Consider the following 72089-nt stretch of genomic DNA (forward strand, 5'->3'; position numbering starts at 1 on the left):
CTTTTACATATTAAGCCAAATAAAACTTAAAAAAAAGTCACGGGCCACTAGTTCTAGCCCTAAGCAATTAAGCAAGTATGTACACGAACTTGGTAACTTTCCTATTTTGGTATTAATCTCGAGTTAAAGATACTTTACAAAGTTAAGTGCTGTCTTTTAAAAGATGGGCTTTTGTAACCCACCAGTAGAATGGCAAAGTACCTTACCGACTAGTAGGTGAAATAAAACTTAAAAAATAGTCACGGGCCACTAGTTCTAGCCCTAAGCAATTAAGCAAGTATGTACACGAACTTGGTAACTTTCCTATTTTGGTATTAATCTCGAGTTAAAGATACTTTATAAAGTTAAGTGCTATCTTTTAAAAGATGGGCTTTGTATTAATCTCGAGTTAAAGATACTTTATAAAGTTAAGTGCTATCTTTTAAAAGATGGGCTTTTGTAACCCACCAGTAGAATGGCAAAGCACCTTACCGACTAGTAAGGTGCTTAGGTCGGGGTGTAGGTGAAACCATGTTAACCTATGAAGTGGCATACCCCCTTCCAAGTGGTGACCACGTCCTCACATCACCAAGCCCGAGTGGTGAAGATATTATTGGTTCTGTGTGGAGAGGTGTGGATGGTCAAAGATGTAATCAGTGTGACAAGACCAATCATTAACAATCTAAATAATCATGATGAGTATAAGCTCTTAGTGCATAGTATTAGCACACAGTACATATAAGAAACAAAGAGTCACCTTTGTTTGGTGCGCCTATTCATATATAATTCCTTGTCACACTGATTACATCTTGGAAAAGATCAAAATTTTAAGCACAATAATATTCGATAAATCAGTTTGTCATGTGTTCTATTTAATATTGAATGTTTATGAATTGTTTCATAGTATGAATGGTTTAATGTTTAATCTAAAATTTTGGTGTGGGTTTATGCACCCCAACACTTTTGTTGATCTTTTTTATGATCGATTACTCCAACATGTTCTAGTTTGTGTTTTGAGAATCATGACTCGCTTGCATGGATTTAGCTTGGGTGGCTTCTCTTCCCTTCTAGTGTTGGGATTTTTTGTTGTTGTTTACTAGACTATCCTTCTATTCATCTATGTGCTTTCACACCCAATCTAATGGTACTCATTTCTCGACCTTGCATGTTTATGGATATTCCTTGTACGTTGATGTGGTCTCGCATTATGTAACGGTTTTGTTAGTCTTCTACTAATGTTGGCTCTCGTAACACACTCGAAACGCAAATCTGCGTGAAAAAAGGACGTTCAATAAGACATTATACTTGCCCTGTACCTCCGCTCCCGCGAAGACAGCTCCTCAATCGGAGATGTGTAGCTCCCAGAGCTACTGAGGGGGTGTTGTACCTAAACCAAGAAGGGGAAAGAGATGATGGTGCTCTTACTCGTGTAGTACCGCTTCCTTCCTTCCTTGTTCTTGCCTCTTTAGCTCTCACATGAACCAAGCTCTGATACCATCAAGATAATGTGGGGGAGAGGGAGAGCTTCAAACCCTAGCAAGCAAACACACACACAAGAGAGAGCAAGACACAAGAGAGAGATAGATAGCTGAATTTTCTTGTATCTTCTTCTTCTCTACTCAACCAACATAACATAAAGATAAGAGTACACACTATATGGGTTAGTACTCAACTACTACAACATACAAGGGTCGGTCCATAATGTGAACCCGAGTAAATGAGCCGGTGCTATAACTATGCCAGTCTCTAGTAATCCAAAATGGCTATCATATAGCCTATCATCCCACTGGCCCCGTATATCACCCATAATCTCACCAACCATGCGAGTGGTGTAGATACGGAAGCTATCACCCAGGTGGGTCATTAATGTCCACCGTAGCACTAGTTGAGCTTGATATCTCAACAACCAGCAACCATGTGCCCATGGGCTCATAGGACCCCCACACACCTCTCTCTTCTTATACGACTCCCACCCCTATCTGTGGCACATAGGAAAAGGCCTCCTAGATGAGATGTCGCCCTCTTTTCCTTACCAAGATGCAACCGATTACATAGAGGCATTCTATGGGGGAAGGTGGCCACACTAAGGAGAGATTCTTGTAGGCACAGGTCATGGCTAGAGGCATCAAACTTGATCTAGATACATGGTGGTATAGAGGCATGGTGGTATAATTATTAATAAACCATGTGAACCATGACTAGCAAGGTTGGTGGAACAACTCTTTGAGGCGTAAAAATAGGTGATAAATGCCCAATGTAGAGCTAAAAAGAGTACACACGTGCCATCGAATTACTAGACATGAAGAGTACATATGTAGCATCAAATTAGTATGACATGAAGAGTACATAGGTACCATCAGTGTGTCAAAGCGTCCAAGGCAAAAGATATAGAAATTGATTTCTGTAAAGATGGACATCGAGATTTGAGAACATGCATAGAAGATGCAAGAAGATCCTAATGTGTTCAACACTAAAAATGAATCCCTTGAGGATTAGTTTCAAGGTGAAGGAAAGACCAACATAAAGAAGAGGGAAAAACATATAAAGGGGCTAGAAAATAGGTTGTCACAAAGGAAAGAGCAAACAAAGGCCATGAAAGAGAATATAGGAAGGCTAGAAAAAGAGCATAGCAAGGTTGGCCGAGGTCTTGACCATCGGTTTGATTTAAATGGTGAGCTTCTGGTACAGTGGATGAGGGACCAAGGAAGCGGCCTATGAGTGAAGCGTTAGGTGACCTGCGAAGGATCCTAGAGGGTGCTGACCATACGGTGCTCGAGCCTAGAGGGTGTTGACCATACGGTACTCTAGGTCACCGAAGATATCCACACGTACGTCGGGGAAGATATTGGAACAAGGAGTAAGAGTTGTTTTCTGAATTCGGGCATGGATCTGATTGGTTGACCTTGTTGGTCCTCAACGGATGAGTCCATGGCTCTTTTATATGGATCCGTTGGTTGATCTTGCTGATCTTCAACGGAGATTCCATTTTGATATGTAAATATATTGCCAGTTACCATGAGCTAAGAACTATCGAAAAGGCCCCTGAGTGAACAGGTGGTGAGCGTTCTGGTTGCCAATGATGCCATAGGTACACCGATGAAGGAATGATTGGAAATAAGGATTCAACCGGAGATTTTGAGGATTGTGCTAATGAAATGCAAGGAATCATTAGAGCTGTGGGTAAATTGAGGGGGCTGATAAAAGGAGAGGAGAGAGAAGGAAGTGGGATGCATTGTTACAGGATCTTCTGTTAAAGAGGCAAAAAAATGGGTTGGATGCTGCTGACATAGCTTTGTACTTTAAGTGCCAGGCTAGTATTAAAGAAGAGGAAGATAGATGTTATAGAGAACATGAGAATTGGGCTAAATGGAATCAATTTACTAACAAAAGAAAACTAGACAACAAGCTATTTAAACTCCCAAGGAAAAAGTGTGATAGTGAGATTGTGGCCAGCTTATGCTTATGTTCATGCTAGTCAAGTGGTATGCTTATATGCAGCTCCACTAAGGCGTATATAAGCATTATCTTCAAAGCTTTTTAAGATTTTAATAAAAACTTAGTAAGCGTCTTTTTTTATATACTTAAGCTTTGTAGGCTCTAAACCAATGTTATAAAAAGGAGACACGAGGAAGCTCCACACAACTTGATGTTTATCATGAGAGAATTCAACCTTTATGTACAAGTTATGGAAACTCTAAAAACAACAAAAAGCACTTTGAAAAAAAAATCAAAGTGGAAAAAAGCTCCACTTTCAAACACATTTTAAATTAGGAAAATGCTCATGGAACATGCTAGAGTGCTTCCGTCGTCACGAGACCTCATGTACTTCTTGAAGAATTAATTAAACTCACATGCACTCCTTGAAGAATTAATTAAACTCACATACACACTAAGGAATAAAGCATAGACTTACAACAAATTGCAAAGATTTAAGCATAACATAAAAATATGAGATAGAGTAAACATCACCATATCAACACACTATTGGGCGCAATCTCCCCCCTAACGAGTGCAGCTCCTCCTTTTACGACATGAGTATTTTGAGAAATGTATTCAAAATATAGCCCAAGAAACTAATAATAGTTGTGCGTACAAAATAAAGCTTGCTTAAGCTCTTTTACAAAAATAACTCAAGCATTAGAGCTTGTTCACACACTAATGTTAAATAACCAAAACTCTTCTAACACACTAATGTTAAATAACCAAAACTCTTCTAACACATGTGCTAATAATATAGCAACGCCACGCAAAAGCATGCATAAATAATATGTACAATCATTTGGCACATGGCTAACAAAATAACTCATACGAAACAATATAATCCGAGATGATATTGACAAGATCCTCCATGTGTGACACACGCACTGCTCATTACCTATCTCACAAATGTAAACACATTAGTTGTGCCAATTAATTGCTATCTCCACAATTAATCCCAATATGAAACATTGATAGGCACAAACACAATATACACTCACCACTTGTTACACTTCAATGAAAGTATCATTATACACATCATCTAGCATGGCGTGTCTTACCACTTGTTACACTTCGATGAGCATATCACTATATACTTCATCTAGCATGGCAAGTCATTAGCATAAACCACTTGTTATGCTTCAACCGTGTGTAGTTGTCTAGCATAGTCCACTTGTTTCACTTTGACCACATATAGTTGTTAAGCATGGCACTACTTGTTACACTTCAACAACATACACTTGTCAAGCATGGTCTCAATCTATACAAATAACACTAGGTAACTACTTGTTACACTTCAACAACATACACTCGTCAAGCATGGTCTCAATCTATACAAATAACACTAGGTAAATATTTAATGCGGAGTCACCCATGATACCAAATCACTAGCATGGCACATTAATGTGTGTGCGTCCCCGTTCAGCTAAAGGGTGGACATTATGTAACATCCCTCCTGCCTAGATAAGAAACTGATCTCAATTGGTGTGTTTTCTTATTGCGAGCAAAGGAGATCAATGTTTTACAATATACAAATTCTAGTATCTTCTCTAATTATGACATAATAGACACTCTATCAAGGAATTCTGTGTGTAATAAATTATACTATTCCATACCACCAATAATTATTCCACATAAATCTAGAGATAAGCATACATCGGAATCCTTCACACTGAATTAATATTTATGTCCCATACCACAAGACTAATATGTAGTGAAAAATTCATGAAGCATAGTTGAATATGGAAGGGCCAATTCCTCCAAGAAGTTCTACTTTTAATGCATAAAAACTCTCATTGAAATTTACAAAAAGTCATAAATAAAATTTATTATAAAAATAATCAAATGAAATGAGTATATTACCTTAAGAGTCGGAATACTTGTCATAGTGGGGTATTCTTCTTTGTCATCATCGATCATATTTATCCCAAGTGAAATATGCTTTGACTTCCGTGGACAATTTGATGCGATATGTCCAATCTCGTTGCACCTGAAACACTTCTTTGAATCATCTTTATTATCTTGTTGAGAATTATCAACCTTGGTGTTAATATTTTTGTTATTTCCATTGAGGGATTTATCAAATGATTTTGGAAAGTTTTTAGGCTTCAAGAACTTTGATGTTGAGGATTGAGGTTTCATTGCTCCCTTGGGAAAGCCATTTTTCTTTTTACAATTTAAGACTAAGGAAATAGCCGAGCTAAGAGATTGTGGTCGAAACATGTTCACGTCTGATCAAACTATGGGTTTCAAACCTGCTATAAACTTCCTTCTTTAATCCTTTCTATAAACTTTCTCAATTACATGTATTTATAACAAGGTCTACCAAAATCTATCCACATAAGCAGACATATTTTCTTTCTCAAGTTATCTGAAGATGAACCATCATTGTTTGGCACTGGCTTTGTACTAAGAGGGTAAGAAATCTTTCTTGATGAGTTTTTGAAATCTCTTCTAAGATTTTGGTTTGTGCTTGCTAGTTCTAATCACAATCTACCATAAGGCTGCATTGTCCACCAAGTGATTGTGGTAGCACACTTGTTGATAATGTCCTTCTTAGAGAATTTCTCCCCCCAAAAGTAATCATCAAGCTGACTAAGCCAAGCAAGTATTGTGTGAGCATCTTTTTTACCATCAAAATAGGTAAAACCTTTGTAGTAAGCTAATTTTATTTTCTTTCCTAAACTCCTGAGCTCTAAGAGTACCTTGCATAGTTCTCTGAATTTGGTCACCATAGGAGTTTGAAGATTCACCTCTTCTTACGGCATAACCTATCCTCTAGATCTATTCTGAACCCCTTCTCAATTAGAATATGGTTTTGGAGTGACTGAATTTGCTCTTGAATGGTTGGGGGTAGAGGGTTCATGATGAAAGAGACATGTGGAAAGATAAAAGCTGCAAATTTTAAATGTAGAAATGAAAATTACTAAAATAATGATAATACTTAGCTCATCTAACGCACAATTAAGTAATAAAATGTCATCGATGTGCTTGAGTTTAAGTTGGCAAAATATTTGAAGTAGAGCTTGTATGTCAAAAGAGAAATGGCAGAAATAATTTTGTTGATGTTGAATAGTCAATAAAAAGCCATGATTCCACAAATCTTCAAAAGCTCGAGAATATTACCCAAGAAACTCATTTGACGTAGAAGACAACTAGCAAAATAACTCGACACCGAAATAATCCAACTAATAACGCGTTGAAGAAGTCTTGAAAAGATTCATAAAATTTCATAAAAGAATCCACCGTCAGGTTTTGTCCACTTGCTAAAATTCTGCTTTTGTAGAGCTCCCTCTCCTTTCTTTTTTCTTTCTTTTTTTTTTATTAATGAAGGCTTTTAGAGACTAAGAAATATAAGCCTTCAAATCTTATATGAGACAAAAGCTTTTGAAGGTTATAAGCTTTTAAAAAGCTTATATTTATAATAAGCTTTAAGGCTTTCAAAGCTAAGCTTTTTTTTAAAAGTAAACAAACGTTTTCTTCATGGTTGTGAACCCGCGCTGCAGTAGTGCAACTATGAGAAAAGAGAGAGAAAGACGCCACCACAGCCATTTTTCCCGAATTCGCTACCACCGTGCCGATAAGGTGGAGGAAAATAGAAGAAATTCAAGCTTTGATAACCTTGAATTTGCTCTTGATTAAGCTTTAATCCAAGGATATATGTAGTGTAAAAAGCCAATAAGTGATTTCTCTCAATTTGATTTATGGGCAAACTTCCATCATCCATTATAGATTTTTGTCATGAAGGGTTTAGCAATCTGAAAGTGGAGCCAATTCCTCCCTCGTATGCTGATTTCATTCGTATACAGACAGGTCAACAAGAGATTAAGAGAAAAGAAAAACCTTTTTTCATTAAGAAGGGTGGTTTTTGGCTTCACACAGAAGTGGTTTTAGGAGAAAGGTGACATGAATTTCTAGCCTTTGATCTAGTTCTTCATCCTATGGCTCAAAAAATTCCCATAAACTTTCCAACCTTTATCCAAGAGTCCTTAAGCTTTTGTCTTCTTTATCCGACTTTTGTGAGCTTTTACTTATTCTTCAAGTGCAAGTACCCATAACTTTGATACTAGTGCCATGGGACCTCATGTACTTCTTCAAGAATTCATCAAACTCACATACACATCAAGAAACAAAGCATAAACTTGCATCAAATTGAAAAGATTCAAGCATAACATAAAATATATGAGATAGAGTAAACATCACCATCAACACACTATTGGGTGCAATCTTGTGATGTACCCAAATTCTACCCATATCTTAATCATATAACTTAATCTAAGAAAATATTAAACTCCCTTAATCGTGCTATTTCTACATAGCAATACAATCAAATCAACCTTCTCAAATATCAAAATAAGTATGCATGCCATATCCAACATAAGCAAAGAATCGTAGAATCTCAAACAAACATTCACATAATAGAAATATCTATCAAATCAAGCATAGCATATCAATCAATCACCATGTATGTGTTTATCTCAAACATTATGTCATCATCACCATGCTCGACAACATGGTTAGTCATAAATTCCAGCCAATCTAGGGCTTTCTTCGATGCTCATCCACCCAACCTCCACATCGGTCTCATCGCGGCTATCCTAGGTATGTCTTGTTTTGAATCTCGTCCCTCTCTGGGTTCTACCACATGGCTCCCAGAGGGCATAAATCTCGTTCTCTGTCCGACGTTCCCTGTCTAAGGACGACTGGCCCAAATCTCAAAATCTCATGTCAAGTCTCATCATCATACACATGTATATCAATCATTTATACACATGCATATCGATCATTCATTTCAAAACAAAGCAATCACAAGTTATGCTTATTATATCTCTAGTCCACAATCTTTCAAGCATATTCAAATCAATCAAAATCAACCTCAAGTGTAGAAACAAGCTTTTAATTCAAATAGTCCTTAACTTCTCTTAGTCATTTAATTCTTTCAAGTCATATATGAATCTTTGTATTTAATATAATTAATTATCACGTTCTAACGAATAAGATCATCTCTAGTTTCAATAGCTAAGTCATAACCATGCTTACGTATTAGTCCATCCGGTCTATATAGACAAGGAAGTCAACCTTGATAGTGATTTCTAAGGCAAAGCCTGATAACTGGTCTCTTTGGGAGAGTGGTATCTTTCAATCTATTTAGAATTAGAGAAAAGTCAAAACTACAAAGTTTTAGGACTTCTAATGCTCTATAAAGCATGTCTCAGTAGTGATGGTTCTCTAAAAATGAGTTCTAAAGTCTCTTTGTTGAGAGCATTCAAAATAGCCAAAGTTGTGTTTTCAGTATAAAACTACCAAAAACAGCTAAGTGCCCCACTTTGCACTCGAATAACTTAAAAATAAAAGCTTTCTATAGTCTCATACACTCTTGTAGAGTTTTTTGTCGTCTAAAACATTTGTCTTAATGTCAAAATCTGATTCTAAACACACGGAAACATAAATGCTTTGTAAAACAGTCCCTAATGAAGGTTATACCTAAAATCTAGTCACACAAGCTAGTCAAATATTCTATCTTCTATTTCTTTAACTCTAAAAGTGTTTATTCTATGAGTCAGACTAAGGCAATCAACAATAACTCTTGGCGGGAAACCCCCCCTCCTCTTCTCACGGTGTTTCCCCATCGTTGCCATGGTTAAGCATGCCGTACATGGACTTAGATTCTCCCATATACACGTTTATCGATATATTTATTTAATCTCAAAAGAATTTAAAGAAAAATAATAGAAAGAGTGTTTGTGTTTTCCTCGATATATTTGCTAATGCCTTGATTGATTAGGAATCCATGTCTACTCTCTAGAAGTTATGGAAGAGCTGTTTGTAGATTTAGCAAGCCTCTCAGATCTACTATCAGGGATGTAACTTGCAACATGTATAACTTTGCGCACAATTATTAGACACTAGTCAGGTGGGTACTTAAAATTACCAGAACATGTGCAATCTACGACCCATCGTGAGTGGAATCGCAAAAATCAGTTGTATGTGAAAGTCAACTCTAGAAATAGGTCGCATTTTACTTTTTTATTATTATCAAATTTCGATTTGCATATCCATCTGTACACGCTTAAAGGATTCCTTTTAGCATGCTAACTAATTGAAAACTCAATCTTGAATTTTCACTTAATTTTAACACTTAGAATCTTTACTGTTGATTGAAAACTTGCTAGAATTCATTACTGAAATCTGTAGCATCCAAAACTTAAGATTATCTTTATTCATAACTTGGATAATCTCGAAGGTATATTACATTTATGGTATCATCTCTTCCCAAAGCCAACACATGGAAAATCAGCTTTTAACTTAAGGTCGCCTATGAAACGAAAAGCATATTCTTGACGTACTCAGTACATGTCTGTTGCTTTCTCGAAGCAACTTCTACCATAAGATTCTTTTGGTAAAGTTTCAGTTATTCCTAACTTTTTTTACCACGTGGTGTGATTGAAAACTATAAGTGCTTCCAGAGTTAATCAACACTTGAAATACATTACTTGTAATCTTGATAGATTTTTTTATTGAAGCTTGGTTTTCGGCCTTACGTGCTTGAACAGCAGCATTGACATGTGCATATTCTTCAATCTCCTCAACCACAATTTGCAGCAACTTTCTCTTTTTCTCCATGAGCGTTATCATTACTTGAAAATCCACATACATTCTCTTGTGTACTCTACCTTGCTTTTTGATTTCCTGTGTTAATTCCTCACGCACCTCACGTGATGCTGGCTTGTTTTTACACTCATTAGTTTTATGACCCTTTTCTAAACAACAAAAACATAGGTCTTCATGCCATGCCTTTTCTACCATCTCTAGGGAGAAATATGTGAAAAACTGGCTACCATTCTTCTTCTCACCTATCTGGATTCTCTTATTTTACAAAAAAAATTCCCTTCTCGTTGACTCTGTCTATCATTTAGACGATCTTGCATCTCTCATCTTCTCGGCCACCCCCTTCTTCTTCATTAAAATCCATAAAGCTCGAATACGCATGGCTCCTCCAATTCTTAATTTCTATCAATACGTCATATAACTTCTTCTGGAGTTACACCCACACGCACTAATCCCTACAAAAGCTCCTCCTTTTGCCCAAGGTTGACTACTGAATTTGTTTGATGTGTAGTCATCTTGTGATTGTACAACAAAATTGTAAAAGATTTTACAAAGAAAAGAAACTTCTCGTTGTATCACAAAAATAAAAAATAATATGAGTTACCCAAGACCTGTAACATCCGTAATTAAATATGGACTGCCCAACCTATGCTCTGATACCAACTATGATGTACCCATATCTTAATCATACAACTTAATCTAAGAAAATATTAAACTCACTTAATCGTGCTATTTCTACATAGCAATAAAATCAAATCAACCTTCTCAAATATCAAAATAAGTATGCATGCCATATCTAACACATAGGCAAAGAATCATAGAATCTCAAACAAACATTCACATAATAGAAATATCTATCAAATCAAGCATAGTATCTCAATCAATCACCATGTATGTGTCTATCTTAAACATATGGTCATCTCATCACCATGCTCGACAACATGGTTAATCATAATGACCAAATTCCAGCCAATCTAGGGCTTTCTTTGATGCTCGTCCACCCAACCTCCACACTATCTCGGGTATGCCTCTTTTTGAATCTCGTCCTCTATGGGTTCTACCACATGGCTCCTAGAGGGTATAAATCTCGTTCTCTGTCCGGTGTTCCCTATCTAAGGACGGCCGCCCCGAATTTTAAAATCTCATGTCGAGTCTCATCATCATACACATGCATATCAATCATTCATTTCAAAACAAAGCAATCATAAGTCATGCTTATCAGATCTCTAGTCCACAATATTTCAAGACAAGCATATTTAAATCAATCAAAATCAAGACTTTAATTCAAACAATCCTTAATTTCTCTTAGTCATTCAATTCTTTCAAGTCATATATGAATCTTTGTTTTTAATATAATTAATACCAATAAGATCATCTCTAGTTTTAATAGCTAAGTCATAACCATGCTTACGTATTAGTCCATCCGATCTATATAGACAAGGTAGTTAACCTTGATAGTGATTTCAAAGGCAAAGCCTGACAACTGGTCTCTTTGGGAGAGTAGTATCTTTCAATCTATTTAGAATTAGAGAAAAGTCAAAACTACAAAGTTTTAGGACTTCTAATGCTCTATAAAGCATGTCTTAGTGATGGTTCTCTAAAAATGAGTTCTAAAGTCTCTTTGAGAGCATTCAAAACAGCCCAAGTTTTGTTTGTAGCATAAAATTGCCAAAAACAGCTAAGTGTCCCACTTTGCACTCGAATAACTTAAAAATAAAAGGGATTTGGCTTTCTATAGACTCATACACTCTTGTAGAGTTTTCTATCACCTAAAACATTTGTCTTTATGTCAAAATTTGATTCTAAACACACGGAAAGATAAATGCTTTGTAAAATAGTCCCTAATGAAGGTTATACCTAAAATCTAGTCACAAACACTCTTGTAGAGTTTTCTATCACCTAAAACATTTGTCTTTATGTCAAAATTTGATTCTAAACACACGGAAAGATAAATGCTTTGTAAAATAGTCCCTAATGAAGGTTATACCTAAAATCTAGTCACAAACTAGTCAAATATTCTATCTTCTATTTCTTTAACTCTAAAAGTGTTTATTCTATGAGTCAGACTAAGGCAATCAACTATAGCTCTTGGTGGGAAACCCCCCCTCTCCTCTTCTCACGGTGTTTTCCCATAGTTGCCATGGTTAAGCATGCCGTACATTGATTCAGATTTTCCCATATATGCTTATCAATATATTCATTTAATGTCAAAAGAATTTAAAGTAGAATAATAGAAAGAGTGTTTATGTAATTCCCCGATATATTTGCTGATGTCTTGAATGATTAGGAATCCATGTCTACTCTCCAGAAGTTATGGAAGAGCTGTTTGTAGATTTGGCAAGCCTCTTAGATCTGCTATCAGGGTTGCAAATTGCAATATGTATAACTTTGCGCAAAGTTATCATAAACTAGTCATGTGGATACTTAAAATTACAAGAACGTGTGCGGTCTACAACCTAGCGCACGGGTGAAATTGCCAAAATCAGCTGTATGTGTGAAAGTCCACTCTAGAAATAGGTCACGTTTTACTTTTTTATCAAATTTTGATTTGCATGTCCATCTACACACTTAAAGGATTCCTTTGAGCATGCTAACTAATTGAAAACTCAATCTTGAATTTTCACTTAATTTTAACACTTAGAATCTTTATTGCTGAAAAACTATTGAAAACTTGCTGGAATTCATTACTGAAGTCTTAGCATCCAAAACTTAAGATTATCTTTAATCACATAACTTAGTTAATCTCGGAGGTATGTTACAAATATCCCCCTTTATGCGTGCAGCTCCTCCTTTCACGACACGAGTATTTTGAGAATTTGAAACGTACCCATAATCTGTTCCATGATCGATGCACATAATTTCTCAAAACTTACAAAAAAATCACATCATACTTCAGAAAACGAAGAGATTTCAATAAACCATAATCGTTGACAATCCAAAGTAACAATAATAATCGCCAATACAAAATCTCAAAATCAGAGAGAATCACCAATAAAAAAAATCTAGCCAATAGGGCTTTCCTCCGACGCCCGTCCACCCAACCACCACGCTGGACGTCGCAGCTATCCTGGGTATGCCTCTTCTAAATCTTGTCCACTCTGGGTTCTACCAAATGGCTCCCAGAAGGACATAAATCACGTTCTCTATCTAGTGTTCCCTGTCTAAGGACGCTAGATCTCAAAATCTCTCTCTCTATCCTGCACAGTAATCACCTTAAGGCTTTGGAAGAAGCCAAAAAAGAACAACCCACGAGAATTAGTAGATTATCATGCACGAAAACGTTAAAGATAGAAATCCCTTCTATAAAAACATGATCTTGAACCAAATTAGAGATGATACGTTTTTAAAAAAAACATTAGAAAGTGGTATCGGATTCATTTCGCTAATACCGGCCACCTCGTGCGCAGAATCTCCCAATTATACGAACATGAATTTTGTTCTTCCTGTGTGATGAACTAACTTTCTTTAATACGTCTCTCTGATAGATAAAGTTATCTACCCCCTCATGTGACGCCGTTTTACTGAAAATTAAGGGTCAATTTGGTGTATGGGCCTTGTTTTGGGCGCTTGTTGCGGCTATATTAAACTATGTAAACCCACATATGAGTTTCCTTTAGGCTAAACTACTCACTATGACCTTATTATACATTATCCAACATGGTTAAATATAGAATAGAGATTTCTTACAAATAACACCACAAAACATGTATAAAAAAGTCCCAAAATTGACCCAAAATCTGTTAAAATTTTTTGCATGCATCTCAAGTGAGGTCGGCTAAGTCCATTTGTGGATATATAAGCACCCTAGCTCCATTGTTAAAATTTATCTAATTCATTGCTGTTGTGTTGGTTCGAATACTCTCTCTCTCTCTCTCTCTCTCTCTCTCTCTCTCTCTCTCTCTCTCTCTCTCTACCTCTCTCTAGCGTTTGTGTACCCTCTCTCTCCCTTTCTCTGCTAGCGTTTTCTCTCATCCTCTCTCCCTTAGCGTTTTCTCACTAACGCAATACTACTTCCACATTGTCAACTTTGACATGGTATCAGAGCCAAGGCACATCAACACCTAGGGGATCGGAGCGCGAGGAGAAGGCAGATCTCGGTCGCGTTTTTTAGCCAACAGGAGAGCGATTGATTTGCTGCGTTTTCATTCGCGAGAATCACCCTTGGACCAGCGTTTTCATCGCGAGAAGCACCCTTGGACCAGCGTTTTTGCTATAAGAGGGGGGCTGATCGGATCTAGCAACGTTTTCATCGCAGAGAACCCCTTCAAATGTGCGTTTTTCAGCTCTGGAGGAGTGCTGTTGATTTTCAGCGTGAAGTTGGATGAGATTTGGGCTGCATTTTTTTTTGGAGAGGTGGATTGGGTTGACGAAGGAGATGGGTCTCCCGTGTTCGAGCAAGGACAACAAACTAAATGGCGACAATTATGCGCATTGGAACTTGATCATGAGGCTATGGTTTAGCAGAAAAGGCTTATGGGACATTGTTGATGGCTCGGAGGAACGTCCCCGAAGGGATAGCAATCGGTTCACATGTCTTCAGGAGGAGGAGTTTCTCAAATCTCTCGTGGATTGGGATGCTCACAATACGAAGGCAATGTCGGCGATTGTAGAATCTCTCACCAAGGGAATTTTCCCTGCCATATAGACTTTGAAAATTGCCAAGGAAATGTGGTCAAAACTTGTAGGTATGTTCGATCGAGACTCAACAATGCGAGCAGTAACCCTTCTCGGCCAGTTGTTTTTCATCAAGTTTGAAGCTCGGACCTCCATGCAGTCATTTTTCTAATGAAGGCAAAGGTTATCCATGATCAGATATTGGCTATGAATAGTGCGTTAACTAGTACCCAGTTAGCTGCCTTGGTTCTTACGAAGTTGCTTGAGGAGTACAAGATGGTCTCGAGGACATTACGCTTACAAGTCACGAAGGAAAAGCTAGAATTTGATGATCTCAGCTCTTTTCTCATTGAGGAGGAAGCAATGCTCATTTCCCAAGGCAAGATTCGAGTTCCGAAGGATGTAGAATCGGCACATGCTACATTAGAATCCAATAAGAAGTCTAGGAGCCGTTGTTATAAGTGCGAAAAGCGAGGGCATTTGGCTCGGGATTGCAAATCCAAAGCTACAGCTCAAGGCTCGACAAATGACAAAGTCAAAGGCAAAGCTGACGAGGATGACAGTGACAGTGATACTACCAGGGATGATACGGCTTCTGTCGGTGTGGCGAGAGGACTACAATGGCACATGCTCCAACATTCTAGCTTGGTGGATGGATGCTACCACGTGCTTCAGCCAGAGAGAGGCATGTGAGTGGTAGAGAGGGGCAGTCTGTGCTCTCGTTTTGACGACTTGGACCCGTGTGTCGGAGTTCAATTTCTAGGTGTTTGGATCGATGTGTCGGAATTCAAAGCACTAGGCATCTGGCAACCAACATGGCATATAAAACACTATGGATGTGCTGCAGTCATTCATTGTTGTTTTTGGGATTATGGACAGGGTGTGTACCAAAGTTCATTATCTTGTGGAGTTTTTTGGACGTGATGTGTTCACAGTTCATGAATGGGGATTCTTGGACGTAGTGTGTCTACAGTTCAATGTTCTTTGAGGTAGTTGGTGCTCAGGATGGCATTTTTGGTGGTGACAAGCTAGTGGTTGTTGCAAATACCTAGTGGGCCACTGCTGGGGTGTCCAAGGTAGCTTCTTCATCGACTTGGTATTCCTACTTATGTCCACTATGAGCTGCAGAGAGGGTGTTAAAATTTTTTGCATGCATCTCAAGTGAGGTCGGCCAAGTCCATTTGTGGATATATAAGCACCCTAGCTCCATTGTAAAGATTTATCTAATTCATTGCTATTGTGTTGGTTCGAATACTCTCTCTCTCTCTCTCTCTCTACCTCTCTCTAGCGTTTGTGTACCCTCTCTCTCCCTTTCTCTGCCCAGCGTTTTCTCTCATCCTCTCTCCCTTAGCGTTTTCTCTCATCCTTTCTCCCTTAGCGTTTTCTCACTAACGCAATACTGCTTCCGCATTGTCAACTTTGACAAAATCAACATATCTAAAATTACTAAATTTGTGACCAAACTTAATCTTTTATGTCCTCTAAGTATTTCCTACTTTTCAACATTATATATAGATGCTAAAGATTGTCGAGTCAAATGGAACCCAAAATACGTACATATGAGTACGCTACAAAATTGTAAATTAAAATATAGCCCAAGGAGCTAATAATAGTTGTGCGTACAAAATAGAGATTACTTTTCCTCTTTTACAAAAATAACTCAAGCACTATAGCTTATTTACATGCTAAGTGTAAAATAACCAAAACTCTTCTAACACATGTGCTAATAATATAGCAACACCACACACAAGCATACATAAATAATATGCATAATTATTTGGCACAAGACCAAAAAAATAACTCGTATGAAATAATAATAATCCAAGATGATATTGACAAGATCCTCCATGTGCGACACATTGCTTATCACTTATCTCGTAAATGTAAACATAGTAGCTGTGCCAATTAATTTGCTATCTCCATAATTAATCCCAATATGAAACATTGATAGGCACAAACACAATATACACTCACCACTTGTTACCCTTCAATGAGAGTATCATTATACACATCATCTAGCATGGCGTGTTTTACCACTTCTTACACTTTGATGTGCATATCACTAGACACTTCATCTAGCATGGCAAGTCATTAGCATAAACCACTTGTTATGCTTCAACCATGTGCAGTTGTCTAGTGTATTCCACTTGTTACGCTTCAATCGTGTGCAGTTGTCTAGCGTAGTCCACTTGTTTCACTTCGGCCACGCATAGTTGTCAAGCATGGCACTACTTATTACACTTTAACAACATACACCCATTAAGCATGGTCTCAAGCTACATCAATAACACTAGCTAACTAGTATCTAATGCAGGGTCACCCATGATACCAAATTGCTAACATGGCACACTAGCATCCGGGCATCCCCGTTTAGCTAAAGGGTGGACATTATATAACAACTTTGCTTTTAATGTTCGATTGATCGGTTGACTTTGTCTTGATCTCCTCAATCATCTCGAGCTTGTTATTTCTTTAACACTCCATAGGACAACCAATGTTGGACCTTCTCCTAGCCTCCTCCATGATTGTATTCCTATAACAAATAATAATAATAATCATTAAGTTATATTTCCAAAATGATCAATGTTGGACCTTCTCCTAGCCTCCTCCATGTCTGTATTCCTATAACAAAAATAGTAATATTTCTTAAATTCTATTTATAAATGATTAAGTATTACTCCTACTTTCTTTACAAACTTTAAAACACATTATTGCTTCTCTCTTTATCTTATTACATATAAAGAATGCATTAATAGCATTTAGCATGAGTTCTAGTATCTTATAAGTGAAAATAATAAACTTTGTTTCATTAAAACATAACCTTAAAAATTATAAAAGTAGCATGAAACTAACCTTTGGCAAGCAACTTCCTCAAACTTATTGGCTCTGCCAAAAGTAGCTCAAGGCCTATTAGTCTTAATAGTTTTTAAATATTAGCAGCATTAGTTAAAATTCACAACTAGTATAGTACAATATCAATAATGAAACTCTTTTAAAAATGTATAACAACAACAAAGGATTTTATTTAAATTGTATCTCTCTCTCCCCCTGATGTGGCCATGGCAAATTAGGCCAAAGTAGATATTTGCAAGGATTTTAAACCTCTATATTCTTTTTAACCTTCTAAATTTTGCCTTTACATGGCAAGCTCAAGAGTGAGTTTGACACTTAAGTTCGATAGCATACGGGTGCTAAGTAGGTTTTGATAAGAAAGAACACTCACCTACCACATGAGTAGTGTTGTGTTGAAACTTGAGGGATTCATGTTGGGGAAGCAATGCTAGCACAGAGTATTCTCCCTTGTTCACTTACATCTCTTCCAACGCCATTCACCTTCAGGTCTAGATCAAAGCCCAGTATTTGTGCATATAGATTCTAATGTGAAAGACCCTCTCTTTGTATGTTGAAGCATGATAGAGACCCTCTCTTTGTATGTTGAAGCATGATAGAGAAAGCCCTCTCTCCCTTGAGTTGTGTCTCTCTCCCCACTCTTCCTTCAAGCCCCCTCCCTATGGTGTGAATCCTCTCTCTCTCTCTCTCTCTCTCTCTCTCTCTCTCTCCCCCCTCATGTGCGTGCGCACGCGTGCACACGCATGCACACACACACACACCACACACACACACACACACACACACACACATTCATGAACTCGAGTTGAGGAATTCAACACCTCATAATACCTACATGCTACTTGTGGATCTACTTTTTGACACCAAAAAAAAGGTGTGACTTGTGAGTTATGGGGATTGAATTACTGACTTGTTTTTTGGTGCCTTTGAATGTTGTTATCACTCATTATTGAGGAGAACTTTCAGCTTGCCATTGCTATAGCTTTCAATGCTTTGAATCTCACAAGGCTTAAATTTTCCTTTTCTCTTTCAATGCTTTGAATGAGAATCTTTGAATCTCACAAGGCTTAAATTTTCCTTTGCTCTTTTAATGATTTGAATAGGTGTGCAATGTTTTGAGCATTAAAGTTTAGGAGGATTTGGAGCTATAAACATGTGTTTGTGCTTTGAGTTGACAAGGTAGCAGTGGAACATTTGAATCAATAGAAGGTGGAAGGATGCTTTGCAACAAGAAGGAAGTTGGAGAAAAGAGGGGGAAATTAGACGGAAGAGGGGGAAATTTGGAGAGCATGAAAGCTGCTATGCCATATGATAGGAGGATATTATCCATTATACCTACTGATATTCTACCAAGTTCTAGAGCTTATCTACTAATTTATCGGGATTAAAATTAAAAGTCCAAACCTATATGTTTTGATATTGGACGTCTTCGGGAAATGAGAGAATCAAATTGCACTTGATATCTTGATAACCAAGGATTTGGCTTTGATTATTAAAAAAAATGGAAAACCCAAAATTTCTGTGGGAAGACTAAAACTACCACCATTGAAGGTCTCAGTGGGGAAAAAGCTCTTTGGGAGAACTGTCTGTCCGGTAGTAGTACGTACGTTGCCTACCCGGACAGTTTGAACTTTAAACGTTTGAAGAGCCTCATAACGTGTCTTTACTCGCAAAGGACCGAACCTTTCTGCACCACAAAGTGATTCGTTTCCAGTTCGCAGATTGAGAAGCTCATACGCGACCACTTGCTTGCCTGTGCGTGACGCTTTTGTTTGTTCGAACCATTTCTCCTCTCTCAAACTCGGCCATAACCATCCTCCATCATTATCATCTATGGTTATCCTGCCATATCCATTCTTCATCATCTATCATAAGGATAACCGAGCTGAATTACACTCTAGCCATGGATTTGTACGGCCACAGGCATGCCGGAGAAGCCCCGCCGAAAGTAGCGTCGGGAACTTATGACCACAACAAGCTTGCCGGCAATGCAGAGCTGCATAATGATCTAGCTTCAGTTCTGTATAGCCGCAGGAAAATCGACATAGCCATCCCAGCATTGCGTGACTACAATCATGCTGGAAAATCCGAGCTGTCTAACAACCCAGCCCTGGGATTCTATGAGGACCAGTACGAGGTCGCCTTTGCAGACGCAGCCTCAAAATTGATGGTGCCTTTGAAGAATGCTCTACGTGCCACTTGCAAGGGGGAGTTCTCCTTAGGAAAGCATATGCCAAGGTATCTAAGAGCTTGCCCATCACCCGAAGCTCATCCAGCCCTGAACCGACGGGCAAGCTTACAGAGGGAGAAGGATGTTTTTGCAAGCTTGACATTTGCGCCCCTGAAATGCCAGGAAGACAATTTAAAGCTGGAGATTGATCATCCTACTGCAAACCAGCTCTGGAGCCACCCTCTTGCACTGGTGTCTTATGTGCCCAAGGATGCTGCTCTCTTCTTTGCTGGTGCTGTTGCAGGGGCGGCTGCAAAGACTGTAACTGCTCCTTTGGATAGAATCAAGCTCTTGATGCAGGTTTGTGCAAGCCTTCACACTTGTACCTATCTCAACCCCTAATAAAAGGCAACTAGCACCTCAATATTGTGATGTTGCAGGTTCATGGCCTGAAAGCAACTCAAGAAACTGCAAGGAAAGGAATCGGCTTTTTGGAGGTATATATTAAATGGTCAGTGTGCAAGCGATTGTGTTGTATGTTGAGGTTGAATGTTGGCAGAAGCTTGGCTATTGGTAGGCTCTCTCACTCATTACCAATCCTTCGTGAATACATGACCTGACACATGAAGAATACCAATGGCCGAAGCTTTGTATGCCACTGCATTGATAGGCTTTCCTCTCTCACCACCAATCCATAGTGAATACCATGACACATGAAGAATACCATGGACACACCCATGATTAGTCCATGACATGTAGCTCATTGTGTCCTATGTCACATCAAAACCCTCCCTGTGAATGCTCTCTCTGTTCAGGACTTCTTATTCCTGAAAAAAATCCTTGACCACATCAGAGTTCCTTGCCCATTCTATGGGCATGCGTGGGCTTGTGGATAACCTACAGAGGCTATTGATGATGCTTCATTGCTATTTCTGGCTAAAGAGGCCCTCCTTAGAAACCTCACTAATCGTTCCTGCTAAATGAACAAGAAGTTCCACTTGTTGCCCTAGTCTGTAGGGCCCTGGCTGTAACTTGACAGATCTGTTGGAGTTTTTTTTTTTTTTTTTTCCGCGGGGAGGTGGGGGGGGGGGTGGGTGAGTTGGTGCTCAAGGATGAAGTGATGAGGCCCTTTGATCAGCTGGTCATTGGCTTGCTGATAAGTCACCTGTGTAGAAGCAGCCTCAAAAGGGTCCTAAAACAGAGTAAAGTTACAAGAAATGTTTCGTTTCATGGGGAAGCAATTTCCAGGTCTCAAAAATAAGTATGTCCCAAAATTCAAATCTATGCATAGGGAGGATTCTTTGCATTGAGGAGAAAAGAATCCAACATGCATGCATGGATTTTTTTAATACATGGGTAAAGTATATGGAGAGAGTTACATTAACGTTTACGAGGGCTCTGGTGGGGTCTGAGCAAGAGCAGCAGTCCGAGCTTTGTCTGGGTGAAGCAGTCTGGTGCGGAGCTTTGTCTGGGCGGTGCTTTTCTCTTGATAAAGCAAGAGACATGTACTGGCGAAGAGAAGACAGGTTCATCTCAAAGATAAAGTGAAGATGGACTTTAAAGCGGCAAGAAGAGATCAGGTACCATCTTAAGACGTGAAGAAAGTCCTTGATGAAGATGGAGTGTCTTTGGAGACCTTCCATCCTCTTGCTCCAAGAGAAGTAGAAGGAATGTCACATGTGAGCATTCGCAAACTAGAACACCAAGTTGGAAGAGTAGAAGGCGCAGATCTTGGCTCTGGAAGAACGAACCCGTACTCCAGCCCCTTTTTCTCCGTCTTCTCCTCTCTCTTCTTCTCTTTCCCAAAACTTGATAGCAGATCCTCCTCCGGCTAACCCTCTTGAAGGGTTACTACCGTAGCCGAGTTTGACACTCGAGTTGCACATGCGAGCATTGGAGATTCGATTGATGGAAGACTGTGCGGTAGCATCCCATGCCACTACACAAGAAGACGCCAGGCGACGCGTGGAGCATGAAAGATTCCTTGCGGCTTTAGACACAAGAGCGACACGAGCTTCTTCCTCGAGTCATCCTCCTGAGAGGATGAACTTTAGTAAGTACACTAGTAAACACGACCCCACGACCCTTTATTCCTGGTTGCATCAATTTGAAGCTTATTTTGCTGCTGCTGTAAGAAAAAATGATACTGAGAGAGTGATCCTAGCTAGTTGGTATTTAGAAGGCCATCCCATAGTGGACTCTGTGGGCTCATGCCCACACCAGATTAGGTATGGCAACTTATGTCTGGGACGAATTTGTCTTAGATCTTAAGTGGCGGTTTCTAAATCCCCATTGGCTACAGAGACTTAAAGACGAGTTCAAAGGAGCGCATCAAAACGCGCAACCAATCTTGTAGTTTTGCCAACAAAATTTTGAATTTATGTTTGCAATCAGGCATTTCTGGTAAGATATTCGGTCATTTGTGGGTATATGCTAGGCATATCCCACCCACATTGACAAGTTCTGTGTTCTCTCGGAAGATCCTACAGATTTGCTTAAGGGTGTCAAGAACCAGAAGGCAGCAGATCCGAATGACTCCACAAGCTTTGGAGGCATTCAAGAACTTCAAGGTGGCTTTGTTAGAAGGTTCTTGTCTAGGGTTGGCCTCGTGGGACGAGCCATTTCAAGTAATCATCGATGTGAGAAACATCGCGATTGGAGATATTTTACAACATAATGGCCATCTAATAGCTTACATGTCTCATAAGTTACTACCTTTTGAAAATAATTACTCAGTCTATGATCGGGAACTCCTAGTAGTAATTTAGGTCCTCAAACATTGGAAGCATTTCCTTTATGGGCAAGAATTTGAGGTTCACATTGACCATTAGGCATTGTGCTGGATTCAGACAATGCCATGCACAGTGGAGTGACCGTCAGCACCGCTTGAGCTAAATTTTCCAGCAGTTCGGTAGCATGATCGAGTACCTTCTAGGAAAGGCTAACCCAGTGATCGATGCTTTGAGTAGGAAGGGAATAGCAACCATGATTTAGAACACTAGACTAGACCTTGTTGGTATGGGACTAGATGATATGAAGCACACGTACGTGGATTCCGAGGAATTTGATACATAGTGGGAACAGGCATTGAATGCCGTAGGACCATGCCACTTTTTGATAGGAGATGATTGGCTTTTCTACAAAGACCACCTTTGTGTCATGAAGTCGTTCAGGACAACTCTTCTCCATGATGCCCATGACGCCATCACTGGTGGTCACAAGGGCATGAATTAGCTAGAAAGGCAATACTATTGGCTAAGAACGAGGCAAGATGTGTTCACTCATTTGTAACACTGTGACGTTTGTCAAAAAGTGAAAGCTCCTAGTGGGAAGAAGATAGGGTTGTTATAGCCCTTACCCATTCTCGAAGGACCTTTCCAAGATATATCTATGGATTTGGTGACAAATTTGCCTCCCAATCTGGGTAAGCTATACTCAGTGCTTAACCATTGTTGATAGATTTAGCAAATTTGTTATGCTTATTCCATGCAGGGTCAATGTGACCGCTGAAGATGTTTCCCACTTGCTCATTCGGCATTGCTACCCTATTGGTAGGATTTCTAGGGCCATAGTGTTAGACTGAGATGCCAAGTTTCCTAGTCATTTTTGGAAGGCATTGTTTGACAATTTTGGTACTAAACTGAACTTTCCTAGTGCGTTTCACCCACCACAGACAGATGGCCAGACAGAAATTTACAACCAATTGGTCTTCGACGTGTTGAAGTGTTATGTCTATGATTAGCAAGGTAAGTGGGAATCATATTTGCCTTTAGTTCAAGCAGTTTTGAATGATTTATTTCTTCAGCTATTGGCAGGACTGCTTATGAAGCAGTGTTTGGAAGACCATTCCAGTCGCTATTGACGAGAATCTCGTCCTCAGTACATGAAGCGAATAGATTGACGAAGTCTTACTAGAGATCTTGGAATCAGTCAAAGATAGGTTGGCTAAAGCATAGGAGGCATACACTTGACAAGCCAATAAAGATCGAAGGGATGTGTAGTTCTCGGAAGGAGATTAGGTTTATCTTCGGATTATGAAGCAACGACGGCTGAATCAGGTGCGTAAGTGATACCGAAAGTTTTCTTTTAGAAGCTTTGGACCTTTTCCTATCCATAGAAAGATCAATGAGGTGTCAATGAAGTTGAAGTTACATGAAGCGAATAGATTGACGAAGTCTTACGGGAGATCTTGGAATCAGTCAAAGATAGGTTGGCTAAAGCATAGGAGGCATACACTTGACAAGCCAATAAAGATCGAGGGGATGTGTAGTTCTCGGAAGGAGATTAGGTTTATCTTCGGATTATGAAGCAACGACGACTGAATCAGGTGCGTAAGTGATACCCAAAGTTGTCTTTTAGAAGCTTTGGCCCTTTTCCTATCCATAGAAAGATCAATGAGGTGTCAATGAAGTTGAAGTTACCCCCGAGATGGATGTGTTCCATGTTAGTTGGCTAAAAACATATGCAAGTCCAATCCCTTCAAAGATTAAAGACGAAGTGGAACCGGCATAGTTGACGAAGCTGAAGTGATGGTTCCCGAGTATATCCTTTTGCACCGCTCCAGCCAAAGACATAGACAGTCCCTCACGAAGTTTCAAGACCGAGGGACTCACGAAGCGGTTTGGCTTGCCACTTGACAAAGAATTCTTCGACGACTATCTAGCTTTATTGACGGACTATCTGGAGGCTATACAGCTTCTGTCAAGTTAAGTAGAAGGGGATGTCACGTGGACATATTTGCACGGCAGGTGCAGGACCTAGAGTGGAAACTGGTCCCATGTGAGCCCCAGTCCGAGACGAGTTAGCCAGGGTTCCACTCTAAGCGTCCAAGGTAAGGTGTACAAGTCTTGTACATAGTCTTGCTTAGGTGTGCATTGTCTTGTACATGAAGCAATGCCAGTCCGAACTGTGAGTCTCTCTCTGGAATGATGTTAGGTGTTTTGAGTGTTTGGTTTGCAGCCATATACTAAGCATCTGTGTAGGAAGCATGTAGTTGTATGTAGAAGAATGGGGCAGCCCTTTGGGCTACCCTAGAAAAGGGTGTATAGCCCTTGCCTATCAAGGGAGTGTCCCTTGTGGGCCAACCAAGGGGCCATGGAGGCCCATGACCAATGCCCCACAGCCACCATTGGCTGGGCATGCTGTCCGCTAGGCCTGAGGGGCCTGGACAGCAAGGCGGCCAGATCTTGGGGCTTGGCCAGTCATGGGCAGCCACATTGGTAGGCGGCCAATCTCAAAGGGCAGGCTGGACTCCAGAAAGGGCGGCCAGGACATGGTGTGAAAAACAAAAGGGTAATAAACAGGTCGTGTAGAATAAATCAGCAGGCCAACTGCTTCTAGAGCAGACCGACGAGCACCTAGAGGGCCTATAAAAGCATGGGCATGAAATTCAGTCATTGATCTTAGCATTCATGAAGGTGTCATGTGCACAGTGTGTATCTACCGTGTGCTATACGCATGCAAGACTAGTTTCGAGGCTTGGGGAAGCTTGGAACTAGGCAGGCTGATTGACGAGCTGAGTTAGGGAAATACTAACGGGCGGGCACCCAAGTATGGACGGGCGGGCGCCCAAGTGTGGACGCCCGATGACCGGCCAAGAGTCTATAAAAGGGTGGCCAAGGTTAGTTATTGTATTATAGAGAGTCTCGCGAGTTTGTGAGAGCTCTATGGTCTTGGAACCTGGATCTAGTGCAGATGTGCACCTGCTTTGTGCAGCCGAGGCCGGCAGCAATCTCGAGGCCCGCGAGGGCAGCTTCGTGGCGGTATGGGACGTCGCGAGGAGGAGATTGGTTGGTACGTCATCCTAGTTAGCTCAGCTCGTGGCTCGGTGGGGACAACCAAGACTGTGGGCTCGCCCACGGCTGTCATGGTTGGGAGGTGAGTCAGGCCTGCACCCCCTTGCTTTGTTGTTTGTTCGTTTGTTTGCAGGATTCGAGTTTCGAACCAAGATCGATCACGAGGGGATCCATGGGGATTTGATAGTGGTATCAGAGCATACCTCCTGAACGAGCAAGTCGGTAGGTAGAGAAGATGAGGTCGAAGAACGGTATGTGTTAAAAAACTTGCTGTTTTTTCTGTGCATACTGCAGATTTCAGATTTAGTATGTGCTTTTTCTTCATCAAAGACACCCATGTTGATGGGAGATGGTAGGTTTAGAAGGGTCGCTTGCTTTGCAAGGAAGAGGAGTCTTGTTTGTGTAGTCGCATGAGAGAAAACAGAAAAAAGGAAAAAAAAAGCATGTTTGCTTTTCGTTGCTTTTCGTTGAACGCAGGAGAGAGAGAGCGGTTGTGAGACGGAAGCACTGGCGGCTGGCAGGTTGTGCGCTGGCACGTTTTGCAGGCGGTGGCTACCGGCGGGGCTGAAGGCGCCTAAGGCTAGGCGGCCAAGCAACCAGGCTAGGCCGGCGCCCAGGCCAGGCATGGCGGGTGCCCAGGCCACGTCAGGCCTGCGCAGCCAGCCCAAGCGGTGCCTAGGCCAAGCGAGCGCCTAGCCCAGTCCACGCACGGCAGGCGCCCAGGGCTACGTTGCCACAGGCCCACGTGCAGGTTGGCGCAAAGAAGCACAGGCTGATGCAGGTGACGGCAGCACGTCTGGCTACGGCAGCACTCGACGTCAGCAACGCAGCAGGACAGCGCCGGCTATTCCAGGAGAATTAAAAAAAAAACAAGGAAAGCCACGTTTTTTTAATGCTTTCGTTTTTTTTTGGGGAGTTTTAATTTTTTTAAAAAAGGTTCAAAAAGTCCTCTCTTCTCCAAGGTTTAAAAGTGTTTATTTTTTTAAGACTTTAGAAAATATATATATATATATATATATATATATATATTCAAGAAAAAAAAACACAAAAGCAAAGCAAAAGCTAAGCCTAGCTTTTGGAGATTTTTTGGCTTTTGGGAAACCTTTATAAACCCCCTCAAGTGGGCTTCTTGCCACACATCTCTCAAGTTCTCAAGTTTTCAAGCTCTCAAGCTCTCAAGTTCACTCACACTTTTGTTGTGCAAAGATCGAATTTTCTCTCCGCGTACCCTCTTCACGATGTCGACCCAAGAATCAGAGTTGGAGCCCCTCGTGGAATGCGAAGGCTTGCCGACTACGGAAGGTACCGATGCCGATCTTTTTGACGATTTTGTGTCAAAATCAGATTTCCAAGAGTTCAAAGTAGCTCTCGAAGCTTCTTCGACGGAACGTCAGGCACAAATTGTAGCCCAGATGCAAGCTTTGCAGAACTCCATTGCTCTATTGACCACTACCCTCTCTACTTTCTCGGGTATGGATACCTTGGCTTCAGCTTTAGGCCCCAATATTACTCCGGAACCGTTTGGGGGCGAGCAAAAGCAGCGCACCAAGGAGATCGTGGACACTTGGCTACATAAGTGGCAAGTTCACTTTCAGTTTCATCCATATGATGATGGAAAGAAGATCCAATTAGGAGCAGGTTTCTTGTTCGGCAAAGCTTTGCTTTGGTGGAAGGAACTCAACCCTAAGTCAACGACTTGGGCACAATTTGAAGATATCTTCAAGAAAGAATTCCTCAAGAAAGAGGATGACTATGATGTTGTTGCCCGGTTTTCAGCTTTGACCATGACCTCGCAGCACCTCACTTATGAGGTCTACCTCCAGAAGTTTCGTGACTTGCAGATGAAAGCTACAAAGATGGATCCCACTACTCTTTTGGGGTTTTTCGTAGTTGGTTTACCAGACTCGTACCGATTACAGGTTAAAAATAACAAATGTAAAGCATTGGACGAGGCCATTCATTTAGCTCGTATCTATGATGATACGATGGTCTCTTCCAAGTCGAAACCCGTTACCAAGCAGGGGAACAAGCATAAAAGAAAGTTCTCCGCACCTATGGCTAACACGTCAGAAGGAAAGTCTTCGGACCAACCTTCGAAGAGTTCCAGTTCGACACCAGCGAAGAAGAAACGACTCCTTAGGGCTTTAAAGCTCAAGAAGGAAGGACGTTGTTTTATCTGCGAAGAAAAAGGACACATGCGTAATGAGTGCCCGAAGCAAAAGGGTACCAAGTCAAACCCAGGACCCAAGCCAAAGCAGCTAACCAGTTGTCTTTGACGACAGGTACGCCAAATACTGTACTTTCTCGCTCTAGTACTTGTTTGTTCTGATTGTCTGTTCAGTTCTAAGGTATTTGGCTTGCATGATCTTCTCCGAGTTTATGGAGAAGTGAATGGCCATAAAATTCACATTCTTTTAGACCCTGGCAGTTCGCATAACTTTGTTAACTACAAACTTGTGCAGAAATTGAGTCTTGATACGACACTCAGCGACCATATCTATGAGGTACGCCTACCTGCGGGAAGGCAAGTTTGGGATCGCAAGGTGGAGATGCTTCCAATCCAGATTCAGGGCTACAAAGATAGTTTGGAATGCTATGTTATGCATCTGGAAAATGTAGACTTGTTATTAGGGATTGAGTGGTTTAAGACTCCTACATCACCAGGACGGACTGTCCCACAGAATAGCTGGTACGACGAGGAATGTCGTGATACCCGAGCCCGTCTACATCTGGAGATGGCGCTAGGATCCACCACTCACCAGCAGGCACGACGTCTCACACGAAGAAAGAAGAGAGCCTACCTAGCCACGCTTGAGCAGGAGCTATACCAGCTATTTCTTGGAAGGGATTGCATCGCCTTCGACTCCGATTACTTCACCTGGGGCCTGGCACACCTATGCCACCTCTCTCTACCATGCCCCTGAGCAGCCACCTCTCCCCCATCCACCTGAACCTCGTCCCCCACTCTTCCTTCTTTCACCTTAGCATGGTGAGAGATGCTATTGACAGGATGCAGACTGGGAGAGCACAGGATCATGATGGCTGCTCACCGAGCATTTCTCCCATGCTAGGGACACGCTAGCCCCTTTACTGGTTCACATGTTTAACAGGGCTTTATGTGAGGGCTTCCCCGCCAGCTGGTCATCGAATACTATTGTACCTATCTTGAAAGCAGGTGACCCCATGGACCCCAACAACTACAGGACTATCATGATTGGTCACACCTTGGCCAAGATTTATGGTTCGATTTTGGAGCATGAGCTTAGTAGATGGTCCGAGGAGCAGAGACTTAGAGCATTGGGGCAGGCAAGCTTCAGGAGAGGGCACTCCACACTAGATCATATCTTTACACTATGGGGGATCATTGAGGAGGGGAGAGCTCACGGGCATTGGATATACTACTGCTTTGTGGATTTCCGCAAAGCTTTTGATACCGTCCCACAGGCCAGACTGATGAGGAGACTGCAAGATAAGGGAGTGCCAGCAGAGATGCTTTGGGGGATCATTACACTCTATGAGTCAGTCATAGGCAGAGTTCGGGCTCGAGGAGGTGTCTCAGAGATCATACATAGCACTATCGAGGTGAAGCAGGGCTGCCCCTTGTCTCCTACTCTATTGGGTCTATACATTGACGAGATCTCGGATTACATAGACAGATAGGGAGGACCAGGAGCACATTTGGTAGGAGCCCTGATATCAATCATCTTGTATGCAGATGATATTGTTCTTATTTCTGATTCACCAAAGGGGCTGTAGAGGCATTTGGATGCACTACGGGGCTTTTGCGAGGACTGGGACCTCACTGTGAACCTTGGAAAGACCAAGGTCATGATCTTTAACACCTCCTCAAAGTGGATAAGTAGATCTGCAGTACAGTTTACATACAGTGGAGAGCCTGTGGAGTATGTTACCTCATATGTATACCTTGGGATCACTTTTGCTAGACCTCAGTTCTCGATGCGGAAGGCGGCCAAAGCTAGATTGATGGGGGGATATGCAACCCTTGGCTCGCTAGAGAGGCAATGCTCACATATACAATTTTAGGAGTCGAGGACGAAGCTTTGGCTATTTGATACTCTAGTTACACATGCACTACTATATGGTGCCCCCATCTGGGGTCCTAGCTTATACCACAGGAGGAGACAGAGGAGAGAGCCAGGCGAGATAGATATAGAGGAGGTATATGATGGGTGGAAGCTGATGGAGAGGCCCCTAGTGGCGATGATCTCACGCACGATTAGGAGCAAGCCATTAGTGCCACATGAGATTGTGCTGGCAGAGATGGGGGTTGCACCGATAGTGACAGAGGATCTATTCCAGACAGTGACATACTGGCACAGGCTATGGGAGCTTCCACTTGATAGATACCCTCGGCTAGCCCTGGAGTCCACGAGACAACTGACACTTGAGGGAGATACATAGTGCTGGTATGCACAGGTAGGCACTTGGTTTGGTATGTAGATGGAGGCACTCCCCCCGTTCCAGTACAACATAGAGGCCCCGTCATTTGCTCTCAGCCGCACAGAGCGGAACAGGGTTATCAGGAAGGACATTGTTAGACTGGATACTCAGAGGACATGGAGTTCACCTAACCGTCCACTGGGGACGAAGATGGCCTTCTACAGAGATTGCTTGACAGAGGATGGTTTCATCATCCGCCCATGCTACATGGACACACACCTTCCTTTGGGGTGAGATGTGCGATTGGCCAGATCTGCACCTCGCCCCACTAGTTGAGAGTGGAGACTGCTAGATATGGACCCAGGGTGGCCGCACCAGAGGACAGGATATGCCAGCTCTGTCACACAAAGCCCAAGACAGAGGATCATTACATATGCCGATGCCTTGTATACTATGAGATTCGGGGGAGGTTCCACTGCCTCTTCTGAGTTGGGTTCGGACCACTTTCCAGGATCATGGACTTCCCGGATCAGAGATGCCTGTGACTTTTTCTTCTAGAGCTCCGTAGACACAGGGGGTCCTTAGTGAGATCCAGATCAACTGTACTTGCTAGAGGACCAACACAGAGAGTTCTCACTGACTTCTTCCATAACAGCACTCCGAGGGCCGATCCACCCATCATACCTGGACCACCACAGACTAGTGCAAGAGCTCGGCCGAGAGGTGTGACACTTGACAGAGCCACAAAGTTATGCAGAGCTCGACGGCCCAGACCCCATGGCCCTCGCCCACGGCCACGCCACCACAGGAGGATCCAAGCCATCATCTCCCATCATCGCAGGACCTTCTTGCGCCAGCTCAGTTTTACCACCTTGAGCACCATGTCATAGCGGCCCATGAGGGATGTATTAGGGTGATATGGGAGCTCTCTGCTCATGTACCTAGATTAGATTTTATAGTTCTAGATTTTTGTTATCTTTCTTTATTACTATTTTGTACCCAGGATGATGTACCTCATGGATATGATGTAACCTTTTGGTCTCATAGGTCATTTTGGCCTTTTGAAGACGTTAATACAATTTTCTTTCTTTCTTTCTCTATTTCTGCACTTCTCTCTCTATCTTGTGCGTTATCTTCGTCACGAAAGATTTTTGAATTCTGTCCATTGAAGTTACCGATTCTACCCATCAAGCTTCCGCATGTTACATGGATTCCCAGCCATATAGAAAATGCATATTTTGCTACCAGACCTAGATACATGCAGACTCTTCTACGTGCAAAATGCAAAACCCTAAAGTTTATGCAAAGTGAAAATAAAGCTGAAAACATTGTAGGGGCTGATTTGAGAGAAAACACGAAAACCCTAATTTTGGACTGAAACCCTAAAACACTACTTAAGATGAACCTAGATGCTCTGATACCAATGTAACATTCTAACTATGTAGAAGTGTGATTGATGATGATTAACGCTAAGCAAGAAAGATTAATGCTAATCACATGTGCAATGATGAGTAGAGAGAAGTGAAGAATACGAGAGAGAGGATAAGCTTGAGCTCCTTGCAAGAAAACACACACACACACAAGAGTAGACAAGCACACGAGTGATGGATGGCTGAGTTTTCTTCTATTCTCTTCTCTTCTCTGCAAGCATAACATAAAGAAATAAGAGTACATGCTGTATGGGATAGTACTCTCCTACTATTACTTGCAAAGGTCGGCCCATAGCGTGAACCTGACTACATGAGCTGATACTATAACTTTGCCATAACTCTAATACGCCAAAGTGGCTTTCACACAGCCTATAAGCCACTGGCGGCATATCACCCATAATCTCACCAACCTAGCCAGTGGTGGAAGTGTGAAAGCTCTTTCCCAGGCAGGTCATCAATGTTCACATCACTAGTTGAGCTCAATATCTCAAGACTCCCCCTCGAGCTTAACTCCACACACCACACTCCAAGTAAACTCCTAAACTTGCGAAGCTTCTTTGTGCCCAATGCCTTTGTGAAGATGTCAGCCATCTAATTCTTTGTGTTGACAAATACCAAATCCACATCACTTGCCAGAACCTTCTTCCTCACAAAATGATAATGCACCTCAATGTGCTTTGTCCTAGCATGCTAGAACAGGTTACTGGTGAGTTGTATGCTACTCATGTTGTCCCAATAAATGACAACGGCTCTTTTCACGGGCTCATCCATATCACCAAGTAGCTTCTGAAACCAAGCTATCTCACAAGCTGCCATAGCAGCGCCCCTGTACTCTGTCTTTGTACTCGACAAGGCAACTGTCGGGTGTTTCTCGCAGCTCCAACTCATAGCAGCACTTCCAAAAGAAAACCTAAAGCTAATGGTAGATCTCCTATTTGAGACACTACTAGCCCAATCAACATCTGTATACCCATATAGTTGTATCTCTTTGCCAATTTCATAGAAAAGTGCATAATCAATAGTGGACTTTATGTCACTTGCATGAAAGTTTTGTGCGTCTTCTTTCAGCCCTAAGCAATTGAATAGGAACCTTGATGCAAATCACCAACAAAGACAGAGAGAAGAGAGAGAAAGAGAGTTGTATTTTCAGTATATTATATATTACAAAAGACTGTACAAAATCTGTGGCCTTTGGCCTTCCAAAAGGAGTAATTCTAAGACCTAAGAGTCCTAATCCTTGACCTGCCCCAAAAGGGGGGCAGACGAATTACAATGAACAAAGTCTTGCCCTTTTATAGGCTCTTGGAAGGTTTATTCAAATGGTTGAGTGCTAGTGGGCCAGTTCCATGGAGAAACAACTATCAACATTCAGCCGACAAGAAGCACACCCCTTCATATTTCTAGTCAACTGGTTCTTGGTCCATCTAGATACCTTTCAATGTCTTCTAAGGCTGCTATTGCCATGATCCTATTGTTTATCTGCTGCCTAATCAAGGATTAGCCTTGGAAAACCAGCCATGTCCATGTGTGCGCATGACATCCCCTCCTGCTAAACTTGATGATGGGATTCCATCCTTTGACCTTGGATGATTGTCATCATCCCTTTGTCTCTTCAGGGACTCCCAAGTCTATCATCCTTCCTTCTTCGCAACCTTTTCATTGAAAGCTTGCCATGGCTTTGACTCTGCTCCAGATCTAGTGTTGAGATTTGTGCATCTTTTCCACTTTGTCCCCTTGCCTTCATGCCCCGTCCCTGAACACTATAATGGTCTCGTTCTTGAAGTTGATCCTAGCATCCTTGCTCCACTCCCTTGGAACTGTTTTCCCAAGAGCATTCCTTGGTATGCCCAAAATGGCATATCGAGTCTTAGGGTTGGCATTCCCTTGGGTTTTGCTAACACCGACTAGCCCCATGGATTTCTACCGTGGCTACAGTACTCTCCTTGGACGTGTGCATCTTCCTAGGACACCTTCAACACTTAGCCTTGCTGAGCCTGATGTTCTGATACCAATATCACATGCGTGGAAGCTCTGTGTGTCTTCTTTCAGCCCTAAGCAATTGAATAGGAACCTTGCTGCAAATCACCAACAAAGACACAGAGATATATAGCTGTATTTTCAGTATATTATATAGTACAAAAGACTATACAAGATCTGTGGCCTTTGGCCTTCCAAAAGGAGTAATTCTAAGACCTAAGATTCCTAATCCTTGACTTGCCCCAAAAGGGGGGAGATTAATTACAATGAGCAAAGCCTTGCCCTTTTATAGGCTCTTGGAAGGTTTATTCAACTGCTGATTGATGGATAAACAAATATCAACATTCAACCGACAAGAAGTACACTTCATATGCTTGGCCAACTGGTTCTTGGTTCATCTAGATGCCTTTTGGTGCTCGCCAAGGCTTCTACTTTCTTAATCCTATTGGTTCTTGGTCCATCTAGATGTCTTTTGGTGCTTGCCAAGGCTGCTACTTCCCTGATCCTACTATTATTAGTTGCTTAATCAAGAATTAGCCTTGGAAAACTAACCATGTCCATGTGTGCACACGACACTATGTATCTGAGAATCCATCTAGCCATTGCTAATTGTGGCTTTATGGGGGCCTGCATAAACTGACTCACAAGTCCAACAACATAGCTCAAATCTGGCCTAGTAATGGTCATATAGATCAAGCTATCCACTATGTGCATACCAGTATTTGCGGAGGGTCTAGTGTTCTGCTCCAATGACACTGAAATAGACTTACAACCTGTCATACAATACTTGGACAACATGTCCAAGCCTTTCTATCTTTGTAACAACAAAATGCCATCAAGTGATCTCACCACCTCTATACAAAGAAAATATCAAAGCTCACCTAAATCTTTCATCTTAAACTTTTGCTTCAAAAGCATCTTGACATCATGTATGTCAGCATCACTATCACCAATGATAATCAAGTCATCCACATAAATGACCAACAACATGATCCCTCTAATTGTCTTTTTCACTTAAAGTGATTGGATATTTGAAATACCGATTGTAACAAGATACTCCCCAATCTTGTTTGACCATGCACTGGGTGCCTGCTTCAAGCCATACAAGGCTATGCGTAACTTGCACACAAAATTTGGATGTGCATTGCTCTCATAACCTGGTGGCTATATCATGTAAACTTCTTCTTTGCAAATCACCATGCAAGAACATATTCTTTACATCCATCTGATGTAAAGACCAACCCTTCACTGAAGCCATAGCAATGACAACTCTCACTGTTGCCATTCTCACAACCGGGTTGACCCACTTACTTCCAATCACTTACATCCAATCATAGTTTTTTTTCATACGCATATGATTGGCCAAGCATATGTAGCATATGTTTCCATACGCGTACATTTGCTTGCGTATGAAACGTCGAATCATACTTGTCCCAAAAAGTTTGGGTGAAAGTAGTGGCCAATTTTTGGGGGTGATGTGACCTGTCCCGCATGCATCCCGCGTGTTGCACTTTGGTGTGACCCGCGCCATGGCTTGCATGCATCCCGCGCCCTACGCGACCCATGCCTTGGTAGCTGGCCCTTGCACGACCTGCGCGACCCTCTTTCTTCCTCGGGTACGATTCCTAAGTCCTAACTTACTCTTCTTGCTCAAGAGTCCAGTCATTCTTCTTCTTTGCTTGCACAGAGTGCACATGACTTTGTGTGCGCACCATTGCATTGTGCATTGTCTATGCACTGTGTTCTTCTCCAACCATGCGACATCGAATCAACAAATGTTTGGCTTTGCCTCTTCTGAAGAAGTGACTTTGCCCAAATTTGTTTTGTAGATGGGGTGTTCGAAGAGACCAGAGGGGCGGACCTGTGCTTGCCCGCCATCGCCCTCTCCCCTCCTTGCTCACCATCGCCCCCTCCTCCCCTGCTGCCTTGTGACTTTGCGCCTTCACTATTTCCTCTCCCCTCCTGCCGTCACTCTGTACCCTTGCCCCCCCCCCCCCCCCACCTCAAGCCCTCGGCCATCCCCGTCCCTTCCCCCCCTTTGTTTCCCTTTTTTCTCCGCCGCCCGTCCGCCTCTCCGTAGTTTTCTTTTTTTGGTTCTTTTTGTTTTTCTTCCTCTCGGCTCCTTGTTTCCCCTTCTCGCTTCTCCTCTTCAGTGCTTCTCAAGGTAGGTTTTCAGTTCTCGTGCAGCATTTTCTTCCGGCAAGTTTCGGCCTCTTCTGGTCTTCAACCCCCGGGAGGACTCCATGGCAGCCGCTCCGTCATCCCCGACCGAGGCCGCCGTCTCTTGTCTCTCCTTTTCAGAAGCGGACCTCTAGCTCCTCGCTTCGACAATTGTATTCGTAGAGGCCTCCACTTTGGTATGCAAGGTTGTTGGTAGCCACCCGACGCGCGGATAGCTCATGGATCTTTTACAGGCTAGCCTCCTTGGTGTGTCTGGAAAGATTACTGATATTCATCCTTTGGGGCATGGCTACTACTAGGTTGAGTTTGACTCGCTAGTGGAGAGTCATGCAGCTAAGCCTTGTCGCACTACGTATGGCCTCTGGCTGGTATTTCAGGCTTTCCCGTGTGACAGTCTGCTTCCCAGGCCTTAGGAAGGAATACCTTCCTCTTCTCTTGGTGATAGGTGGTGCTATCGGGAGAGATGGAATCCCCTCCAGTGCCGCTTTGGTTCTTGCTCGAGCAGCCGGGATTCCATCCCTTTGCATGTACATAGTCTCTCTGGAGACAGTGCCGCATGCCATATCACTTCCTTGCCTCCGAGGAGCCCCTATTCTGTAGAGAGTAGAGTACTCTGGCCTCCGAGGCCAATGCTTCATATGTAGGCAGATGGGGCATCTTGCTAGAGCTTGTCTTCCTTGATAGTCTACGAGACCGCTCCCAGTAGTGCCCCCTCCCCCCCCCCCCCCCCCCCCCCCCCCGCGGGTCCGAGCTCAAATCCTCTTCAAGGGGTTGGAGGGAAGCTAGCCTTCAGGCAACAGAGCACAAGGATCCGGCCGTGGCCGACACTGATGCCGGAGAGTGGCAAATTGTTGGCCTGCGACACGGAGCCAACAACTGACCTCTAGAGTTTAGCGGCACCACCGAGTGTGCTAGGTTGGCAAAGCACAGGAGGATACGGTTTCATCAGAGAACTGGTTCGAGCATTTATCACAGCAACCACCTGACGGCAATGCCCCCCTGCCCTAGGAGGGCCACCTGGCGACTCTGGTGGGAGAGCCCTCATCGGGGAGGCGGCGATGGTCATCTCAACCAGCTTCGAGAAGCGATGAATCAAGTGGCAGACTAAACTCGTCGGCTGCCTCCGCTCTAGGTCTGGCATGATTGGATGGCAGCAAGAATGCTCAAGAGAGGCATGGGCTCCGAAGGAGGCGAGGCAGGGGGAGCTACTACGGGAAGATCCAGAGGGTTGGGGAGGAGGGGGCAAGGGGAATGGGAGGAGGCGGGGGGGATGGGGAAGCTGAGTGGAGGGAGAGGGAAGCGAAAGGGAGGAATCCTAATGGGAAGAAGGGTGCGTCGAAGGCTCGATAGGGCCAAAAGGCCTCACTGGAATCTGGGAACCTGGAGAGGAATCTCGATGGGTTAACGGCCTCCAAATCAGGGCGGGGTGGAGGTGGGTTCCTTGAGGTAAGTGTGTGTGTGTGTGTTGGGGGGGGGGGATTACAGTTTCTTCTGATGTCTCCTTGTCGAAGGAATTGGTATTTTTGAGGAGACGGTGGCTCCCATTCAGATTTGTGTGGTGTTTCATCGCTCCAACCCTCCATGCCAGAGAGTGGCGCAATGATCTTTTCCTTCCCCTTGAGTGTAGCCCTAGGGACAGAATGGGACATGGAGTTGCCCGAGCCAAGGTGGCCTAGAGAGTGACCATACAATCATGCCACAAAGGGGGACTTGGGCATCATCCACCCTGCCATTCAGAGTCACCATGAAAGGATTTCCTCTTGGCCAGGATCTCAGCCCGTACACCAAGTCTGGGGGGCCCTTGGCCACATAGCACTAGATGGATCTTCACGGAGATGTAGGCTTGTGGCTTTAGCCTAGCTTTTGAGGAGAGATGCAGCCAACCTATTACGAGCTTGGGATCACCTCAGGCCAACCCTCCAGCAGTCAGTTCCGGTAGACTCCGACAAGGTTGCATCTGTACGTACGTACCTTATTATAAAGTACGTTTTAGTGTATAGTATGGTACTGTACCGTATTGTATAGATCCCCCCCCCCATTGACCTTTGGCCCAAGATCCTCCCATAGTTATCGATTTTTCACTGCCTGTAATAGGCGGCCGCTTATTTATCCACCCGTAGGCAATGCCGCCGAGGAAGCACGAAGGGGGTTTTGAACCCAAGACCTCTTGGTCCTAGGCAAACACCTTCACCACTTGAGCTATCACCTCATTGGCAAGTACGTGGCAGTTTTTTTAAAAATATTGGGCCAAAAAACCGTAGGCCGGCCGCGTCGCTGATTTTAGCCGAATTATGCAAAGTGCGAACATAGCCATTCCTCTCATTGATACGGACATTGCAACGAGAGGTGATGATGATGCGGTGCAAGCCGCTGCGATCACCGCCATTGCAGAGCCAGAGCTAAGAGTATGATAGCGAAGGAAACATGTGGATAAATGGAGCTCTCATTTTGGTAATTGAGTTGTTGAATGTTCAAAAATGAATTGTTTTTTCATTCATTTTTCTGTATGTATATGTACACTATATAGTATATTTTTTATGTTTTTACGAACCTTACGTATTTAACGTACCTCAAAATATCAACCCATACTTGAATGCGTACGTTACCTTACCGCACCTTTCCACCTTGGACTCCGAGGTGCGTCTTCGACAGCCCTTGATTTGGAAACCCCTAATCCGTTGACCTAGCTGTCACATGCTAGGGTGTATCCTGGGGAGCTTTGAGCATGAGACCTGCTAGGTCTCTTGGAGATTGGCTTGCATTCAGACAGCTTCCCCTTGTGGCTTAGGAGAGAGGCTTGATTGGGATCCATGGTATGAAGGAATGCATAGCGGAAGATGGGAAAGTGGAAACGCAGGAGAGTGAGAGAGAGAGAGAGATGGAGAAAAGCGAAGGTGGATATCAACCAAATAAGATGAACATGTCGGTACAAGTCCTGAGCAGGAGGGGGAAGATCACCTCGTATGTGAGGGATTGTAGCAAGCCAAAACGCAAAGGCACAAGGCATGCATGAGGCGAATACAGTGTGTGTGAGGGGGGGAAGGCCTGGCTATGTATATGCACAAACAGGGGCAGCCGACCAGCACTACAAGACTGAGCAAAAAGCTAACATGGTCAGCCCTAGGGACTCAAATAGGACACCAAAGAGGAGCCAGCAGTAAGGGGATGATGATGTCTAATACCCCCTCGCAACATCGGATGCTGAGTGAACTCCAAGAAGCTAGAGACGTTGTCCCCGATCAAAGATGAAAGACTGCAGCAACAGGTACCAGGAAAGCTCCATACGCAATCTCCTCAGCAACTCAGCTACAAAAGCAACAGAACAAGCTACCAGGTACACCGCTCCTCTAGAAGAAAACAATCATGCAAGCTGCTACATGCTGCTCCATATAATGGTTCCACTCCCAAGTGTAAGAACACTCCCCAAAGTTGAATGTTGTGTCTCCAGCTTGGAGAAGGTCTGAAAAACCTCATAACCAACCAAGATTAGATCCTGTAGATAATCAATCCTGGGAGAAGTAGGTTGCTTCTCTTTGGAATCCTATGCTCAAACTGTAACAAGAGTTGCCAAATGCTGAAAAGAAGCATCCTCTGGAAAGGTCGGCATCGCTAGATGCAAGGACTTTGTAGAAAAGATGGGGTCCATCTGTCCAAACTCTGTACCATGAGTTGCCCAATGCCGTACACAAGCACCCTCCACTGAGGTGGCCATTGCCAGATGAAAGGACTCCACATCCCCCTCTGAAAAATGACGTCGTTGGACTGGTACAAGCCCAACCTGATTTTGATCCGAATCCAAAAAATCCTGGAAGTACCACTGTGCCCCAGGCACGGCTAGCAACCACCGATCCAAAGCATCCCACTGGGTCCGAAGTCCATCCTCCAAAACATCCCTGCATGCCACATCAAACCAAAGGTAGAACTAGCAGGGGGAGGGGCATCCTCAGAAGCATCACAAAGAGAGATAGACGCCTCACAATGAGGAAGGGAATGCAGTGGTAACAAAGTCCTCAAAAGCATCACTGATAGCAGAAGACTCTTCCATAGAATTAGATCCCAAGAATCAGCAACAAACAAGTGGTCCCTGTGAAAGGATCACACATCATAGGCAAAACACCCTCCTTTCTCTGCAAACACTACAAAGAACACAGGCTCCAACAAAATAAACTCTGCTCAGAACCTCTAAAAAGATCACTACTCTCGTCAAGAAAGAACTACTCTCCTCCAAAATCTGCAAACTCTAGTCGCAGAAGAAAGTCTCCACAGGTATAGAACCACTCCTGAAACTGATCCTCAAGTGTAGTAGCTGTAGATGGCCCCCCTCTGAGTTTAAAAAACTCCTTTGGGAAACAAAACGCAGCCAAAGAACACTGCTGTCCAGCAAAAAACTGCATTCCACCACCAACAGAAGGTAAGAAACAGGAAGAACCGGGCACTGTGTAGGCCAGGAAAAAAACGCAGGTGCTTCAACTGTAAGTTGAAGCCACTAGCAGTCGTGGATCTCAAAAAAAAAAAAAACGCATATCTTCAGTCTCCGTACTGCAAACTTGAGGCCACCGGAGTCATGAATCTCCAAAACGCAGATCTCACATAGGTGGACAACACCCTCAGGTGATGCAGGAAGAAAATGCTGAAGGAAGAGGCACAACCACTGCAACAAACCCGGGAGCTCTGATACCATGAAGGAATGCACAACGGAAGATGGGAAAGTGGAAACGCAGGAGAGAGAGAGAGTGAGAGAGAGAGAGAGAGGGAGAAAAACACAGGTGGATACTTGCTCTCAATATCAACCAAACAAGATGAACATGCTGGTAGAAGTCCCGAGAAGGAGGGGGAAGATCACCTCGTATGTGAGGGACTGTAGCAAGCCAAGGGCCAAAACGCAGAGGCACATGGCATGCAAAGTGTCTGTGAGGGGGGGAAGGCCCGGCTATATGTATGCACAAACAGGGGCAGCCGACCAGCACCACAAGACTGGGCATAAAGGCCCACGGCTCCATAAAATGGGGAAAAGGTGTGTGAAAAGGTGTCAGGGGTGACCAGCCCCTCAAGCTAACATGGTCAGCCCTAGGGGCTCAAATAGGACACCAAAGAGGGGTGAGCAACAAGGGGATGAAGATGTCTAACAAGGTAGAGACAGACTTAGCCTTGACATCGACTTTGCCATTCCTCCAGAGTGGTTGACCCCGATCCTTGACCCTCTTCCCCCACAGTGGCTGGGAGTGTTTACCAGGCATGATATTCTCCTGGTAGTTCATGGCGCGGGTGAGAGCTCCGCATTGCTCACTTTTTCAATTGGACCTCATGGCAAATTAGTGAGATCAGAGTCCCTCTTGGAGGGCTTTAGGGGATGCATGTTACAGAGGGTGAGGGTGCTTAGATTCCATGCACATAAGTGGCACATAGACCCACCTCCGGCCAGGGTGGCTAAGGAGACTCTGGTGTTCATGGATTTGGGAGAGTCGGCCCATCACGCGCCTCCAGTGGGACCCGAGGGAGTGGACTTGGTGTGGTCCTGCAGACACGAAGGAGACTCTGGGTACCCCATCCTTTGCATACACCGCACGGCTAGGCCATAGGATCAAGGCGCCCGAGGCCAAGGGCACCCCGACAGCTGCAAGACATTGGTAGTCTCATGGCCTCTTACCCCGCTTTCTCTTAGATTTCTAGAAGAGGCTCTGGGACAGTTTTCGACCTTGGAAGATCACCCTCTTTTTGTGGTTGCTAGCCCATCAGAGTTTTGTGCGCCTTGCACATGGTTGGCCATTGGCGGTAGACGAGCAACATGTCCGAGATGTGGCCCGAAGGCTCAACAAGTATGGAAGCGGATTCTGCGCATCTTCACTATGGACAGGGGAACTGTTGCGTGGGCCACTGAGGCTGAGGTGGTCATGGCTTATGAAGAGGAAGGTGGGGGGCTAGCCCTTCAGGTCTCTCACCTTCGCATCTCAACAATGCCAGTCCCAGCCCCATCTATTCGTCACTGGACTCTTGGTTCGAGTCAGAGATGGGAGATTTGTAGCAGCATTGCCGCATGGCACATTTGGAGAGCTTGATGCAGCGAAGCCATTGAAGGCACCCATTTCGCTTGCGGAGTCCATCAGGAGCATTTGGCTTGACATCATTCATATCCTCTACAGACAGTGGGGGAAGCTTCAGGGTGGTTCTGACCGTATGCGGAAGCGTCGGGAAGCCATCCTGAGGCCCTGGCAACTTGGCCCTTTTCTCACAGATAGTGGTGGTGAGCCCACTTGGCACTACAGACCACCTTGCCGCATGGCTCCCACTCCACCTGCGGAGTCTATTAGGAGCATCTGGCTTGACATCATTCATACCCTCCGCAGATAATGGAGGAAGCTTCAGGGTGGTTCTGATCATATTCAGAAGCGTCGGGAAGCCTTCCTGAGGCTCTGTGGGCGCGGTCCTTTTCTCATGGGGGATAGTGGTGGTGAGCCCACTTGGCACTACAGACCACCTGTGTGGTTATTCCCTCCCCCGTCCCTTGTATGAGATAGCCTTCTCCTCATAGAGCAGCCAGTCGGAGGAGAAGTGCATCCTTTCCCTTATTTTGTCCTTTGATCCTTGCTCCATACATGGAGGCGAGTTTTGTATCTAGATTGTTTTTTGTTAACTAATAGAAGGATCTTGTTTTCGGGAAAAGAAAAAGGGACCAGAGTGGGAGTATGTGGTAACTTCGAGGAAAATTGGGAGAGGGCAATTTACATCTCAGTGCAACCACATACATGGAATGGAGGTCTAGACCACATCAGGGTACACATCTTGGGGATCAAGGGCCATGGTGTGCAACCATGCTCGGGTACCATTAGGGAGTTAAGGAAGTTTGCAGGAGATTGCAGGCGAGCGCATCAATGCATGGTGGAAATGTATATGTGGATGCACAAGCTGCTGAATTGGGTGCGGATTAGAGCACACAAGATGTATCAACATAGATGAGTACACAGGCAAGTGCACATCCAAGTGCCGGACCTTCTTCAAAGAGGCAAAAGGTGTCGACTGCAAAGGGAGATTTGACTAATGCATGGCCCTTGCAAGCACGACGAGAGGCAAGCAATGCTGTGCATTGTTTTTTTAATGTGGAGGACATACCTCATTGGAAATTGAGGAGCCCATTTTTCTTGTAGATGGTGAAGGCAATTGAGCAAGTGAGTCCTAGTTTCATGTCTCTGGGACATGCTTGGCATAACGGAAAAATGGATGTACTATCGTGTGCGATGGTTGGTCCGATACTAGGCGCATGCTTATCATTAACTTTATGGCTTGCTCTATTCATGGCAGTGTGTTCTTGAAGTCAATGGATACTTCTACTGTCTTAGACTGAGGAATCCTCCTAGATGAAGGAAGAAGATCATGTTGTATGTAGTTAACTTTGTTAACTGAAATTTTATGCGTTTTGGGGTGAAACGGATGCATTTCGAGTTCCGTTTTGGCTTTGCAAGTTTTCCGCGGGCACTCTGGGAAAGTGTCGATTTTAACTGTGTATGCCCAATTTATGGTTCAGAGCAAAATTGCGGTACAAATTTGGTTGCAAAACAATCTATGCAAAGAATCTCAGATTTGTAGGTGGGTAGTGGATGTATACTTGTGTGATTGTTCCATGTACAATTATAGTGTAACAAGTGTACGGTACTGCTTTGTTGGAGATTTTTGTTGTAAGTGCAAAAGCAATTGCAAGCATTATTTGCTAAGTTAGTGCAGGTGATCATGTCAGGCAATCTATCCCAGATTGTGCGCGAGAAGCTGGACAAGAATAACAGCATGGAAGTTTAGGATGACCAATTTCCTTGTGGAAAAAGGATATTGGGAGTTCATCACATAGATGATGAAATAGAGCCACTGATTACTGAAGAAAATCTTACCCCACATCAAGTGCAAGCATATAAATCATGGCATGGAGAGCCACAAAGGTGTCGTAATGGTTGTTTGTGAGTGTGCCAGACTCTATGATTGTGCGTATACAGGATGCACAAATGCCTAAGGAGGCTTGGGACACCTTGGTGAAGATTGTTAAGAATCATGGATATCTAGAGCATGCAACAGCAGAAGCAATGGAACAAGAGGAGAGCAAATCATAAATAAATGAACAAGCATTAACAACTTATTGAAGGTCATTGAGACTCTATAGCTTGAGAGAGAACACAAGATGTATAGAAAGCTTCTTATATTACCTTCTATTTCAGCCACTCTACAGTTAGCATAATCAACTTATTGAACGTCATTGAGACTCTATAGCTTGAGAGAGAACACAAGATGTATAGAAAGCTTCTTATATTATCTTCTATTTTAGCCACTCTACAGTTAGCTTACCCTTCTCCTTCATGTTGTTTCAAAAAGTAGGGTCTCCTACCCTTTATATGGTGAGCTCATAAACAAGGTCCATGGTGGCTCCTTCCTTGTCAGCCAAGAGAAGAATTTTGAGAACAGCTGCACACATGTTCACAATCACTCGAGCTTCTTGCCAAAAGAAGCTCCATAGATGATGGATGACACCTCCCCTTGACATGCAATGCGTGCTACCTTCAATTTGCTAAACTTGTCACAAAGTATTAACTTGTGCAAGCCCTTGTAACATCTCTCATCCAACAAGTTGACCAACATTATGAACATGTAGGCAAAGCGTGTAGATGGAGGCCTCACCAAGTCCTTTTTACTAAGCTCCCTGAACAAAGCGAGGACCGTTGCTTCCGCATGACGAAAGTGACAATCTTTGTTGCTTGGTCCAATACAGAAGCAACCCAATCAAGCTTGCCAATATCCTCAAACATAAGATTTAGGCAATGACATGTGTACCTAGTAAAAAATATGTCTAGCCACTCCTGCTCAATCAACTCTCCTACACGAATGCAATTAGAGGCATTATCCATGCAAAAACTTGGACCACGTTTATTGGCCCAACCTCACGTATAACTTGCTTGAGTTGCTCAAAGATACTCGCCAGACTTGATTTCTTTGGCTTCCTTGTCTGCTTGTAGCTCTCATAGCTACCCAAAAGTGTTGCTCCAAAATCAAAGAGGGAAAGAGATGGAATTACCCTTACTCATGTACCGCTCTCTTGCTTGCCTTCTTAGTTCTCACACGAACGGGAGCTCGAATACCATGAGTAGAATACGAGGGAGAGAATGAGCTTGAGCTCCTCACAAGCAAAAACACACACACAAGAGTAGACAAGAACACAAGAGAGCTTGAGTTCTTCTATTTTGTTCTCTTCTCTACAGCCATAACATAAAGAGATAAGAGTACATACTATATAAGAAAGTACTATACTACTATAACTTACAAATCGGTCCATAGCATGAACGTAACTACATGAGCTGGTGCTATAACTTTGCCACAAGATTGTGACCAATTGATGTGCGATTATTTAAAATGCTTGGAAATGATTGAACTCTTAATACAAGGAGATGCTGCTGAAAGTATTTGATTAATGGACAGAAAGTACAAGTACTAAACAATATGTAGTGCCCAAAAACAAGTGTAATGATAGCACTTAAGCAAGAACACCTTATTACATATTTTCAGCAAGCCTATGTCTTCTCTGTTGCTAATTAACATAGTTGACTTGCAAGTTAAGATTCTCCCTTCCTGTCCCTGAAGCACTACAATGTCCCCTTCCTGAGGGTTGATCATGGCCACCCCATTGGATGATCATCATCTCTTGGAATTTTTTACCCGAGAGCCTTTCTTGGTATGCCCCAAATGGCATCTGACTTTCAGGGCTGCCATTCTTTTGGGTTTTGCTCTGATACCACTGTAACATGTGGAAGCTCTGAGTACTTCTCTCAGCCCTAAGTAAGCTGAATAGGAACCTTGATGCAAGACACCAACAAAGAGAGAGAAAGAGAGAGAGAGAGAAATGAAATGAAATGAAATGTTATATTAACGTCTTCAAAAGGCCATAATGACCTATGAGACCAAAAGTTACATCATGGTGGATCTGATACAATGTCGGGATAAAAAAAAAAAAACCCAGAAAAATGAAAAATAAAGAGAGAGAGAGAAAGAAAGCTTTATTAATGTCTACTAGAGGCCGAAGTCGGCCTATGAGACAAAACAATATACAACTGTCAATGTCCTTTGGGATCCAGATAATAGAAAAAGGTACAAGGTACGAAGCTGAAAAGCTAAGGATCGATGGGAGAGTGGACCATCAAAACTGACAAGGGATGGATGGAGATCTATCACTAGGGGCTCAATGTTCAGTACTATATGCATTGGGTATACAATCATGCTATGCAAATCTAGCTAGCTCCATCGAGTACCATACTGGGGATGTAGGATGGTGTACATCAGTGGGGGAGGGGCAAAGACCTCCTGTAGGATCCTCCCTAGATCTGAGCGAAAATGTGTGAGCCTCTCCCGGACATAAAGCTGGTGGTGAGACCGGATCTGAGTGATCTCTCTCTGATGAAGTTTGGGGGTCCGGTAGCTTGGTGCTCTCTCTCCGTCGAGCTCGAAGATCCTCTGCGCGTTGAAGTGTGATCCCCTGTTTGAAAAGATGCAGGGGGGAAGAGAGCTTGAGCTCTTGTAAGCACACACACACACTCACAAAACCCTAATAGAGAACACACAAGGTGAGAGGCTGAAAATCTTCTTCTTCTCTACTCAACACTCAACACCCATATACAAGATAAGAGTACACAATAATATGAAAGGTACTCAACCAAATACATACACGGGTTCTCTATAGTGTGAACCCGACTAAATGAGCTGGCACTATAACTATGCCAGTCTCTAGAATGGCTATCACACAGCCTGTCATCCCACTGGCCGCATATCACCCAAGATCTCACCAACCATGCCAGTGGTGTAAGTGTGGGACCTATTCCCCAGGCGGGTCACATCAGTGGCCACCGCCTCACTAGACGAGCTCGATATCTCAACACTCCCCCTCGAGCTCAACTCCATCTCATGTACACCAAGCGAAGCCCTGAATCTGCGGAGCTTCTCTGTACCCAATGCTTTGGTGAAGATGTCAGCTACCTGATCCTCTGTGCTGACATAAACAAGGTCAAGATCTCCTGCCAAGACCTTCTCTCTGACAAAGTGGTAGTGGACCTCTATGTGCTTCGTACGAGCATGAAAGACTGGGTTCCTGGCCAACTGTATACTGCTAATGTTGTCACAGAAAATGACAACTTGTCTATCCACTGATAGACCCAAATCTGCAAGTAGCTTTCTCAACCAAGCTACCTCACATGCTGCCATAGCAGCTCCTGTGTACTCGGCCTCTGTACTGGATAGAGCAACCGTAGGCTGCTTCTTGCTGCTCCAAGTCACAGCAGCACTCCCCAAAGAAAACATGAATCCACTGGTAGATCTTCTATCTGAGATACTACCAGCCCAATCAGCATCTCTGTACCCATGTACACATATCTCTGTCCCAGTCTCATAGAATAGTCCACAATGCAAGTAGACTTCACATACCTCAGTATGCGTCTCACTGCATCCAAATGCGGTTTCCGTGGAACCTGCATAAACTGACTCACCAACCCAATAGCATAGCTCAAATCTGGTCTGGTGATCGTCATGTAGATCAAACTTCCTACTATGCGCCTGTACATAGTAGGATCCTCCAATATCTCTCCTGAATTTGCACTCAACTTGCCATTCTGATCCAATGGCACAGAAATAGGCTTACAGCCTGTCATACCATACTTGGACAACATGTCCAAGCCATACTGTCTCTGCAGTAATCCAATACCATGTGGTGACCTAATCACCTCAATGCCCAAGAAATATCTGAGCTCCCCCAGATCCTTCATCTCGAACTTCTGTCTAAGCAAGATCTTTACATCAAAGATCTCTGCATCATGGTCCCCCGTAATGATCAAGTCATCTACATAGATGACAACAAGCACAACCCCTCTATCACCATGTCTCACATACAATGAGAAATCTGCATTGGCTACATGAAAGCCAATAGTGACAAGATATTCAGAAATCTTGTCAGACCATGCTCTTGGTGCTTGCTTTAAGCCATACAAGGCTTTCTTCAACCTGCAAACATGCTCGGGGTGACCCACATCCTCATAACCAGGTGGCTGCAACATATACACCTCTTCTTGCAAATCCCCATGCAAGAATGCATTCTTTACATCCATCTGATGTAAAGACCATTGCTTTGACGCAGCCACTGCTATCACAACTCTCACCGTTGCCATCTTGGCAACTGGGCTGAAAGTTTCCTCATAATCAATCCTATATGTCTGCGCATATCCTTTGGCTACCAATCTAGCCTTGTACCTGTTTATGCTTCCATCACTGTTATGTTTAACTTTGTACACCCACTTGCATCCAATGGCTTTCTTGCCTTCAGGCAATTGCACTAAATCCCAAGTTTCATTTCCATATAGTGTATCCATCTCCTCATCCATAGCTTTCTCCCAACACACATTTCCAACAGCCTCATCAATGCATGTGGGCTCAACAACCTGCACAACCTTTGCCATATATGCATAGTGATGTGCCACATAACCATCATAAGTAAACCTCTGCACAGGGTTCTTCACTCTCCCAGATCTTCGCAGCTTTTCATTCATGGCTTTCATAGCCTTCTTTACACCAGGTGTTCTCATAGCTGGGATCCCAAGCTCCCCATCAAGGCTCATATCTGAGCCACTAGACTCTCCATCAACATGAGAATGCCCTGCAGAAATGTCAGGCATACCAAGGGGCTCAACCACTTTCTCTTTTCCTTTACGTGATGTAGTAATCACATTTGCAGGGCTGGTATTATGACGCAGCCTACCACTCCATGGTCTATCAACAGACCCACTAGATGAGGACTCTCCTGGTCCACTCAAAGACTGTGATTGCTGACCTGCATTCTGTGCAACCACACTTCCACTCACATCAGCCCCAACAGCTTCTTTTTCAGCAGCATACCAGCTGCTCATCTCATCAAAGACAACATCCCTACTTACCCTCAACTCACATGTAGCAGGGTTATAACACCTGTATCCCTTTTGCTCAAGGGAATATCCAATAAACACACATTTTTCAGCTTTCGGATCCAGCTTAGTTCTCAGCTCATCTGGCACATGCACATATGCAATGCATCCAAAGACTTTCAGATGAGACAAATCTGGTTTTCTACCAGTAAACCTCTCCTCTGGAGCTACATCATGTATGGCTGCAGTTGGAGTCCTGTTCATGATGTATATTGCTGTAGAAACAGCCTCAGCCCAATAGCAATGCGGCATATTCTTCTCTTCCATCAATGCTCGCGCAATCTCAGCAATGTGCCTGTTTTTCCGCTCAGCAACTCCATTTTGCTGCGGAGTGTATCTGCATGTAAACTGTCTCCGAATACCATTCTTCTTCAAAAATTCAGAGAACTCATTGGAGAAGTACTCTCCCCCTCCATCTGACCTTAGGCACTTTACATATTTCCCTGTTTGCTTTTCAACCAAAACTCTGAAATTTTGAAAGTGAGTGAACACCTCACTCTTCTCCTTCATGAAATATACCCACACTTTCCTTGTGTGGTCATCAATGAAAGTCACATAATCCCTGCAGCCTCCCATAGATATGGTCTTTGTAGGACCCCATACATCTGAATGCACAACATCTAGTGCATTTCTGCTCACATATCTGTTACGTGGAAACGCATGCTTTGTTTGCTTCCCAAATTGGCATGCTTCACATATTTTCTGCATACCTTCCACTTTAAATTTTGGCAGCCCTGTTACAATTCCTTTTGTCTGCATAGACTTCAATCTCTGCACATTTACATGTCCAATTCTTTTATGCCATATGTCTGTGTCTGCAACAACTCCTGAACCATTTGCAAACATCGCAGCACTCATTTCAGGCATGTCTACATTCAACGTAAACATTCTGCCCACTCTGTTGCCTTTTGCAACTAACCTGCACTTGTCTTTGAAATCTTCAACATAACACCCATCAGGGTTAAACCGAACCTGCAAACCCTGCTCAATCATCTGGCCAACTGAAACCAGATTCTTTGTTATGTTCGGTACATGAAGTACATCTGCAAGGTACTTCACTTTGCCATCCTGCATAGACAATGGCACATCTCCAACGTGGGCAATTGGATGAGCAGTGTCATCCCCTGTTTCCACCAAACCTGGTCTTTCCGGGTTTTTCATCTCCTTGAATCATTCCCCATGACTCGTCATGTGGTTCGAAGCGCCTGAATCCATATACCATACATTATCTTTTTGTGCTGTATCAACATTTTCAGACATGGCATTCACGACATGCTGCATAACAAACAACCTTTCATTATCCTCATTATTTCTGCTTGAGGATGCATAATTGTTTTGCTGCACTTTTCCATTTTGCATGTCAGCCTGCTTCTTATAACATTCTGCCTGCACATGTCCAGGCTTACTACAATAATAGCATTCACGTGCATCATTATATTGCCTTTGCCAATTTCCACGGCCTCTTTGACTCCCCCTGCCTCTGAATTTGCCTCTTCCACCTGCGTGTTGTTGTTGTTGTTGATTCTGGGACTGTTGTTGTTGTTGTTGCTGCTGCTGCTGGCCATAATTCTGATTACCTGTTCGGCCACCTCCTTGACCGCGTCCACGGCCTCCTCTACCTCGTCCTCTTCCCGAACTCATGTAGAAGGCCTGTTGCTCTGAACTGTTTTTGCTTTGTGAAGACTGTTGGTCTTCACCCAAGTTCTTCTCTTCGATAATCAGCATAGACACCAAATCTGTAAAGTTGGGAATGTTTTCCCGAGTCTGAATAGACGTCTTGAACGCCTTGTATTGTGGCCCGAGACCACGTAGACAGACTTCCACCTTGTCATCATCATCTACTGACACACCAATAGATGCAAGGGATTCCACAATACCCTTTATCTTCAACGCATAATCATTCACAGACATGCTCTTTTTCTCCACAGTATGAAGTTCATTCTTCAACTGTATCTTACGTGCCTTGGTATTTGTTTCATAGAGCTTTACCAAGGTGTCCCACGCCTCCTTGGGGGACTTGGTATCCTGAATGTGCCCAATCATGGTGTCCTGTATACTAATGGATAGCCAATACATAACCTTCCTGGCTCCTTGGTTCCAGTCTTTAAACTCTTTCACATCTGCAGCAGTCGGATTTATATCCGGTATCTCCGGTGCCTCTTCATGCTCACCTTCTATGTAGTCCCAATAGCCTTTTCCCATCAGGAAATTCGTCAACCTGAACCTCCAAGCATGGAAGTTATTCTTATCCAGCTTCTCAGCCACAATCTGTGTTATGCCATCATTAGACATCTTGCCAAACACACAATTTTACCAGAAACTGCACTCTGGTTTTTCCTGCACAAACTGCTGTATTTTTGCACAACGGTACTGTAGTACTCTCAAATGTCACAACCAGTGACTTCAATGTGCATACATACACCCAATGGCAACTGTAGACCTCTTTGCAGCACCCACAGTGTCTGCACAGTCAATTTGTCTTCCTGCAGTTCTTAAAATAGAGTTCTGCAGAGAATCGATGACTTACCCGCAGTGCTCGAAATCGCCTGCTTTCTGAAAAACGGAGGTCCAGACGCGTCCGAAACGCGTTTTCGGCCCGAAAATCGTAGTCCGATAGGACTGTATAGTTGCCCTATAGCTTTACTCCCGCGAAGAAAGCTCCTCAATCAGAGACCGTTTGCCGGTGCCTCCCGTAGAGCTCCCGACAAGGGTGTAGTCACCAACACAATAGGGAAGAGTAGTTGAAGCTCTTACCCTCGTACCGCTTCCTGTGGTTCTCTTGCTTGCAGCTCAGCCCTTAGCACGAACCAGGCTCTGATACCATGAAAAGATGCAGGGGGAAGAGAGCTTGAGCTCTTGCAAGCACACACACACACTCACAAAACCCTAATAGAGAACACACAAGGTGAGAGGCTGAAAATCTTCTTCTCTACTCAACACTCAACACCCATATACAAGATAAGAGTACACAATAATATGAAAGGTACTCAACCAAATACATACACGGGTTCTCTATAGTGTGAACCCGACTAAATGAGCTGGCGCTATAACTATGCCAGTCTCTAGAATGGCTGTCACACAGTCATCCCACTGGCCGCATATCACCCAAGATCTCACCAACCATGCCAGTGGTGTAAGTGTGGGACCTATCCCCCAGGCGGGTCACATGAGTGGCCACCGCCTCACTAGACGAGCTCGATATCTAACAGTGTTGTGGTGGGGGTGGGGGTGGTGGCGTAGCTCTCTGAAAGAAATCTGTAATCTGGGACTGCAGCCTACCTCCCTGGTGGTGAGACCGGATCTGAGTGATCTCTCTCTGATGAAGTTTGGGGGTCCGGTAGCTTGGTGCTCCGTCTCCGTCGAGCTCGGAGATCCTCTGCGCGCTGAAGTGTGACCCCCTGTTGTGGTGGGGGTGGGGGTGGTGGCGTAGCTCTCTGAAAGAAATCTGTAATCTGGGACTGTAGCCTACCTCCCTGTGTCGTCTGTGTCTGTAGTAGTCTCTCTGTGTCGCTGTATCTCTATTAGGAACTGCCCGAATCGGTGCTGGTCTGCCGACTTCATGATCTCGCGCAATGAGTGGGGCTCCCTGAAGAAAGTGGGGTATCTCTCTCGGACAGTGCTGTATGCTCTGCATCTACATACAAAGTGTTCCTCGCTCTCTATCTCCTCTTGACAGAGTCTGCATATCCTCTCAGTGCGGGGGAGGCGTGATGCTCGACCAGCCTCTATCTCAAGCTGATGTGATGATACTCTAAGCTGACCAATGGCCACTCTGACCCTGTGTGGCATGTATGTATCCATGTATCCAGGTCTCTGTATGAATCCATCCGCTGAGATACGCATAAACTGATCTCTGTAGTAGTATAGCATCTTCGGCGGTAGAGGCTGACTAGGTGTAATCCAAGTCTCTTGAGTGTATCGCTGCCATAAATCTTGCCAAAGGACTCTGTTCCTCTCACTGTGAGAGAGCTGGATGTGTGGTGCATGAATATCATACTGGAAAGGTGGCAGGTGATCTATGTTGAGACCATGTTGAGTGAGCCAGTGTATCATCTGTATGGCACAAAAAGATGTCAATATGACAGAACAAATTTGGATGCATTGGCCATCCCCAAGAGGGTAAACTAGAGTCTACCTAACCTAATATCAGACCTGTCCTCAACTGAGGATCAGATGCCATGCTGAATTCTGGCCTAGCCTTTATATAGGCCCCAACTATGCCCATAAACAGGCCGACCTGCTGTCGGCCAGCAAAGAGGACAAAACCCACAAAAATGTATGAAACTGACTTCATCTGTATGCTTTGTCCACATGGCCAACTGTTGTCCTGACCAATTAGGGCTTCTTCTGCATATATCTGAGCCTTGCTAGTTATCCTAGTAGTACAAGGTGACACGATGATGCAGCATCAGGATCTGTTTCCATTTTCTTTTTTTGCCATGTTGGAAGCATCTGGAGGGTTGTCGTTTTTGTCATGTTGGGTCGTTTTGGAAACTATGGTTTTAAGTTTGCTCTATGGACATGCTTTTATGGCAGGCCACTATGAAGATTGGTAAAGAAGAAGGGTTACGAGGATACTGGAGGGGAAATTTTCCTCAGGTATGCCTATAGTATGGCTGATAAGCTATATATTAAAATGTAAGCAGTCCAGTTACCTCCGCTTACAAATTGATTAATTTGGATGATAGGTGATAAGGGTTGTCCCTTACAGTGCTGTTCAACTTTTTGCATATGAGGCCTACAAGGTATCATCTCAAAATACTTCGATTTTGTTTGCAAGGAAATGAGTATGTGAATCTTTTGAGTGAACCTAAGTGGTCTTAAAACCCCACAGCATATATAGTAGCTACTCCTTTTCTCTTTGGCAGAATACAAATTAAGAAAAATGTTCTGTAAACTGCCAAATTTAAAGATATCTCGAGATAAGTCAGCTCGTCTTTATTTATTAAGAGAGGCCCTATGCATATTGACTGAGCAATATTAGCCAACTGTTTTCTGTACCTTGTGGGTCTTGTTGCTATCTAATTTGTTGTTGTGGGAAACACCGGTCTCTGGGTTGAAACACACGTTTTGGGGGTCCTCCTCCCCTAAACGCTTTTCAGCTGTTCCCTCATTTCCCTTTCCAAAACAGTGTGTTTCCCCTATTTTGACTATTTCCCCTTTGCTGTATCCCGTTTCTGCAACACCACCTGCCATTTCTCCTTTGCATCCTATATTTTAAGTTTAGTTTGTAGCAAGTAACTGTTGACATTTTTAGGGTTAGGGTTAGCAGGTGCACCCAATTGAGAGCTAAGATGTAGGTCCTAGGCTAAGGAGGATCAAAGATCTCCATGTTGTGTGTAGAGAAAGAAAGTTAAATTAAACGTCTTCAAAAGACCCAATGGGTCTATGAGACCACAAGTGATACAATAGTGCCCATGTAATCTCATCATGGTACAAAAGAAAACAAAGGCTAGAGCTGTGAGCTGGGAATGCCAAATCTGAGCCATATTCAGTACTCGTAGGAGAATGGGATGATTTATGCCCTATGCTGCCTATTGATTATATATGACAAATATATGCTAGTCGGTTTGCAACAAGGGCTGTCGGCCTGTTTTCCAATTACCCATGACCTGAATATTCACCAATAAGGAGGTGCCTTTTCACATGTGTGGTTATGGGGCTGGCGGACAAGCCGTCATGCTGGCCAACAAACGCTTGTGCCCCCTAGGGGCTGGTTGCTTGGGCATGGGGGCCTCCATGGCCGCTAGGGTAGCCCCTAAGGACTGTCCACCTTGTTGGCAAAGCCCCTAAGGGCTTATGGGGTGGCCCATAGGGCTGCCCCTTTGCCCACATACACATGTATGCCTCTAAATCTGATGTTCTAGGTGAAGCATTAGGAAGGTTGGGCATGCATTAGGTGAATCCTCAGTATTTAGCCCATGGAATTTAGGTCCTCAAAGGGGTACCTTGGTGGCTTTCTAGGAACAGGAGGTGCGGCCTCAGTTAGGTGCCTTGATCAACCTTAGTCATCAATCATAAGTTAGTGCGCTTAGGGACATGCACAGATGCACAGACATGGAGCGGAATTAGAGGCTAAACAAGAGATTCAGTTAAGTTGCTAGGGAAGAAGTATGACAAAGTTGGAATCCCAGTGCAGATGACAGTCATCCAAAGTCAAAGACAAAAAAAGTTGGATTCCTGTCATCAAGCTTAGCAGGAGGGGATGTCACTTGCACAAGGCAGTGCCGTGTCTAATCCCTGATCATATCCCTCATTAGGCAGCGCTATTAGATGCATTTAGGGCATCTTCACCAGCGGGCATGAGGTCGGCAATAGTTCAACACATATTAATAGTAGAATATCAGTTGACAGCATTGTGTGAGAGTCGGTAGCATTTATTAGTAATTATGGTGAAGAGTTTGGCATTTTATGTCACACATATCATGTTAGAGGACAAATCAGCTGGCCGACCAGCATCCAATCACCATATAAATAGAAGTAGCATCTATTGCATCATTTCATCTCTCCATCTTGGAGTTAGATCATGTACAGGTAGTAGAAGTGGTCAGTAGCCCTTTTGGGAATGCCTGTAGCCTATGTAACCTTTTCCTATGTTTTCCAGTATAATACATTATACTGGAAAAGATGTCTATCTCTGTCTCTCTTCTCTCATGCATTTTGCATTAATGTTCCTATAGGGTGCTTAAGGGCTGCGACTAAGGCATGAAGGCTTCCGCTATGTCACATAAGGGCTGCCCACCTTGTAGGCAAGGCCCCTAAGGCCTTATGGGGTGGCCCATAGGGCTGTCCCTTTGCCTACATGCCCACATACACATGTATGCCCTTGAATTTGGTGTCCTAGGCAAAGCTCGATACACCTCTACATCATTCCAGAGGGTGACAATTGAGTGCGGGACATGGACAACTGACAGCACGGGACTCGTACACCTGACTATGGACTATAAAATGGATCTCTAGCTGACTTGTCCCGGATTGGGGCTCACAAGGGGCCAGTTACTACTCTAGGTCCTGCACGTGATGTACACATATGGCCACATGGCATCCAAGTGCGAGATGCAGTCTACTAGTATGTCCAAGCATCCAAATGTAGAATCTAGTCTACCAGAATGTCCAAGCATGTCAGATTTACCAAAAAGTGACTCGGAGGAGGTTAGGTTGTTGCAGCCTTTGCTTGTTCCCGAGGGACCTTTTCAGGACATCAGCATGGACTTCATGGGTCCTCTTCCAACAGCTATGGGAACCTCTGAACTAGGAATATAGTGTTTGACTTGACCATTGTTGACCGGTTTAGTAAGTTTTGCATGCTAATTCCGTGCAAGCAGACGGCCACAACAGAAGACATTGCTCGCTTGTTCATTCGCCTTTTGGTATCCAGTTTGTGGTTTGCCACAGACAATTACTTCAGATATAGATCCCAAGTTTACTTCTCATATTTGGAGAGCATTGTTTGATAACTCAAAGATTATTGTGTTTGTGAAGGAGCGCCTAACCAAAGCACAGGAAGCATACACCAAGCAAACCAACAAGTCTAGATGAGATGTCAACTACAAAGGAGGGAGATACGGTATTTCTCTGTATCATGAAGCAAGGTTAAAGCAGGTGGGCAAGTGTTGTCCCAAGCTTTGGCCTGTTTCCTTTTGTAAAGAAGTTCAGTGATGTCTCCATGAAGTTGAAGTTGCCAGACAGTTGGACTATGCATGATGTCTTCCATGTCTCATGGTTAAAGCGGCCTTACAAGTGGTTCCAAATGAGCGGCGCTTGAAGTCATCGACAAATCAGAAATCATCAAGCCTAGTAGATTCTCCTCCATAAGTGGACGCATGGTTCAAGTTGAAGAATTAGACAGTTCTACACAAAGTTGAGAGACCGAGGCACTCACGAAGCCGTACTACTTGGAGGCCATGCAATTACCACCAAGCTACGAATGTCCAACACCCTGTGCAATTTTGTGTACTTCTGCAGTTCTGCACCTCCGGCAGCCACCTTCAGTCTCGCACCGTTTTCCACGGGAGAAAGGGAGAGAAGAAAGCGGCTGTGCGCTGCCTTCCACAGTAGCGAGAGAGAGAGAGAGAGAGAGAGGGCCTGCTGTCCTGCAGCTGCCTACAAGAGATTGCTGTTCGGTCCGCCTCCTGCAACCGTACTTGCTCGCCTATTTTTCCACCACAGAGAGAAGCGCGTGTCTGCTGCCCGACCATCCTGTCAGCCTTTCCACGCATCCAGTTGCAGCCGACTGTGTGCCCAAGGAGAGAAAACAGCCAGTCGCCTCGCCCTTCACAAAAGCGTGAGAGAGAAAAACACACGTGCCGTCCTGTGCGCCCAGCTGAACGAAAAAGCCAGCCCGCCCCCCCCCCTAGAATAGCGTGGGCTCCTCAAAAAAGCCACGATTCACTTTAAAAAGAATTTTAAAGGTTTTAAACACACACATGGGGTTGTTTAAATAAAACCTTGAGCAAGACCACCATGCTCACACTTATATGCTACACAAATTCACAGGGTCATGAATGACAAATTGCTTCATGCTCAGTAACATAAAGGTATAAAGAAGATCTTGCTCTGTGCGTTACATGATGATACCAGTTACATGTTACACCTCTTTTTTCATTTCCTCTCCATTCCTCTCTTCTCTGCTCCTCTTCCTCGCTCCTTCACTTGCTGTTTTGACCCCCTCATGGATTCCTTTCCCTTTTTACCACATCCCATAACTATGATTCAGTGTGTGTAGCCTCCATTCTCTCTCAATATAATCCCTTGCATAACACAAAAGACCTAATGTTCGCTTTACTGCACCATCGGGTAGTGACAACATTTCGTATTTGGTATGACAAGTCAACAAAGGGAAAGGGAATGGCAATATCTTGGTGAAATCCACTGTCGTATTTGTAAAATACCACGACCTAGGCCCATCCATGTTGGACAAGAAAATAACTTGTGTATTTGTCAGGTGTGCTTGTGCAAATTATGGTTATGGACTCTTTAGTCCAATTTTCACAAGGGCTGTCACGCTATAAGAAAAAGTCGTGCTTCACCCTATCAATGAATGTCGCTTTTCACCCCTCAAGGAGACTTGTCTAGTATTTCAATATGCCTCCTAGAGGAGGCGGTGGACAGGTTCAATGTTCTTGGAGGCTAGTAGTACAAGCCCTTGTAAGGATTGTTTTCTTCTTAACCTCCCTTTCATTGTAATCTACCCCTTAAAGAGCCAGCCCACGCACACTGCCTTGATTTACATGCTTCCAAATATCAAGTCTGCATTGTTAGATAGCTTCCCATGAGAGTATGTGCATCTCAATAATTTGTTTTGATATTGCGTGCATTAAGTGAAGGGGGCAGTGTAACATCGTGCAATGGTATTTCTCCTCTCATTTTCCTTTTGTTTATATGCCATTTTTTAGAAGATCGTCTGACCATTCATGTTTTCTTTGGACCCAGAAACTTTTTAAAGGTGAGGACAAAGAGTTGTCGGTGGCTGGTCGACTAGCAGCCGGTGCATGCGCGGGCATGACGTCTACTTTGGTGGTTACTCCAAATTTTCTTTTGTTTTGAGCCCATGTCATATTTACTTCTTTTGATCTTTCTGAAGTTTGAAATTTTTGGTTTTCCATTGTAATTATGCCATCCAAAGGTGCAAAGAAGCAGGTCTGCATCTGAACCACTTTGCAGTGATTTGACTTATCAAAAACCATTCTTTCCTTGATGAGAGTAGCTAATACACGTGCTTGTGTAGAAGGCTTGGTGGAATCTGTTCACCTTTGAGTTGCTCAAATATTGAGACGCTCTACTTGATTTTATAGGTAACATATCCACTTGATGTGCTTCGCCTACGGTTAGCAGTAGACCCGGCTTGCAAATCTATGATGCAGGCAAGAAGATTTATAATATGCTGCTTTACAGTTGCAATTGCATGTGTTTCGTGGTAGTGATGCCCTTTTTACCTGCAGGTGGCATCCACCATGCTCCGGGAAGAAGGCGTGTCCTCGTTTTACAGGGGTCTGGGTCCGTCATTGCTCGGGATTGCTCCTTACATTGCCTTGAACTTTTGTGCCTTTGACTTGTAGGGACTCCTACATACTTAGGGTCAAGCTTTTATCACATTAATTCTCTAATGATTGAACTGTATTTTCTCTCCCAATGCAATGACTCAAAATTTTGGGGTCATGGCAGAATAAAAAAATCTCTCCCGGAAGAGATACGGAAAACCCCAGCAGCTTCATTTGCTACAGCCTTTTTGTCAGCAAGCTTAGCCACATCGATGTGCTATCCTCTCGATACAGTCAGAAGGCAGTTGCAAATGAAAGGCACACCTTTTCTTACTGTTGCAGATGCTTTCCCAGGTAAGTAACACTTACCCTAATTTAAACCCTACCCTCTAAGTCTAACCCTGAGTTCTAACCCCTAAACCTAACCCTATTTCCTACTGCAACTGCATTTACAGTCTCTGAATCGTCAATTAAGGGTTCATGATTCTTTCAACGGTACCAGTTGGTATTGTAATAGCTTCATGTTTTCTGTCTGGAAGTTACTCATGAATAAATGAGGCTGTGCAATTTGGATTGATAGGTATAATAGCTAGAGATGGACTTATTGGGCTGTACAGAGGGTTTGTTCCGAATGCACTTAAAACCCTTCCTACTAGCAGGTCCCTCTCTCTCTCTCTCTCTCTCTGTGGTGCATGTGTTTGTGTCATTGTTTTCATTGCTATTTATTCAAAGGCCACCTATAAACCTCCTCAAGAAAAGCATCACGACTCCTGTGCTATGTTGATGATAATGGATTTGTCTTTGCTTTTGCTTCTAGTGAGCTTTGTGAATGCAGAATGTAGCTAAATGAAGTGCATAGCAAGATCAAGGATGCTCATTTATCCTGTTTGTATTATATGGATTGTGCAGCATCCGATTAACTACCTTTGATGCTGCAAAACGGCTAATCAGTGCCAGCCAGCAAGAATTTCAAAGGCTCCTAAGGTTGAGAAGGGAGCAGGTTGCGAAGTCTCAGCTGTAAATCTTTGTCTATTGCGGCTTGACAGTGGCACTGAGGAGATTCAATGATTTTCGGAGGAACTGTAGGTGCAAGTGCCATAATTTGAGAGTTGGAAATTTTGTGTTCTTTCTTCTGCTACGTGAATATACGAAACTTAAAAGGGGGTTAGAGTAAATCCCATCTGCATTTTTGGGCCCAAGTCTAGATGTCAATATATATTTGGATGGTGGATAATTGTTATGGTTTTTCGCCTGGATATAACATGCATTTCTTTTTTATTTATGCGGCTTTGGTTTCGTACTTGTTCCATGCACTTGGCAAAAACGCTTCGAGTAGCTACAATGTGATATGCTCTGGTCTTTTTATGCGTTAGGACTGTGGGTATTGATGGCGGGGTCTTGTTTGAGTGGCTATGCCCTGTGTGTGAGAAGTCCATATTAGGGAATTTGGAAAAATCTCAATTTTTATTTTCATAGGTTTAGGATAAATTAGTCATTAGGTGGATAAAATGTATTAGCTTCTTTCTCTAAACTACATATTTGTGATATTGAGGCTTATAATACTCAAAGCATGCTATATTTAAAGACAATCTTATGAGAATGCTTTATTCAAATGCACATTGCAGCCACAATTTTTCTGATCACACTCATCATGTTGCAATACTCATATTGAGGCTTACAATACTCATCATGTTTTCATACTATATTGAGGGTAGTCTTATGGAAATGCTTTATTCAAGTGCACATTGTATACCGCAAACTTTGTGATCATACTCATCATGTAACCTCAACCATACATTGAAAAATGTAAAAAATGACTCGTGATCAATTTAGAGTCGTTAATTAATGACAAACCTTTTACAAGGATAACATGTCTTATTCCAAACTCAAAGTTTACAAAAATCGTTACTTCCATGAACTCAAGATTACATCCATGAAAATTACTTTCATCATTGAGGGTGTTAAATTGATGACATCTTTTTGTTCATTTAAATGACTATCAATGTGGTATCAATTATCATATTTGTTTGTAAGTAAGCCAAAGATAATGAATATGGAGATATAAAAAGTGATGTTTAAGAATCCAAGAAAATAATAGATATAGATGGACCGATCATTGATGGTAAGGCTTTACACTTACAAATTGCCATGATTATAAAAAGAGCTAATGGAGATAAGTGTAAGTTCTTATCATTATAAGGCCTTGCACTTACAAATTGCCTTGACTATAAAGAACCAATGCTTATTTTACAAAATAGATTGAATGAAACATAATCACAAATTATGAAAACTCATAGTTGGTAAAGAGTTCATCCCTTGCCTTGAGATTATATATAGATTTAACATAAACATATCCATATTTAAGGTTATTGATTGATGTGTGAGTTTGTTTATCTAGCATTCTCTTTCTCACTGAAAGTCCTATAACTATTTATGTAGCCCACTACATTTTCATCTCAAATATCACCTACGATATATACTCGATCCTCTTCGACATTAATTATTGGGTCCTCAAGAATGAAGTACCTCCTTGATCTGGGGTGCATGAAACACAAACAATTCCAACCACGTCATTGCTATTGTAAATGCAAAGTGGAGAAACATCAAATATCTTTATTGGTATCATTGAAAACAATAAAAAATCACAATTATTAATGTTTGTAGTAGGCTAAACAATATAAAAGAACTCAATTAGTATTTACATTTGTGGTATGCTTGGAGTTGTGATATGAAATCCTTCGCTAAACAATATAAAAGAACCCAATTAATATTTACACTTTGTGGTATGCTTGTTGTGATATGAAACCTTTAGCTACAACTCCTGTGATGAATCTTTTCTTATAATCTAGTTGTTCGCATAGTGCATGTAACCATTTAATCTAGTTTTGACACTAGTGGCATTTTTTCAATATCTTTAGTTGTACATTACTCAGAGTTGATGTGGAGGGGAGTATTATTCTTGAAAATTTAACTTCAAAATCACATATTGTATATTTAATAACACCTTGGCATAAAATAGAGCAAGAGAGGCTTAGACAGGGAATCACCATTTTCATGCGACTTCCTCTAACACAGGGTGGGAAAGCAATGCGTGAGGCCCTACCTTGAGTGAAATGGAGACACCATCAGTAAGCCCTACTGCTTCCATGACTTGTCAACCTTGTCACACTTGACTTTTCCTTGAACTCCTTCATCAGCTCTTCTTGTAACACCTTATCCTCCTTTAGTTGACATCCTCTTTCTGCCATATCCATCTTGTCCATATTATGCTTTCCTCTAACTAAAACAATCTTGGAATCATATATCTCTCCTTGAATGATCTTAATATTTTCATCTAAACCCTATAAACACCTAAATATGCCAATAGTAGGTTATTTCCCACCCTTATTGACGTCATTACTATGCTTAGCATGATGGGGTCGTGATCCATCTTTGTATGCATCCATAATCCTCATCCATATTTGACATGTCATTTAGGCATATTACCATGTGTGCATCCTTGGTTGCAACACTATCACCAAATGCAACTCGTGCTAGCTCGATAAATTACTGCACAACATTCTCAACATTAGGCAATTTTACAAACTACTTTATCAATGATAACTAAGAATATATTGAGGTATTTCTAAAATATCAAATATTGGACGGTTGGTAATTACTTACATCCCATTCTACACGTTGTTCACTTCGCTTTGTAACTCCTTGTTAAGGCTTTGAAGGTCTATTGAATGCAATCTGTTAGTCCCTTACTTGCTTTAGGTTATCATGATATGGAGATTGCCGCTATATTTTGAGATTCTAGGTTTGCCATTCGAGACAACTCCACATTGTCCTTTGGAGGGCAATTTTGCATTATCCTTGCCACCCTTTCCATATAATACTTCTTTCTTTGATTTGACATGGTTTTATCAGTCACACTCTATAAAAACCTTGGCTGCATAAATGGAATGTTGATCAGAAAGTATCTAGTACTTATATTTTATGAATATGGCCTCTCCTCACTGTCTCCAAAGGTCTCTTAGTGGCCTTATTAAATCTAATAAACGGTTGGTCAAATCTAGGGAGAGGGGCATCTAGGCGAGTCTCTAGTAGGAGTGAGCTATGAATTGTAGTTAGATTTGGACATCCAAATCTTTATTAAATGGTTGGTTAAATCTAGTGAGATGAGCATTAGGCAAGTCCCCATAAGGGTTAGGCTTGGGAGTGAGGTCTAGTGAGAGGAGAATTATGAAAGTATGTAATAGGAGTGAGCTATGAATTGTAGATAGATTGAGACAGTTAAGTCCCCAATGGGGTGAGAAAATATGTATTGAATAGTTGACCAAATTTGGTAAGAAGAGCATAAGATAAGTCTATAATATGAGTGAGCTCTGAATTATATATAGATTTGGACAATTGTCCAAATCTATATTCAAATATAGTGAGAGGAGCATTAGGCGAATCCCCAATCGGAGTGAGCCTTTTCTTTTAGATTCATAGTAGAGAGAAGAAAGTAGAGCTAGTTATCTTGTTGCCATCAGAGAGCACAAAGCCCACTTTTGTACTCTTTAGAGTGTATTCTTCTAGTAATCTAGTCTAACTATAAGTAATAAGCATACAACAACTTTAGTTGAGCTTTCTATTACGAGATCTGAGAACTTTGTACCTTTGGTTTATGCTCTTATGTTGTATTAAGTGTTATGTTTGTGATTAATGTATTATTTTATATAACTCAATGGACTACTCATGCACGCATCAATGGCATGATTAGACTGCATTATTGTGTCAGTTAATGTCACCATGTTTTGTTCCCGTTTATGTCTAGATTATGGTTGTCGACGCCTATGAACTCTCTTACATTGATTATTTTCATGCTGAATTCACTGCTACTCAGCTAGCTAGTCATTGGGGTATTGTTGATTGCATTGAATTTAAAACCATTCATTTTTCCATGGGTCCAGTTATTATCGCCATCGTTTCTTACACCATGTGGTTTGATGATTTTTGTCTATATTTTTCATTACTGAGTGGCATGCATGTGCTCTTTGATTCAGATACTAAGAACTGGATGATCTGGAAACTCTCTTGAGCAGGGGTATGATTCCTAAAAGCAGTGGATCACATGACCGATCGTGAGAGCAACATTACACTGCTCACCCCACCAGGAGTGATTTTGCCTTACCGAGCTGGCTCACAAAAATCTTATGGAGGATGCTAGTCAGTACAATCCGGATCATGGGGATGAATGAGTGGAGAACTATACTGATGAGGGATCTGGTAGTGATTCTAGAAGTTTGGATGGGCTCGTCCCAGCACGAAACTTGTTAGTTTCTGGTCTCCTTCTCATCACAGGTCTTGGTGCCAATGCTCGGCCCTCGGTTCCATTGAGCCTTGGTAGTGCAACATTGGGCCTTGGTAGTGCAACATTGCCACCCATTGGAATGGATCATCGGGTTTCTTTAAAGTATCCAAAGTTATATGATAAGAAAAAGGAGGATCCGGATACCTATGTCACCAACTTTGAGAATATTTGGTGTGCCAATGGTATGCCATCCATTGTTCCCACAGTTACCAAAGCGGAATGCCTTCATTGGCACTTTTGATTGGTGAGGCAACCAATTGGCATGCTCAATATGGCCCTAATCATTTTCTTACCTTTGAGATCCTATGGGATGCCTTCCTTCACTGTTTTGGAAAGACAAGACCTCTTCCTAGGTGTTGGATAAGCTCCATCGGTTGGCATAGAAGCGTTTGCTAGTGGAGCATTACGCATCATGTTTCCGCACCCTTCGAAGTTAGGTGGATCCTGCAGATTGGTTAATTTAAGCCTTGATGGAGGAATGGTTTGTTCATGGATTGTGTAAGAAGCTAAATCCAGCTGTCGCTTTAGTAGATCTCACTGGTGGGGGTTTTGATGCACTAGTGGAAGCCACACAGTGTGTTGAGTGTACGCTTAACACAGTGTGTTAACAAGTCAAACTTTTAAGAAGGGAAAGCATAAGCATGATTCGGATTCCTTAGATGAAAACCACGAAGTGGAGAGGAAACTTTGGATTCGGACTCGGATTTAGATTTAGACTTAAAGCACCAGAACCGCTAGAAGCAAAGCCAGAAGCCGAATATGAAAGTCAATGAATGACTGTCGGCAATATTCATGAAGTTCACTGGAAGAAGTGTGGGAGGGACTAGATCTAAATTTCATCCTAGTGTCTAGTGTACCAAGTGCTCAAACAAAGGCCATACCAAGGAGGAGTGCAAGCTGACCCCGTATTGTGTAATCTGTGAGACCAACACACATAGCACATAAGCTTGTAGGTACAATAGTCATGTTCATCATCAACAACAATGAGCCACAGGTCCAGTACAACCCAACATTTATGTACAACAAGTGGTAACCAATCAATCCAGTAAATGCTGGTGCACCACCTTATCATCCTTATGGGTGCGGAAGATCGAGAGGTGTACTCGGTGGCAATTTTCATTGTTATTGTAAAGTCCCTAGTCACAATGTCTGGTTTGGAAGTGCCATCAAGGGGAATTACAATAAAATCAGGTAGAGAGGTCTGCTTCATAGGCTCTGGTAATTAATATGGTCTAGATTGAGCCTCTTCCGGTTCCGGTGGAAGAGAGTCCATCAGAAGAGAGTCCACCAATGGCTATACTGGTGGTGACACATTCATAGGAGCCAGTGAGACAAGAAAGAAGCATGATTTGCCAAGGAAAAAGGACAAACACACAAATTGGGAAGAACAAAAGCATGTTCGAGACCAGGTTGCCAAGTTAGTGCAGGAAGGGCAAGGGGCAGTCCGGAATGATCAGCAGGTTCCTTCCTAGATCCAAGTGGTTGAGCGCCGTCCACACCAACAAGTATGACTTTACAGTTATAGAAAAGCACAATAAGGAAAGTATGCTTGTCATTCTTGCTTTTGGGAAGCTCGATGAAGGCGAAAGTAAGAAGAAATTATGGATGGTACAAGAAGAATCTGACATCCGAGAGGAAATCACAAAGGATGGAGGACGAAAAGTGTCAGTTTACATAGGATGTGTAAAAGAAGTCCAGTGTGGATTAGGATGTGTAAAAGAAGTCCAGTGTGGATTAGGATGAGGCGGGTCCAGAAGTAACAGTTCAGATATAGGGGAAGACCATCAAAGGTGGGACCCTTGATGGTGGCAGATCTGGAGTAAATATTATCAGATGAACCGGCTCTTTTTTTTAACCGAATGGTGGATCAGCGAAGAGTGAAGCCGCTTGGGTTAATCTGGAACTCTGAAATCCAGATAGTGGGATGTGATTTCCCAGTAGCTTTCATTGTGCTAAAAATGGAAGAAATTACCAGATCTTACCCCATGTAGTTTGGGAAGGCCATGGGGCTGAGACAAGCAAAGATTAAACACAATTGGGAAACTGATTAGATTAGAATCCAGAACAGGAAGAAGAAAGTCCGAGTACAGGGGGTGTCCTGTGATATGTTACAACAATCCGTTTGCCCAGTTTGTTCTAAAGGATTGAATTGGCTAGAAGAAGATGCAGATGAGGAGGAAGAAATTCTTAACCAAAATCTAGATTTAGTATCACTCTTTAAAGTGGATGTGGATAAACGTTTTTTCCATTATAGTCCAACTCTGGATATGGCCAAGTCCCCAGTGTCTTGGACAGCGCATGTGTACCGGAAGAAGTTCAAGATCTCATCCCAGTGGAAGAAAATCATGAGAGAGATATGAAGTATATCCGTCAGGTGTCGCAGAGCAGATGAATTGGAAGATATGAATCTAGAAGATGCGGAGGATCCGAAGATGGTCCGCATCAAGCAAACTTGATGCAGAGTTTAAATAGAATCTCCAGCAATTATTAAAATCATATGCGGATGTATTTGCTTGGAGTTACATGGATATGAAGGGAGTTGATCTTCAGTTCTATCAGTATCATATCAATCTTAAGGAGGATGCTACTCCAATCAAGAGCAACATCGATAGAGAATGAACCCTAATTATGCAAAGCATGTAAAGGAAGAAATTGATAAACTTTTGAAAGTGGGATTTATTTATCGAGTGGATAAGGTGACAGGGCTGTCCCTAATAGTGATTGTATTGAAGAAGAATGGAAAGCTCCAATTTTCTATAGATTATTGAAAGCTCAATGCCGCAGCTCAGATAGATCCTTTTTTGCTTCCATTCATAGATTCAATGTTAGATGCTGTGGGGCAGGGCATGAGATGGATTCTTTCTTGGTGGATGGCTTTGGATTGTGACTATACACATCGACGAATTATTTGATCAATGCCCATTTTGTACAATTGGCCCACAATCACCAAAAAGGTTTTATTACGGAGAGCTAAATGCTTCCGATTATCTCTGGTCATGTCTGATGGAAAATTTCCTTCTGTTAAGAAAATGAGCATTTTATCATACCAATCTAAAGCCACAAATTCGAAATGAATCCGCATCCGACAACTGATCCAATACACCTTTCGGGGGTTCTCTAGTGTCAATCTAAGATAGAAAATCAACCACCATTGTGTGTTGATTGCCAGGTGCATGATGAACAGTGAATTTAAACTCTGGCAATATCAACATCCACTTGGCTAATTTGCCTGAACAGTAAATTTAAACTCTTGTAATATCAACATCCACTTGGCTAATTTGCCTGAACAGTGAATTTAAACTCTTGCAATATCAACATACACTTGGCTAATTTGCCTGATAAATTAGGTTTATTGACCCAAAACACCAAAGCCTGATGATCCACATGAAAAGTAAACTTGTCGTCCAAAAGATAATGCCGAAACTTCTTACTGAATAAATCATTCCAAGAGCTTCCCATGCTTTGTAGTAGAATAATTCTTTTCTATCATCATTGGACAGCATCCAGTTGGTAAAATAAACTAGTCGAAACCATCCATCATCAGGTTCTTGCATGAGCAATCTCCAAGTCAAATGATCTGGCCATTGAGAGTGTGCACACATATCATCAATGAATACCTCCAACCACTTTTGCAAGTAGTCATTGAAGGATGTGCACATTAACCATTGAAATCTTGCTGGGGCATTGGTGAGACTGAAAGGCATGACTTTATAAGCAAACGTCCCCCACATTGTATTGAATGCTATCTTATGCTGGTCTTTGGGCGCTATAGACACCTGATTGTAGCCTGAAAATCTATCTAAGAAGCTGTAAGCTTCTTCACTAGCTACTCTCTCCAAAACGGGTTCTATATAAGGTAATGGGCAATGGTCCTTCCTAGTAGGTGCGTTGACCTTTTTGAGATTGACACATACCCTAAGTTTCCCATTCTTCTTTGGCACTATTATGATTGGTGACAACCAATCCATATGTTCTATCTCATAGATGAAATCCGCAGAAATGAGTTTATCAATTTTCTCCTTTACAATTGCCGCATATTTAGGATTCATCTGGTATGGTTTTTGCCTGGTTGGTCTTGATCCGTCCATGATTGGGATCATATGTTGTACTACTTCAGGTAATCCACGCTTCATCTCTTTGTAGTTCCAGGCAAAAAAATCCTTAAACTCTTTAAGGAGAGCTACAAGCTCATTTTCTTCAAGGAGTCAAGTCCTTAGTAGCGATATAAACAGGTTTGGTTTCCTCCCCTAGTTCTGCAATATCAAGTTCCTTGACTTTAGCTAGGCTAACTCTTTTTGCCATCAGTTGGACCACCTTTCGTTCGTCAATTGTGTAGGTTTTGAAATGGTCTGGTACTAAAAGCAAATCTGGTTTATCCTCATTCTCACTTTTTGTTTTAGCCATAACTTTCCTGGCCACTTTGCTCAGCTTCTGCCAAAGCTTTGTTTCATTTTTCGGCGCCCAGTTTTCGTAAACTTAGGTTTTTCCGGTTCTCGAAGGATGACTTCCTCCCTATGTTTCCTTTCCAGGGATATCTTACTTAATTTCTTACCCCAATCCTTAGAAAACTCATCGTGTACCTTAGTAGCTTCAAGGTATCTCAGCCCACTAGGCATCAATGGGTTTTCTTCGTGTAGTAGCAGGGCATTTTGTTGAGCAATATATCGTTTCTGCTTTTGCATTTTCTAAGGTGTTGGGCACTGGTACGGTCTTGTGATCCAGTCCCTTCTATGCTAGAAGCTTCCTTTTCTAATTCCTCAAATCAATGGTCTGCCGATTGACCATACAGACAGAGGTAGTGTGGGAACAGTCCCAGATTCCACATATTGGGTTCCTCAGGGTTGCATCACATCTATGGTGGCTAGCACATGCATCCAGTTTTCACTGAAATCTGGAGGAGGAAGTGATGCATACATTTCCATTTCCTCTTTCCCTTTGGAAATTTCCACTGTGGGCTGGCATATTTGTACAGATGTGGTTTGCTCGGTTGTGACCAAATCATTACTGAGTTGCCCTTCCATAGGGTGTGCTCTCCATGTTCTCAGATCTATCTTCAGAATTTACAAATCCCTGTGAACATACATATGGTCTAATGCCCAATCGTGCACCAATTTGGATTCCCTCATGAAGGGTCTCCCTAATATTATGTCATATGAGTTTGGTTGGCACAGAAAGTCCATTACTACAAATGTATGATGGTAACGAAATGTAAAGAGTTTGAGTCTCACATTCTCTAAAAGCCAATGGGCCTTGAAGATGTTCCGTCTACTATTTTAACGGATAAGATATGCTCTTTTCATATCGGGTTTTCCTAACATCATTTTGTGATGATGCTAACCCTGCCCCACCATCTAGGATAGCTAGTGCCTAGTATCCGTTATATGATGAATTGGGATCCTAGCATTAGTGTCGTCACTTTTGTAATAACACCCCAATTGATTAACCGGTATCTTGATGACTCTAGTTGTTCTTTCCCTTGTGTGTTTTAAGGTTCTTTCTGCCAGAGGCGACTGAACATCTTCTGTAGTGTCGGCGGCTGCCCTCTACCCATTCCTTTACGTGTGCCTATAATGTTGGTGAGCTGCGTAGCAGTTATCCCAATGGCATTTGCATAGAAGTGGACAATGCAGCCACGAGACTGCCTATGTCTCTGAGTTCTCTGGCAATTGAGAGTTCCTTCCATGTGTGTGTCTCATATCCATCCCTAGGGAATGAATGGATGGACTCATCCTGCGTATCTTTCTCAAACATTCTTGACATTGTGTTTCCTTGAGATCCCTCTTCCATCTCTTCTCGAATTGGAGTCCAATTCCCTTTCCCTTATTGGTTTGTTTCTTGGATACATTGTTTCCCTTATTGGTTTCTTGGATACATTGTATCCTTGACCCGGTTAGCCCATAACTTGGCTTCGTGAAGTCGGTGACACTCTTCTACCATGGCCCTAGCTTTCAAGCTTCCTTATCTCCTCTTCAGCATTTGGGTATTCACCGACTTCCTCAGGAGTTGATGGTCTTTCCCCTTGCATTTCTTGGTGAGGCTCATTTGGTTTGAGCCTTGATCCTTCTCTTCTCTTGATTGAGTGGATCCGGTGGTGTCGATTGTATCTTCTTCAGATACATCTTGAATTGTGACTCTGGTGTCACCCTTACCCACTTTTTTCACCCTCCTTCTCTTGCCAATTTTGGAAGTGGTTGCGTCTGCTGGGTTCTTCCCTTTTCCCCCCAATTGGGCTTGGGCTCGTGTCAGGACATTGAGTGGCATGATGTTTTCAGGTTGCACACTTATGATCCAAATGGTGGCCTGGCTACTAGGAGTGGAAGTCAAACCACTTGTGCGGTACGGACAATCTTTGATCAAATGATCAATCCCACATTTAGTACAAGTAAGTATTGTCATGTCATTAATTTTTTTGCATTTAAATGATTGAATTCCAAATGTCATGGGAATTCTTCTTTTATCATAAAATAAATTTATCTAAAATTTCTCTTTTCTTTAAAATATTCATTATTTCAAATATGCCAAGAATTTCACTTTTACCATTTAAATGATTGAATTCCAATTATCATGGAAATTCCTCTTTAATCATTTAAATTTTCTCATGCATAAAATAAATTTATCTAAAATTTCTACCAAAATTTCTCTTTTTTCCATTTAATTACATGGATCTCCATTATCATGGGAATTCCTCTTTTTGCATAAAAAAATACCAAAAAATTCTCTTTTCTTTAATTAAATATTTATGCATAAATACTAAAAATTAGTTTCCCATGAATTAGATGAAAATCATTCTTTTAGCATAGGATGTCCAATCCTAGAATATGGTAGGAAGTCCTCTTTTCACATTATGCATAAAAATGAGTTATGTGTTAATTTCTAAAAATTTTGCCATAGCTTCGCTGCTATTACTGATAATTTTTAATATTTCAATAATTTTATTAACATAAAAGGATAAAAAAGTCATTTTCTTAACCTCTAGCTTAACAAGCTTAGAGATTGATTTTGAATTAAGAATTTATCAACGAGAAGCATCCATTTGATAAAGAATTAGTCATAAGAATGACTATTCTTTTGGGGAGAGAGAGATATACATAAAAAGCATCCTAATTAAGCATAAAGATTAATTTTTTAATGATTAATCATTAGAATTCTTATAGAATGCTTGATTTGTATTGAAAATAATTAATTTGAAACTTCTCAAGCTTGAGAGAGATTGAGAAGTGAAATCTTTTGAGAATATTAGTGAAAACCATGAAATTACTTCTTACCTCTAGATTTGGCTTACTTCTTTATCTTAGAAGGAATCCCCCAACCAATCAATTGGTTTAGTATGTTGAGAAGAAAGCTCCAAGAGTTGTTGAAGAAAGAGAGAAGCTCCAAGATCTCCAAAAGTAGACGATTTTTAAGGGATAATAGAAAATATCATTATTTTAATATAATACTGGCATGGTATAGCTCACAGATTTTTTTACAAAAGACTAAGGATCTATTTATAGGTGAGGGAGGCCACTAACCAAGTCCAAGTACCGGGTTCTATAATTTTCCAGGTTCAGTTCGACTCAATTTGGACAAGTTTGGCTCCCTTTTTTATTTGGTTTGATATCCAAGAGAGAGGAGAGATAAAAATATCATAATTTTTTTAAATTAAGAACTCATCCACATGTGTGAATTAGGCGCCTACCTCAAGAGTCCCCCTCTCCCTACCAAGGTGTCAAAAATGCATCATTATTTCAAAATATCTCATTTTTTTTTAGTAATATCTCTTAGTTTTTAACTAATAAACCTTGTACTCATTAAGGGAAGATTGAGGTCTATAGGGGCCCTTTAAGATGCCATGTGATTAAAAGGTTATTAAGGAAAAGGTCCAATCATGTGATGCCATGTATACAAAAATGTTGGGTGATTAAAGGTGGTCAAAAGATTCTCTAGAAGATGCCTTTTTGTACTTTTCATTCCCAAAAAGTGGGGGAGAAAGTTTTTGAAATTTCAGACATCCATAACTTCTACATATGAGCTCAAAATTTGTCGGAGATTAGAGATCCAGAATCTACTCGGCTGAGCTCTTTCCATAGATATGTCACATGATATAATTTTGCCCACTCAATTTTAAATTCAATTTTGGTGGGAAACTTTGAAATTCAAACTTCTAGCCATTTGAAGAATAAGAAGGTATCTAAAGTCAAAGAAACTTAACATTTTAACAAAAAGTCATTAAAATCATAATGTGGCAGCTTAAAGGGCCCCTATAGACCTCAATCCCCTAATGCAGTCAACACTTCATCTTATGTGAGCATTTACTCATTTTTAGGTATTTTCTTTT

General features: G+C 42.5%; 1 protein-coding gene across 1 annotated transcript; it reads left to right on the forward strand.

The window, feature by feature from the left end:
- Positions 1-19067: 19067 nt before the first annotated feature.
- Positions 19068-59709, forward strand: LOC147628751 (putative envelope ADP,ATP carrier protein, chloroplastic). Its single transcript, XM_086813989.1, has 10 exons — positions 19068-20059; positions 20140-20196; positions 52988-53050; positions 53140-53196; positions 57884-57967; positions 58246-58314; positions 58393-58505; positions 58616-58785; positions 59012-59090; positions 59341-59709. Exons 1-10 carry the CDS (start codon positions 19433-19435, stop codon positions 59450-59452), a joined length of 1431 nt encoding a protein of 476 aa, XP_086670115.1. The 5' UTR covers positions 19068-19432; the 3' UTR covers positions 59453-59709.
- Positions 59710-72089: the final 12380 nt, after the last annotated feature.

This window comes from Cibotium barometz, chromosome 19 (genome assembly GCF_041138505.1).
Source record: "Cibotium barometz isolate CiBa-2024 chromosome 19, ASM4113850v1, whole genome shotgun sequence".
Taxonomy (NCBI): domain Eukaryota; kingdom Viridiplantae; phylum Streptophyta; class Polypodiopsida; order Cyatheales; family Cibotiaceae; genus Cibotium; species Cibotium barometz.

Coding starts and splice junctions, on each gene's coding strand:
- LOC147628751 (XM_086813989.1), top strand. CDS start 19,433: ATGGATTTGTACGGCCACAGGCATGCCGGAGAAGCCCCGCCGAAAGTA. Junction 57,968..58,245: donor CGGGCATGACGTCTACTTTG/GTGGTTACTCCA, acceptor TTGATTTTATAG/GTAACATATCCACTTGATGT. Junction 58,506..58,615: donor AACTTTTGTGCCTTTGACTT/GTAGGGACTCCT, acceptor GGGTCATGGCAG/AATAAAAAAATCTCTCCCGG.